At 49.3% G+C, this 60,948-nt stretch overlaps 2 protein-coding genes across 3 annotated transcripts; one reads left to right on the forward strand and one right to left on the reverse strand.

The window, feature by feature from the left end:
• Nucleotides 1-23,384: 23,384 nt before the first annotated feature.
• On the reverse strand, nucleotides 23,385-59,686 carry RASSF4 (Ras association domain family member 4). 2 transcript variants are annotated; one of them, XM_037804000.1, is made up of 11 exons: nucleotides 59,556-59,686; nucleotides 49,060-49,149; nucleotides 47,047-47,122; nucleotides 34,746-34,888; nucleotides 33,367-33,461; nucleotides 32,137-32,291; nucleotides 27,693-27,794; nucleotides 27,374-27,425; nucleotides 26,595-26,716; nucleotides 25,844-25,941; nucleotides 23,385-24,711 (listed from the first exon to the last, which is right to left on the reverse strand). In XM_037804000.1, the coding sequence occupies exons 2-11, from the start codon at nucleotides 49,119-49,121 to the stop codon at nucleotides 24,651-24,653; spliced, it is 966 nt and encodes a 321-aa protein (XP_037659928.1). In that variant the 5' UTR covers nucleotides 49,122-49,149; nucleotides 59,556-59,686; the 3' UTR covers nucleotides 23,385-24,650. The 2 variants fall into 2 exon arrangements, with proteins under 2 accessions (XP_037659928.1, XP_037659929.1); XM_037804001.1 differs by lacking the exon at nucleotides 25,844-25,941.
• On the forward strand, nucleotides 38,843-40,374 carry DEPP1 (DEPP1 autophagy regulator). The gene is made up of 2 exons (XM_037804007.1): nucleotides 38,843-39,048; nucleotides 39,691-40,374. The coding sequence occupies exon 2, from the start codon at nucleotides 39,718-39,720 to the stop codon at nucleotides 40,324-40,326; it is 609 nt and encodes a 202-aa protein (XP_037659935.1). The 5' UTR covers nucleotides 38,843-39,048; nucleotides 39,691-39,717; the 3' UTR covers nucleotides 40,327-40,374.
• Nucleotides 59,687-60,948: the final 1,262 nt, after the last annotated feature.

A 60,948-nucleotide genomic window follows, 5' to 3' on the forward strand; every position in this document is an offset into this window, starting at 1 on the left:
AGCAAGAGAAAAGCAATTCACCACATACAAAGGAAACAACATAAGACTAAGTAGTGACTACTCAGTGGCCACCATGGAGGCGGGAAGGCAGTGGCATGACATATTTAAAATACTGAGAGAGAAAAATTTCCAACCAAGAATACTTTATCCAACAAAACTCTCTTTCAAATTTGAGGGAGAGCTTAAATTTTTCACAGACAAACAAATGCTGAGAGACTTTGCCAATGAAAGACCTGCCCTACTTCAGATTCTGAGGGGAGCCCTGCCGGCGGAGAGACAGGGAAAGGAGAAAGAGATATAAAGAATTTTAACAGACATATATAGAACCTTACATCCCAAATCACCAGGACACTCATTTTTCCCTAGTGATCACAGATCTTTCTCCAGATGGGACCATAAGCTGGGACATAAAACAAGCCTCAAGAAATTAAAAAAATTAAAAAAAAAAAATTGAATATACTCAAAGCACATTCTCCAACCACAATGGAATACAAATAGAAGTCAACAATTTTGAACTGTAATTCCAATATTTACTTCCTACGTGATATAAAATACACAAACTCTAAGGACGAATCAGTGGTTTTGAACTCAATGTAAAGTATGTAATTTTAGACAACTATATAAAGGTGGGGGAATGAAGGAGTATAGAAACATAGTTTATGTGTCCTATTGAAGTGAAGGTGGTATCAAAGAAAAACAAGATTGATATGGATTTAAGAGGTTAATTTTAAGCCCCACAGTAAACGCAAAGAAATTATCAGAGAATATAACCATAGAGATGAAAAGTAGAGTTTGGGTTAAGAGAAATGGGGGAAGGGGCAATGGGGAGTTAAGAAATGAGTGTAGGGTTGCTGTTTGAGGTGAAGGGAAATTTCTAGTAATGGATGGTGGGAAAGAGCATTACAACATTCTAAACATGATTAATCCCACTAATGAAAGGCTAGGGAGGGGGTGGAATGGGAAGATTTAGGCTGTATATATGTTTCCACAATTGAGAAGAAAAAAAAAAAAGACAGTCTAGATGACAACTGAATGCTAAGGATGAACTTTGAGGAGATTGGAGGATGGAGGACAAGTGGCTCAAAGGGACACAGTTGAGACATAAGGAAAAGGAAATATAGAATGTAAGCTTTGTATCATTGTTGAATCTATTGTACTTCTTAGCTGTGCTTAATGGGATTGCATAAAAGAATGTTCTTGTTCATGGAAGTGTATATGTGAATTATAGTGTATGTTCAAGGATGTGTGCAGCTAACTCTCATATGTTCAGAAGACAGAGCAATAGATGATGGATGATAGATAGGGAGGGAAAGAAATAGCGATGTGACAGCATGTTAAAGTTGATGGATTGAGCTATCGGGGGAGGGGGTCAGGGTATGATGGAATTCTGTGTATGGGGCTAGTATTGTTTTTGCAACTGTTCATATAACTTTGAATTTATTTAAAAAAAAAAAAAAAGATAATGGCATTTGGGGGACATAATACATTCAAACCAGCATAGGGTCCAACACCAGACCTGATTAGCTTTTCAATTCTTCCAGAAGACTAGCCAATGGAGGAACTCATCAGCCTTTCCCTACTTGTCAGCAGTGACACGGCAGCCCCGTCTCCCCCCAGACCGGCAGTAATTTTTATTGAGTCCACAGGAGAAACTAAGTCAAAACTTACAAAACTGCCCTTGGAGTAGCAGGGTTGAGCAACATAGGTCCACTTGTAAAACAGAAGCCTGGTCTTTGATCCCTTTGGTTCTACAGAGACAAATAAATCCAGACTTGTAGGTGGCTGTGCAACCAAGGCTGAAAAGGGTCAGCCAAGGGTGCTAGCAGAGCCAGAAGCCATGTGTAGAGTCAACACACATTCCTGCCATCCTGTTCTAGTAAATCTCCCCTTTCTTTGAGGTCTTTGTTACTTTCACTTTTGATAGCCAATAAAGACAGACTTACCTCACAAGTCTAGGATGGGGTGACGAAAATTTAAAGGGACATCCAAAAGGTCATGAACGAGGAAATCACTTACTGTTTGACCTTGAGTAAGTCACTTGATCTGAGTTTATGTCTTTATCCAGAAAGTGGCACTATTATTTAATGTGTGTAAAGCATCAGCATAACAATGCAAATATTTATTTCCCTTCTCAACACCCTCCAAATTTCAGACAAATTTCCTATTATACTTTTTCACCCAGGTATTTCCAAAAGCATCTCAAGATCAGCATTTCCTAAAACAAATTAATCGTCTTCTCTTCAAAACTTGATTCTCCTAGTAACCGAGGCTGGGAACACCTATCATTTCTCTCTTGCTTGCACCTCAAATCTGTTGTCTCCAGGTCTGTCCATTCTGTCACAAGACCTCTTACTTCTGCTCTTTCTCTGCACTCCCACTCCAGAACCCAACTTCAAACATTTCTCCCTGCTCAGACAACTCTGAGTCCTGTTGACTCAAGACTAGAAACACAATCTCTTCCAAAAACTGTATTAACTTTCAAATTTTTGGAGGACATGGAATTGCTCAGTCACTAAATCTATACACAAAAGTGTGCTACATCATGGATGAAAGATGAAGAAATCATTTTGAGGGAAATAAGCCAGATGCTAAAAGACAAATATTGCATGATTTCACTTACATGAAATACTTACAATAAGCAAATTCATAGAAACGAAAATATATTGGGGGTGGGGATTGGGGAGTTAGAGTTTGCTTGGGATGCTGAAAAGGTTTTGGTAATGGATGGTGATGGTAGCATAATATTGTGAATGTAATTCCTATTACTGAATTGTACACATGAAAGTGGTTAAAATGGGAGATTCTGTGTTGTGCATGTTACCAAAATTCAAAATTTTTTTCTGTATGTTTGTTCTGAAGTCTGCAAAGTTCCTGAAATGGTTCAAATTTGGTTTTAAGGGGAAATAAAACAAAGTCTTAAGTAGTTTAAATATTAAAATGACATTGGTTTTCTAAGCCTATGTAGATTCTGTATGTAATTTATAGTTAAAAGAGCATAAAAGAATCTAGACCACTAAAAATTAATTATCCAATTTTGGGAAGGGTGAGGAAAATGGCCTTCAGGGTCCCTTCAGATTATGAGAAATTCCAATTCCTTGAAGTTTGATGCTATTTTAAACATTTGTTCTTTCATTCGTTAATGCACTCATTTAACAAATGTTAAGTACATACAAGGCTAAAATGACTTGTGGCAACGACAAACGCCAAGACAACAGAAAAGACTGAAGAGGGGTGGGGAATAGGAGATGGGGTAAGAACAGCTGTTCTAGGGAGTCCCTCAACTGGGTAGGGAAGGTAGCCGACAGCCAGGCTGGGAACTTTCCAGAATTAACATCTTTTCTTTCTCCACCCCTCTCTCTGTACCTACCTCTTGGCCTTTTTTCATTGAAACTTTAGACTGAATGACTGTTTTAAGTCAGAAATTTTGTTGCAGGTAGATGAATACAAAGATGAATAAGGCAGATATGATCCCTCAGGAGCTCACAGTCTCCTAGGAGAGACAATGAGAGGGAGATTTCAAACTGGGCCATTACCAGAGAATAAAAATATATATGGAGGGCCCCCCTGAGGAGCTGGGGGAAAATGCGGAAGTGTTGGACTTCCTCACCTGGGTTGTTGTTGATATTCTCTTAAACATTGAGGACTGACAGTTTGGTATGCTGAGCCCTCTATCTTGGGGCTTGCCCTCACGAGGCTCCTTGCTGCAAAGGAGAGGCTAAACTTGCTTATAACTGTGCCTAAGAGTCTTCTGCTGAGTGCCTCTTTGTTGCTCGGATGTGGCCCTCTCTCTCTAGCTACGCCAACTGAACTCACTGCCCTCCCCCCGTGGGACCTGACTCCCAGGGGTGTAAATCTCCCTAGCAACACAAGATATGACTCCTGGGATTATACTGAACCTGGCATCGTGGGATTGAGAACATCTTCTTGACCAAAAGGGGGATGTGGAATGAAACAAAATAAAGTTTCAATGGCTGAGAGACTTCAAATGGAGTCAAGAGGTCACTCTGGTGGGCACTTTTATGAACTATATAGATATCCCTTTCTAGGTTTTAGTGAATTGTAATAGCTAGAAGTGAACACCTGAAACTATCAAACTCCAACCCAGCGGCCTTGACTCTTAAAGATGATTGTATAACTATGTAGCTTACAAGGGGTGACTGTGATTGTGAAAACCTTGTGGATCACACTCCCTTTATCCAGTGTAAGGCTGGATGAGTAGAAAAATGGGGACAGCAACTAAATGAAGATTAGGGTGGGATGACGGGGATGATTTGGGTGTTCTCTTTTTTTTACTTTTGTTTTTTATTTTTATTCTTTCTGGTGTAAAGAAAATGTTCAAAAATGGATTGGGGGAGGAACCTAAGATGGAGGCTAGGTGAGACAGGACAAAAAAAATCTCCGTGAAAAATACTAGGAATAAACCAGAAGGAGACCCAGAGTACCAGTTTCAGTGATGCGCCAGTTGGATGAGGCCTCCTAGCACCACAGGGGCTGTATACTTGGTGTAACCAGGAGTCTGCGTTCCGAAACGAGTGAGTAAGCCAGCTGGAAGACCTGCAGCTGTGCTGCGGTGTGGGGAAGCCAGGGGTTGGTGGCTGGAGACAAACTGGTTCTTTAAAAAAAAGAAAAAAGAAAAAAAAAGGGAAAAACCCAGGAGCAGCAGCAGTTGCCGACGGTGGAAACCGCACAGCGAAACACGACAGGAGCGAGCTGAGCCGGCCTCTCGGTGTCAGCCGTGGAGGATAGCCCGCGGCAGACACCCTCGGGACCGGGGAGTGAGGGGAGAGCCAGAGGGAGGGAGAAGCCCCACGGCTTGTAGCTGGATCCCCGGAGGGCTGGATAAACTCCTGCCCGGGGCCATGCCCACAGCCCAGAGCCCCAGCAGTTGTCCCGGAGCTGGGAAGGACGAACTGTGAGAAGACAGGGGGTTGTGGAGACGCCCCATTCATCCATTTTTGCATCGGGCTGAGAGCACCCCAGCACGACAGGGCAGCCCGGGGCTTCCCTTGAGGGATGGCGCACAGTTGTGACATAGCACAGCCCTCCCTCAGCAGAGGCCCCGGAAGATCACAGCTGAAAAAGAGGGCCCGCTCGGAAAACCCAGGGACGCTGTGCCAAGTCCGGTGGTTTGTGGGTCAGCAAGAGAGAGGGTCTGGGACAGATCCAAAACGAAGGCTTAGACTCTTGTGAAGGCCTTGAATCTCCAGGAACACATGGGGAGATTGAATATTAAAACTGCCCTGCCTCCCTGGCCACCCGGACACGTGCCCCACATTCAGGGAGGACGGCTCTAGCAACACACCCAAACTGAGTTCACCAACTGAACCCCCACAAGAATCATTTCCCCAAACACCGCAGGGACAAGGTTGGGGAGAGCTGACTTGAGGGGTATAGGTGACACAGATGCCACCTGCTGGTTAGCTAGAGAAAGTGTATGCCACCAACCTGTGTTTCTGAAAAATTAGATTGGCTTTTTTTTTTTTTTTAACAACTCGAAAGAACCCTATCAAGCAAAGCAAATGCCAAGAGGCCAAAAACAACAGAAAATCTCAATGCATATGATAAAACCAGACGATACGGAGAACCCAAGTCCAAACACCCATATCAAAATATCACAAGACACCCAGTTCTTGGCTCAATTAATCAAAGAACTACAATCGAGGAATGAAAACGTGGCAAAGGATTTAAAGGACATCAAGAAGACCATGGCCCAGGATATAAGCGACATAAAGAAGACCCTAGAAGAGCATAAAGAAGACATTGCAAGAGTAAATAAAAAAACAGAAGATCTCATGGAAATAAAAGAAACTGTTGGCCAAATTAAAAAGATTCTGGATATTCACAATAGAAGATTAGAGGAAGTTGGACAAAGACTCAAAGTCCTAGAAGTCCACAGAACAGAAAATGAAAAAAGAAAGAATGGAGAAAAAAAATCAAAAAAATTGAAATGGATCTCAGGGATATGATAGATAAAATAAAATGTCCGAACTTAAGACTCATTGGTGTCCCAGAAGGGGAAGAAAAGGGTAAAGGTCTAGAAAGAGTATTCAAAGAAATTGTTGGGAAAAACTTCCCCAACCTTCTACACAATATAAATACACAAAGCATAAATGCCCAGCAAACTCCAAATAGAAAAAATCCAAATAAAACCACTCCAAGACATATTCTGATCAGACTCTCAAATACTAAAGAGAAGGAGCAAGTTCTGAAAGCAGCAAGAGAAAAGCAATTCACCACATACAAAGGAAACAACATAAGACTAAGTTGTGACTACTCAGCGGCCACCATGGAGGTGAGAAGGCAGTGGCATGACATATTTAAAATTCTGAGAGAGAAAAATTTCCAACCAAGAATACATTATCCAGCAAAACTCTCCTTCAAATTTGAGGGAGAAATTAAATTTTTCACAGACAAACAAATGCTGAGAGAGTTTGCTAATAAAAGACCTGCCCTACTCCAGATACTAAAGAGAGCCCTACCGACAGAGAAACAAAGAAAGTAGAAAGAGATATAGAGAATTTTAACAGACATATATAGAACCTTACATCCAAAATCACCAGGACACTCATGGTGATTTGGATCTTTCTCCAGAAGGGAGAAAGATTTCATGGATCTCCCTCCAGAAGGGAGAAAGATTTCATGGATCTTTCTCCAGAAGGGACCATAGGCTGGGACATAAAACAAGCCTCAATAAATTAAAGAAGAAAAAAGAAAATTGAATATATTCAAAGCACATACTCCAACCACAATGGAATGCAAATAGAAATCAATAATTTTTTGTATTGTAACTCCACTATTTACTTCCTACATGATATAAAATACACAAACTCTAAGGACAAATCAGTGGTTTTGAACTCAACATAAAATATATAATTTTTGACAAGAACTATATAAAGGGGGAATGGAGGAGTATAGGAACATAGTCTATGTGTCGTATAGAAGTTAAGCTGGTATCAAAGAGAAATGGGGAAAGGGGCAATGGGGAGTTAAGAAATGAGTGTAAGGTTGCTGTTTGAGGTGAAGGGAAATTTCTAGCAATGGAGGGTGGGAAGGTGATAGTATTACAACATTCTAAATGTGATTAATCCCACTAATGGAAGGCTACGGAGGGGGTGGAATGGGAAGATTTAGGCTGTATATATGTTTCCACAGTTGAGAAAAAAAAACAGTCTAAATAGACAACAATTGAATGCCAAGGATAACCCTGGATAGGATCGGATGATGGAGGACAGGAGGCTCAAAGGGACATAGTTGAGACATAAGGAAAAGGAAATATAGAATGTAAGCTTTGTATCATTGTTGAATCTCTTGTACTTCTTAGCTGTGCTTAATGGGATTGCATAAAAGAATGTTCTTGTTCATGGGAATTGTATATGAGAACTATAGGGTTTGTTCAAGGAGGTGTGCAGCTTGCTCTCATATGTTCAGAAGACAGCAATAGATGATGGATGATAGATAGAGAGGGAGGGAGGGAGGGAGGGAGGAAGGGAGGGAAAGAAATGGCAGTGGAACAACATGTAAAAGTTTTGTGGATTGGGGGGTATCGGGGGGGTCAGGGAATGCTGGAGTTCTGTGTATGGGGTTTGTATGGTTTTTGCAACTGTTCCTATAACTTTGAATTTATTCCAAAATAAAATGTTAAAAAAATAAAATAAAATTTAAAAAGGCCACAACAAAGAGAAAAAAAAAAAAAAAAGAACTTATGAAGCCGTAAAAAAAAAATGGATTGGGGTGATGAAGGCACAACTATATGATGGTACTGTGAACAATTGATTGTACACCATGGATGATTGTATGGTATGTGAATATACCTCAATAAAACATTTTTTTTAAAAAATGGACCATTACATCTTAGTTTAACAATAAAGGTAAAACTAGAGTACCACAAAAACACAAAGAAAGAACATGGAAGGAAGGGGCAAGTCTGGCTGACTCCCTGGAGGACTAATTCTCAGAGCAGATGTTGGTCAAAGCAGAATAAGCACAGGTAGAGAGGGGTCTGGAGTTGTTAACATTTGACTGGGGGCAGGGAACGGAAGGAGATAAGACTTAAGGCCCAAGGCAGGAGATGAAGCCCTAAGAACAATTTGCTTCCCTAACACTGGGAATAAATACTGTGTCTGTGGTTCCGTTCTTCTGTTTTGAAGAGGTATTTCCACTACCTGTCAAAAGACTCTTATGATTCTTAAGTTTCCCTTAGAAACTTACTAGACGGATCTTTTTCTTTTTAGGTGTCCCTTTCTCCCCAGGTTTTGACTCTGCCAAAATGAAACAGAAATCAACTTTAAACTTGTAAGAGTAATACTTTGTCACTGACAATTTCATATTTTGATTCAGTAGCTTCTTTGCCTCTGGTGACCTAAGTCTCTATGCTAAGCTATGCTATGCTATACTTTGCACTATTTCATTTAATTCTCTCAACCCAAAGAGACAGGTATCACCCCTGATATATAGAACAAAGCAACTGCCCAGTTACATTACACAGCAGTGCTACGAAGATGCAAACCTAAGGTTGATGCCAAGGCCCAAAATCTTCATCATTAAATCCTATCTATCCTCATCCAAGTTAGTATCATGTATGTACTAGACACCATTTTATATAAGCATATCCCTACGCCCGGTAATGGGTTAAAGCAGTAGTTCTCAAACTGCAGTTCTGGACCAGCACAAAAGCATCTCTTGGATGATGCTTAGAAATGCAAATGATCTGGCTATAGCTGCAGAACTACTGAATAAGCAGCTCTGAGGAAGGGGTCCAGCAATCTTTTAACAAGCCCTACAGGGGATTCTGATGCAGGTTGAACTCTGAGAACTCTGGATTAGAGTGCCACTGTGCCTTATGCTTGTTTTCAGTTGCTGTACTTGACTCCCTGTTTAATATGTTTGTTGGAGCTAAGACTACCTTAGTGTTATTTCCATAACATTTATTAAATGATTGAATAAATGAATAAAAGAATGTGGGAACCAAGTGACTTTCTAACACCATGTTACGCAAATTAGGGTGGCAGAAATTTCAGCAATACTTTTCTGTAAAATAACCTTGAAGCTTCCCTCCTCCCCCACAAAGAAAACAACCAGAGGTGATATAAGAAAGGAACCTGTCAGAAGAATAAGAAGATTCAGTTTAGTAAATTTGAGTTATGCTGGAAATTCAGCAGAATGTTGGGGGCAGCATGTTTCAATCTAATGGGATTGTATTCAAATCCCCAGTACACTGATATTTAATTTCTGGTAGTGGAACATTTCCTTCAATTCATTAATTTCAAGCAGCTGTGATTCTTCTATCTCATAAGATGCTCATAAACTACAGTAAGGCTGCAATGCCATATGCTAGTTACCAGAGAAGGCCACCATAAATGTTACTAATCTATTTGTTTTAGGGTTTTAAGAAGAAATGCAAACTATGCTCAAACTAGGAGTACACCAAAATCTGAGGATAATTTGCCTTACTTTCATAGAGGCTTTTGAAGTCTACTCAGGACTAAAATGTAAACCATGAAATCGAACAATTCACAGAGGTCTTCTGGTTCCAGGACCCTGTGGTTGCTGTCAAAACGGGCAAATCCATGAAATTTAAGAAACTGGTGCTGGTCCTAGTGGGCTGGACAGAAAGCTGCTATAAATAATATTGATAGTAGTTCCTCAAAAAGTCCCCCACAGCCCACATCCCTGCTATAAAATGAACTTCAGCTGTGAGCAATAGGACACTTGCTAAGCTATCAAAGATCAAGCTCTTGTAAAAGATAACTGCAATCACCTCATACTTACAACACACTTTGTGGATATCCTGTTGGATAAAACTGTTGTCAACAAGGCCACGTTCTATGATACTGCACTCAAATGCAAGGACAGGAAGAAGGCAAAGTTCAAGTCTAGGGAAACTGAAAACAGGTAAAACAAGTGGTTCTTCCAAAAGCTGTGATCTTCGATCTGTTGTCAAAGTCATTAAAACAACTTCCCAAGAGAAAAATAAACAGAAGATTTATTATGCAAAATATTTAATTTTTTTTATTTTTAGGGATAATTGTCATTAATACGACAGGAACCAATCTGATTATAAAAGATACAAAAAAAATCAGAACTTTCATATTCAATAGAAATTAAAACCTGAGCTGCCAGCTGATCAGAATGTCTAAAACCTTGCACTGTTCTGATGGAAGAAATTGGGTTTGCTAGACTTAATTCCTGTAATTCAAAGAAAGTTAACTAAGATTTCAAAGGAGCTACAATGCATCGACACTTGAATTAAATGATTTTTGCTGACAGCAAACATTTGTTTAAGATAAACAGGGTATCTAAAGCTTTCAAGGGAAAGGCAGGGAAATGTTTAAATTGTAGACTTTTAGTTAGCAAGAAGCAAGCTGCAATTGTGCTAGTAAAATACAGTGTAATTATTTATCCGTGTAAATCGAAAAGGTTGGCTCAGTTTGCCAGAGAACAAGATAATACCAAAAGAGGGCAAGGGCAATCCATCCCAGCTTCTGGAAAACAAGGGAGAGCTGTAACACCTTCACAAAGGGCAGGGTTAAGAGGAACAGGAGACTTGGGGTCTAATGCAGTTCTCACTTTGGCTTCTACAAAGAATTCAGTAAAAACAGGGAAATGCTACTCCTGTAATTAATAATTGTCCAAAAGCAGAAGGGAAGAAACAAGGAAAGCTAAGGTACAAGGAAAGCTAAGGTAGACCAATGGGCCTTGTTGATTAAAAATCTATGATCTTGAATACATTTTTAAGAAGCTGAATTTCCAACTCATACTTACAAACCATTGATTACTACACTACAAAACTTTGCAGACAATCTAACGACTCTCATCCTCAGCTGCAGAACTCCAAAACAAATGGAATTAATCTCCTCTCCCTTTTATTTAATTACTCCTTCCACTAAAAGTCCTAAAATTAAGGAATCATTGGCACATTCCTGCACTTTCATATACATGTCATCAAAACATGATGGTATTTGTCAAAGTGAGGCAGGAAGCAATTTTAAATGAGGTCAAGGGATCTTGCATTCTCTCAAAAACACATTTTCAGTTTCTCTGTGCTCCATGTCACTTTAAAAAAAAAAAAAAAGAGTACAGATGAACTAATGTTGTTTCTTTCAGCCCAATGAAGTCACTGAACTCCCAATGTCTCCAATATTAGAAAAAGAAAATGCAATAAAAGTGTTCAACTATAAAGCATCTCTAGTACTAAACGATTAGCCTTAAAAAAAAATTTTTTTTAAAGAGGGCTGAAGTAGTGCCCTTTACTTAGCGGAGACCAGCCACAGACTTCCTTCCTGTACCAGCTTTCCAAGACGATACTAGGTGAGCTTTTGCCCTGCTGTTTTTGCGCCGGGTCTTCCGAGGCTTCTCTTCCTTGTTGCACCTTCGTGTGCTGCATGAGATGAGAGCTCTGGCTGAAGCACTTGCCGCACTCGCTGCACTGATAGGCTTCTCCCCCGGTGTGGGTTCTCTGGTGTTGAATGAGGTGGGAGCTCTGGCTGAAACATCGGCCACACTCATCACACTGATAGGGCTTTTCTCCGGTATGAATTCGCTGATGCTGAATGAGATTTGAGCTCTGTTTAAACCTTTCACCACACTCATCACACTTATAGGGCTTTTCCCCAGTATGGATCCGTCGATGCTGAATGAGATTAGAACTCTGAAAGAAACTTTTCCCACAATCAGCACATCTGTGGGATTTCTTTCCAGTATGGATTTTCTGGTGTTGAAAAAGAGTTGAACTCTGACTGAAACTCTTTTCACACTCAGTACATTTGTAAGGTTTCTCATCCAAGCTTCTTCTCAGCCTACTCAAGCTTGACTCAAATCGAGCAACCATTCCCCATTTCTGCCGCTGACGTGCTGTTTTACGCTGGTTCTCATAGGCTTTCCTTTTGCTTGAGCTTCGAGAAAAACCCCCTTTAGTTTTTCCTAACTTCATGGTGAACAGAAAAATGATTCTTAAGAGAGTGACTGTCTTCCTTTGTACAAAGGTTTCACTTCCTTGGGTTGCAGCTCAGAATTTTCTGTGTAGGAGAAACAATAAAACACAAATTACAGACTATCTGGTAATTATTCAACTTTAATACCCGTTCAACCCAACAAAATCACATATTTAAATGAAAACTGTATTCTGTGGAAGGGACTACTGGCATGACAGTGTGAGGAACTTTGCTGATCCACTCCCCAGTGAAATGAAAACAGAACAAAACAAAACATTTTACGCCTCCAGAAATGGTCCTAAGGGCAAAAAGCAAGTGAAGAAACATGTCTTCAAGAAAATCTAAAAATTCGGTAGGAAAGTTGAGAGTCTGTGGTGCTTGAAACAAGACTGCGTGCTCCCTCCCTCCCCCCAACTTAGCAAGGAATTCCTCCAGTTCAGACTGCTGCCTTCAGGAACTCAGGGCACCCGTCCCCCCTCCCCCAGCTCCCAGTTGAAGGGTTTTCTTCCCACAAGAAGGAACTCAGTGGTTCTCATCCTGCTCCTAGCTGCCCATTGCTGAGGCTAAGTCCCAGGTGAATGTGGTAGAGAGACTGGGATTCTCTCAAGATTCACTGAGAAGGCTGCAGTGAAACGCAGCTTTTGCAGGAGAGAACTGGGGAATGAGGCAGCTGGGAAGAGCCCTCCTGGGATCAGAACAAATAGTAAACACTGACCTCAGAAACTATTACTTCAAAGGAGCTAGAATTTGATCAGATTAGTCTAAGGAGCAATTTATGCCCTACAGCAATGTTGAAAATAATGGAGGAATCAGCCAAAAATTAGTGGAGCTTAACAGCTGGGTATGGTCAGAGAAAGAGAGAAAGAGAAAATGAGCTCTACCAAACCACTGTCATCCCACGATGATCCGGAGCATACCCAGAACTAAACCCTGAGAAGGAACATCAGGGGCTCAACACTGTGTGTCTGTGTGCGTGTCTGTGTGTGTGTGCATGTGTGTGTGTGTGTGTGTGTGTCTGTGTGTGTGTGTGTGTGTGTGTGTGTGAGAGAGAGAGAGAGAGAGAGAGAGAGAGAGAGAGAGAGAGAGAGGAAGAGACAAGCACCTCTAAAATCTGGTCAGTCACTAAACAAACAAGAGAATAACAACAACAAGCCCCAGAGGGGCTTTCAGCCCCAGTTGCTGAAATATATTATCTAAAATGTCCAGTTTCCAACAAAAAATTACAAGGCATGCAAGGACACAGGAAAAATGACCCATACACTGGGAAAAAGGCAGGTAACCAAATACCTGTGAGAGCACCAGATATAGGATTTATCAGAAAAAAAGACTAAAATAGCCACTATATATCTTCACAAAACTAAAGGAAACCATGAGTAAACAAGTAAATGTATGATGACAATGTGACATCAAAAAGAGAATATCAATAAAGATACAGAAATTATGAAACCAAACCAAATGAAAATTCTGAGCTTGAAAAGTAAAATAACAAATAAAAAATTCAGTAAAGAGGCTCACCAGTAGATCTGAACTGGGAAAAGAAAGAATAAGCAAACTTAAATATAGACTGATAGAGATTATACAAGCTTTAGAATAAAGAGAAAAAAAAAAGAATAAAGAAAAATCAAGAAAGCATCAGAGATATGTGGAACATTATTAAGTGCACCAATATGTGTAATGGGAGTACCAGAGAGAGTAAGAACTCCAAGTAAGATAATTACAAAGCGATCCACAAACAGACATTTCAGAGCAAAAAAGCTGGAAAGTCAGAAAGGATAAAATCTTAAAAGCTGCAAGAGAAAAATGAGTCACTACTTTGCAAGAGAACCACAATAAAAATAACAGTGGACTTTTCAGTAAGAAAAATGGAGGCCAGAAGGCAACGTGATAACATATTGAAAGTGCTCAAAGGAAAAAACATCAACCAAGAACTCTGTATGCAGGAAGGCTATATTTTAAAATTGAAGGTGAAATAAAGACTTTCACAGAATTAAAAAAAGAGAGAATTTGTTGCCAGCAGACCTTCCTTACAAAAAATACAAAAGGAAGTTCTCCAGATTGAAAGCAAGTAACAGGATGGTAATTCAAATCCACACATACAAAAAAAAGCAAAAACAAAAAAGCAATGTACTGGTAAGGTAATTATGTAACTTAAAAACAGTATAAATGTATATTTTATCTCATTTCTTAACTGATTTAAAAAGCAACTGAATAAAATGATATGCATATAATGTATTGTTGGGACCCTAACATGTAAAAATATAACGTATGTGCTGTAAAACATTTTATAGCAGCACAAAGAAGGTAGGTAGGAGTAAAGTTGTACTGGGCTAAGGAAATGACTACTGATGGAAAATATAACAACAGATTATTGGGATTGTAACATTAATAGATGTAATTTGCAAAATAATAATGTTACACATATAATAAAACAATGTCTTATACATATACATAAAATATAACAGTATGTACCACAAAAAGGGGGGAAGGAAATAGAGCTATATAGGAGTAACATTTCTATATACCGCTGGAATTAAGCTAGCAGAAATCTGTTCGGATTCTGATGGGTTGCTCTATGGTAAGCGACAGCAACCGGAAACAAACAAACAAACAAACAACAACAAAAAACACTGAAAAAACAATCAAATAAATAAAAATACTGTATTAGAAAATATTCACTTATTGCAAATGAAAGCAGTAAAGGAGGAATAGAGAAGCAAAAAAGACATGAGACAGAAAACAAAAAGTAAAATGACAGGCAAGAATCTAACTATACCATTAAAAATGTTAAATGTGAATGGACTGAATCCAACAAAAGGCAGAGGTTGTCAGACTAGATTAAAAAAACATGACTCAACTATGTGTTGTTTACAGGAGACATACGTTAGATTCAAAGATACAGATTAAAAGTAAAAGGATGGAAAAAAGACATGCAAACAGCAAAACCACAAAGTGGGAGTAGTATAGTAATATCAGACAACAAAACCATTAGAGATAAAAGGGCCATTTTATAATGATAAAAGTCATCCATCAGGAACATATAATATAATAAACATATATGAATATAAACAACATAGCACCAAAAAACAGGGAACAAACTGGACAGAAATGGAGTGAGAAACATACAATTCAACCATAATAACTGGAGACTTCAATATTCTACTTTCAATAATGGATAGAATAACTAGACAGAAAATCAACAAGGAAAGAGCAGACTTCAACACTATAAACCAGCTAGACCTAAATGACATCTATAGAACACTCTACCCAACAACAGAATATACATTTTTCTCAAGTGTATATGGAACATTTTCCAGGATAGATAATATGTAGGCCACAAAACACACCTCAATAAATTCAAAAGGACAGAAATACTACAAAGTATGTTAGATGACCACAATGGGATGAAAACAAAAATCAATAGCTGGAAAAAAACTGGGAAATCCACAAATACATGGAAATTGAACACTTCTAAATAACCAATGGCTCAAAGAAGAAATCAACAAGGAGATCAAAAATACTTTGAGATGAATGATAATGAAGCTCCAGAATACCAAAATTCATGGGATGCAACAAAACCAGTGCTTAGAGGGAAATTTATAGCTGCAAATGCCTGTATTAAGAAAGATCTCAAATCAATAACCTAAGTTTCCACTGCAAGACGCTCGGAAAAAGAGCAAACTAAACCTAAAGCAAGTCAAAGAGAGGAAATAATAGAGATTAGAACAGAAATTAATGATACAGAGAACAAAAAAAGACAATAGAGAAAATCAATGAAACCAAAACCTGGTTCTTTGCAAAGATCAACAGATTTGACAAACCTTTAGCTAGCCTGACCAAGAAAAAAAGAGAGAAAACTCAATTACCAGAATTAGAAAAAAGTGTGCATTACTACTGACCTTACAGAAATAAAAATGATTATTAAGGAATACTATGACCAAACTAGATACCTTAAACGAAATGGAAAAATTCTAAAAAGACACAAAGTACCAAAACTGACTCAAGAAAAAATGATCTGAATAGACCTGTAACAAATGAAGTGATCGAATTAGAATCAAAAAACAACCCACAAAGGAAAAAACAAACACCGGAGATTTCACCACTGAATTCTACCACACATTTAAAGAATTAATACCAATTCCTTATAAGCTCTTCCAAAAAGCAGAAGTGGAGGGACGCTTCCCAACTCATTTTATGAGGCCAATATTACTCTGTCAAACCAAAGACATCACAAGAAAACTAAAGATCAATATCTCTTATGAATATGGACATAAAAATTCTCAACAAAATACTAGCAGACCAAATCTAGCAAACACATAAAAAGAATTATACACCATGACCATGTGGGATTTATCCCAGGGATGCAAGATTAGTTAAACATCCAGGTATCAATTAATGTAGTATATCAAATCAATACAATAAAAAAACAAAAATCACAAGATCATCTCAACAGATGCAGGAAAAGCATTTGACAAAAACCAACACCTTTTCATGATAAAAATACTCAACAAACTAGGAATAGAAGGGAACCTCCTCAACCTGAAAAACCTAAATTAATATTATACTTAATGGTGAAAGACTGAAATCTTTCCCTCTAAGATAAGAACAAGACAAAGTTACCCACTCTCACCACTTCTATTCAACACAGTAAAGAGATTCTAGCAAAAGCAATTATGCAAGAAAAAGAAATAAATCTTTTATACAGTATATTTTAAGGAATCCATTTAAATATAAATGAGTATGGCAAGGCTGCAGGATACAAGATCAATATAAAAAATGAATTGTACCTCTACACTTGAAAGTCACAATCCAAAAAAATGAAATTAAGAAAAAAATTCCATTTACAATAGTATTAAAATGAATAGAATGTTTAGAAATTTAACAAAAAGTGTAAAAGTTATAGTCTGAAAACTACAAAACATTGTTGAAAGAAACTAAAGATCTAAATAATTGCAAAAGCACCCCAGGTGCATGAATCAGAAGACTTAACACTTGTTAAGATGTTACATGTCCATCATTAGACTCTCCAAATTGATCTCAGATTCAACACTATCCCTACTAGAATCCCAGCTATCTTTGTAGACATTCACAAACTAATTCTAAAATCCACATGGAACCTCAAGGGACCCAAAATAGCCAAAACCATCTTGAAAAAGAAGAACAAAGTAGGAGGACTCAAACTTCCCAGTTTCGAAACTCACTACAAAGCAATAGCAATCAACACAGTGTGGTACTGGCACAAGGACAGGCATACAGATAATGGAATAGAATTGAGAGTTCAAAACAAACTAATGTATCTATGGTCAACTGCTTTTTGACAGGTGCCAAGATCATCCAATGAGGAATGAATATATATATCAACAGATGGTTTTAACAAAACAATGAAGTTGGACCCTTACCTTACACTACATACAAAAATTAACTAAAAGTGCATCAAAGACCTAAATGTAAGAGCTAAAACTATAACAAGAGGAAAACAAAGGAGTAAATCTTCATAATCTTGCATTAGGCAAAGGACTCTTAGATATGACACCCTCAAAGCACGAGCAACAAAAGAAAAAACAAGTTGGAGTTCATCAAAATTAAAAACTTTTGTGCTTCAAATAACAATCAAGAAAGTGAAAAGACAACTCAAAGAATGGGAGAAAAAAAGTGAAAAGAACCCATGGAATGGAAGAAGATATTTGCAAATCATTTATCAGAAAAGGGACTTGTATCCACCAGAAATATAAAGAACTTACAACTCAATAACAAAAAGACAAATAATCCAGTTTAAAAATGGGCAAAGGATTGAAATAGATCTATCTGCATAGAAGATACACAAATGTCCAATAAGCAGATGAAAAGATGCTCAACATCATTAGTCATCAGGGACGTGCAAATCCAACCACAGTGAGATTATCACTTCATGCCCTGTAGGATGGCTAGAATAAAAAAATTCAGACAGTAAAGGCTGGCAAGGATGTGGAGAAATCAGAACTCCCAATGCTAGTGAAAATGTAAAATGATGCAGCTGCTTTGAAAAAGTCTGGCAGTTCTTGAAACAATTAAACAAAGAACTACCCTATGACCCAGCAATTCGACTCCTAGATAAATACCCAAGAGAAATAAAAACCTTTGTGTACCCAAAACTTGTACATGAATGGTTATAGCATTATATACTCATAATAACCAAAAAGCAGAAACAACGCCTCTTCTGTAAGGAACTAGACTTTAAAATGAGGATCATTACCCCGGGTCTTTTTGCATACAAAGATATAAAAAGTAAATGAAAACACAAATTACATTATTTTTCTTGCCTGCCCTTCATCTTACTGTGTAACTGAGACTCCAGACTTGATAATGCTCAGGATTTTATCTGGATATTTAATAAGTATACCTGCTGTAATTATGGTGGTCAGTATCATGAAGAGCAAACTGCATACAATGCAAAATTAGAAGATCATATCCTCTTATTTAATTCTGTGCTAAGTCATGCAATTATCTCCGTTTTACAGCTAAGGAAACAGAAGCACCTAGCTAGTAAATGATTTCAGCCAGGTTCCCAAGTCCTTGCAGTCTGCCTCTAGAGCCTGTACTCTTAGAGGCAGAACGGATGTTCGCAGCCACGCCTTCCGATGCCAAGTCCCGCGTTGCTCAGCCTAATTCCTCAGCGGGTGCGAACGCTCAGGTAAATGGGAATGAGAGGAGCTAACAGATGTGCGACTCTGGATCACTGAAATGTGCCTCCGTTATTATCCGGGTGGTAATAACGCACTTGGATCATCAAGATGTTAGTTTAAAAGAAGTAGTATCTATCAATCGCTTAGAACAGCCTGGGATACGTAAGCACTGTCAACATATTTAGTCCTTAAACGCTCCGTGGGACGGAAGGGGCAGGAACGGAGAGTCTCCGACCGGTCTTGTCCCAGCTGTCTCGGGGCCTCCCCGGCTTCTCACCGAACCCGCCCCTCGCCCGCTCCCACCCCCGCAGGCCTCAGTCCGACCACGCGGCCCACAGGCCCGCCCGCCCCGCTCATCCGCCCGGTACGCGCCGCTCCGCGGTGGCCACTCGCGCTGTGCCTGCCCCGGAGCGCCGGGGCCGCTGGGCCCCGCCCGAGGCCTTCTCACCGAGCCGCCGCGCCGCCGCCCTCGCGCTCCCGGCGCCCCTCGCGCCGCCGGAAGTGCGGGTCACGCGCTGCGCTTGCGCCGTCGCGGGCGCTCTAGGAACGTGGCGGAGCGGCCATCGGTGGTCCCGGCCTGTGTGCACCTTTGTGGGTTTCTCAATGTTGTCGCTTGTTTTCCTCGCCCGCCCCTCCAGAGGTCTCCTGCTCCCGGGACCGCAGGGCTGCCAAGCCGGTGACCAGCTCCCTTTGCTTGGAGCAGCCCCCTTTCCACGGCCGGTAAACCCAGGAGAGTGTCAGAGCTTCCAGAGCTATACACCAGCCGGCCCGACCTGGGCGCTTGTGCTGTCCACGAATACTGAGCACCTTTTATAAAGAGATACTTTTCGCGAACCTAGCAGATGGTACTCAACGAGCGTTTGCTGAAGGGATCATTCATCTTCATTATCGTTGTCATGACGCGGAGGTCATTTGTCTTACAGATTCGTTAAAATGAGGCTTAGAGAGGGGGGGCTTGCCTGCACTAACACAGCTAGACCGCATCCAAGCTTCCCGAGCAAAACTGACCCACTGAGACTGCTCTCTGTACATTAAAATAATAAGGTAACATTATCCAAGAACATTTTATTAGTAAGATAACATTCAAACTAACTTCTTTGCCTGCCCCAGATGAACATTTTATTAGTAAGATACATTCAAACTAACAATTGAGCCAGCCAGAGAGGGCCCAGAGATGTGTGGATTCGAGAGGCAGAGAACTGGGTAAAGAAAGATGGATTTAAAAATAAAGAGAGGGAAGTGAAAGTATGAGGAAATAAAGGGTTGTGGGTGGCCAAGAGTGGACAGAGTTGGATATAAGGGCAAAGAGAGCCAGAAAAGAAGACTGGGGGAGAGGAGGAAAAAGGGGGAAAGAGAGGGTGGGAAAACAGGCAGGGTTTCATGCCTTCAATTATTTATTAGTATAATAATAGCCAACAGTTATTGAATGTTTACAGCGTGCAGGCACTGTTGGAAGCATTCAGTATTCCTGTGGTATAGATATCCCTGAGCATTTGATCCACCCTTATCTGATTTTACACCCTTGTCCACTGCCATGGGATGAAGTACATCCCATTCCAAGGGTGTGGAATTTGCATGTGGACTTGCCCTGCTTAACTGCATGGGAGTGGACGAGACATATGCCACGTCGCAGAAGAAACTCTTCGAGTCACCGTTTCTGCCTACACTTGTGCTCCTTACCTCTGCCTCAAGAACAGCAAGTAGGGGCTGCTCCTTCCATCTTGTTACCAGAATGTGAAGACGTATGGAGCAGACCCACGTAAGCCAACCTGCAGCCACTGACAGTCAGTTCCAGGTAACTTGAGAGAGAAATAAATGCTGCTGTAGCTGCTGAGATGTTTGTTGCTGTTTGTTAATGCAGCAAAGCTGACTAAGATACCTTCCAACAAGCTTACAAGATGTTCTTATCCCCATTGTACAGATGACGACAGAGATAAGTCACTTGCCCAGAGTCACACATTTATAAGTGACAGAGCCAGGTTTTGAAGCTAGACAGTCTGGTTCCAGAGCCTATACTCTCTAAAATAACAGCACATCTCTCATATAGAATGCCAGGTTATTTTTAAAGAATTTAATTATTGAAAATGGTCACACATGATACTAACAGAGCACAAGGGGGAAGGGTAGAAAGGAGGTGGGGGGGCACAGATTCAGGGCAGCAAAGGGGGCTCTGCCACCACCACCTCCCCCTAAGAACACATCTCTCTGGGGAATCTGGGCCAAGAGCAGCCAGAGGGGCCACTGTGTCCTTGGGCTTGGTGGTATTTGAAGGGCCCATTCGAGAAAGAGGCTTCTGGGCTGAGGAAAAAAACGGGAAAAGGCAGCCTCCTTTTATTATGGCTTTTTCCCCATTCCCAACCCCATCCCCATTCCCTTGCAGACTTACACACACAAAGAAAAGCACTGATCCCAGCCCCCTGCCAGGGGTGGGTCACATGACTGGCCTGTGTGCAGCTACAAGAGCCCACCTCCCTATCTTCCATGAAGGGGCCCCTCGGCTCACGGCCTGTGAACAATGTGTTTTGTCCAGCAGGCCTGCGACTTTGCTTTCTGTTTCCTTTGGGCTCTCTGGGAAAGGAAGCCCTGGGAATTCTCATTCCTGAGTCTGCAGAAAACATCCCTGTGACAGCCCGGCCAGGAGGGAGCAGAGGCCCCACCCAGCACACTGAGTCTGGAGGCATGTAAACAGCTGGCCTTTCTCCCAAATACAGGGAGTGCATCTGGCTATTTGAGCAGGTTGGCTCTGAGCAAGCTTCCTGCCTAATGGCAGCTGGAGGGCTAAGGGGTGGGGGGTGGGGGGTAATAGTGGGGGAGGGGCTACTGCCCCTCCCACCACCACCCCCAACACCATTGCACCTGGTGAGGAAGCTCCTGGCTGTATCCCCTAGGCTACCAGTGCCTGTGCCTCCCACCCCCCTAAACAAGGGTCACTGCTCACTCCACAAAGCACCCCAAGCACACGGGGTAAGACTCTGGCCTAGGTCCCTGGGACAAAGGGGCCAGATGTGTCCTGGATGACCGCAGAGCTTTTTTTAACAGTGGGAAGGTCCTCCATCCACTCTCTACCACTGGTAAACACTCCAAGCAGGTAGCATATGGTTATCACTGTGGGAAAAACAAGCTGTTTTTTATTTTTTGTTTTTGATCCCTTCTGGCAGTCTATTCTGGGAAAACAACCCTGTTTTTCCTGAGTAGAGCCTTTTGCAATCATGTTGATTTTATCCTGCACTGTTTATTTTTCTCTGTGGTTTCTGAGGTCTGGCTTGGGAGGAGAGTCTTGTTTTAGCAGAAGACACTCTCTGACAGGAGGCTTTATCTTTGGATACATTTCTTACCTGAGATAGTAGTGAGTAAAAAAGCACATAAGAAATGTTATAAACTACAGAGACAGGAAATTGGAGCTACCCACAGAAACCAGCAGGAGGCTGAGTCCCGCACTGAGGGTCTGGGGCAAGCTGAATCAGCAGCTTTTCAGAATAAGTCTGAAAAGCAAACATGGTATTGATCAAAATATTTGTTAACCCCTCACATGTTTATGGGACTGTACATTTCCCCCCTTCTCTGCACAGCTTCCTGGTGATTTTTCTTAGCTACAATATTCAGAAGTTAGTTTTGAGAATTCCTATTTCAAAACTGTCACTGATCTAAAAAGGCCTTAAATAAATAATATTGTAACAACTGCTTAAAACAACAGCAGGGCCAATGCTTATAGAGGGGTGCCTGCTCCCCAAATGCTGGGGCTCCTTTCCTGGCCCCTGACTGGCAGCATCGCTCACTGACATGGAACACCACAATGCACATTTAGCTGAGACCAGCTTGTCCTCAGCCCCACTTTGTGGTAGCCTCTGGGGGATCTGCTCAGTGCCTGCCCTGGCTTCTCTGATGAGGGGACCCTGCCTCTGTCTGTGTTTCCAAAGCCAGGCTCAGGACCTCATACAAGGAAGTGACCCCACTACTGCTGAACAAAGGCACAGCCAGTTGCCCTAGATCCGAGGTTTTTAGTGCAGGTGGGCAGTGAAATTATCCGGGGAGCTTTAACTAGTTTCCCACCCTACCCCCATCCTGCCGCCATCCACCTGAGAGCACCTGCCTAAGTATTCCCAAGACCCCTCCTGATGTGGAGATGCTGCAATTCTGGGGGACCCCGTCGCTCACTGCCCAGGCCACCGGTGGGCCCCCGCCACTGAGTCCTGCTCTCTGTTGTATGGGAGCTTCTCAGACCCCACGCCAGACCCCAGCTATGCACGGAAACAAAGGGGTCTGGCGTAGGCTGCCAGGCCTCTGCGACAAATACCACACAGTGGGTCGGCTTAAACAACGGAAATTTACGGGTTCACAGTTTTGAGACTGGAAGGCCGGCCTCCCCCCGGGGTCAGTGGCGTTCTGGCTGGCTGGCAATCCTTGGGGTTCACTGGCTTTCCTGTCACATGGCGGCATCCCCTCCTTTCTCTTCTGGGTTCCCACTGACTTCCTGCTTCTCCCTGTGGCCTTCTCTGACTGTGTCTGAATTTATTCTACTTATAAAGGCCTCCAGTCATCTGGATTAAGATCCAACTCATTCAGTTGGGCCACACCTTAATAACATCTTCAAGAGGCCCTATCTACAAAAGGTTCACAGCCACAGGAATGAGTTAGTCTTAAGTGCAGTTCTAAATCGAGGTATAGAATTCAACCTACCACAGGGTAATGTCTGCTCTAAGAGCACTGGGCTCGGGGTTCAGCTTTGGCTCTTCTGAGAGGTTCAGAGGTTAGAGCAAGGGGTCGGGGTGCAGACACATAAGTGAAAAGAATAGGAAAAATTTTACTAACACATTTATTGAACACCTAAAAACCATGTTATCAAAGGAGATCAAAGACAACAGAAACCATGGCCAGGTCTGATGACAGTGGCTGGGTTGGGGAAATCCTCATGTGACATTGGCCCCAACAAGTTGGATCTGCGCTGCCTGTTTGCTCCCAAGTCTCTGCTCTTTATGGATGCCAGCGAGGGGTCTCTGCAGGTAGCGGAGAGAGAACATCTCCAATCTTTGGGCCCTTTATGGTTTCTTCTGTAAATCTACCTTACACAGACTCCTTGATCTGCCCAGCAGGAGAAGAATCTGGGTCTTTCATTTGCTCTTGTTTTGGACAAACACTTTGAGTGACTGATAGAAACCGTTGCATAGTTTTGCAAGCCTTCTCATTCCAGAAATTATCCATCAGCAGGCAGACAAAGATTGTTCCGAATCTGGCCCCAGGGAATTCAAAGCTCTTTCTCCCTGAACACACTTCTCCTCAGCATGCCCTGCTGAAGGAAGCAAGAGCTGAGAGCCACTAGAGCAGAGAAAAGCAAGTCCAGAGGAGGCCAGAGGTCCCTGGGTGTCCACAGGACGGCTGGGAGGGGGGCATCCTTTCAATGCCTTGGCAACATCTGCTCAGCGTGGTCAGACTGGCTCCTGACAAGAATTCTCACTGGTCTCCCTGATGACGTTGAGGCAAGTGCTGAAGAGGGAAGACTGCACATTCATGGACTTGCTCCTGAGCTGACCCCCGAGCTGCAGCTGCTGCGCTGAACAAGGCTCGCACAGTGACGTCTGAGGCTTGCAGGTGATGCGATGGCTGGGACCAGGGCTGTGCTCCATACCCAGTGGCAGCCCTGCTTTCCACGGAAGGAGAGTTCTGGGGCAGCAGATGCCGTGATAGGCAGATGTGGGTAGCGTGGTTCACGTGGGTGATGGAGCCAGAGGTTCCGGGGTCCGTCAGGGGCTCTGGGTCAGGCACTGGGAAAGCTGAGCTCATGCCCCGGGCACTGCTCTCCTGGGCAGGACAGGCATGGTGCAACAGGACTGGCCACTCCGGGCTGGCCTCACACGCAGACACCACCCAGAACATTCCCAGCTCCTCCTCAGAGCCAAGTGCTGGGGACATGGGACCCACAGGACTGGGATTTAGACAGATGGGAAGCACGGGCACTGGATTCCCAGGCGGGGGCCACCAACAAGCAGGACCCCTCAGCCAACGGCCACCGGGACTTAGTGTGTGGTGGCTTCTTGGGGCTTCAGAAGAGGCAGACACTGGCCGGCTACTCGGCTTCCACCAGCTGCTCCAGGCGCTGCAGCATCGTCAGACGCAGGGCTTGGAACCTGGGGGGACACACACACACAGCCCAGAGGACTTGCTAAGCCTGGTGGGGGCAGGGGTGCGGTGCAGAGCAAGGGAGACCTGGCCCCCGCCCACAAGACGGCCGTGAGGAGCCATCAGACAGGGCTGTGGGACTTGCCGAGCTTCAAAGCAGGATGTTTCCATTTCCATTCTAAAGATTCTACGATGTGGACATGGGTATCCTGGCATGGCCAGGGCAGCAGAGCAGGAATAACAAAGCCCACACTGAAGCCCTGGCTCTGTAATCGCATGTGCTGCAACCTTCCTCATCATGGGCCTCGGTTTCCTTGTTGGACACTGAATAGAATGACCAGGAAAGCGCCAGCTCCCTTCCAGCTCTAAAGTCCCACAGGGATATGTGACTGAGCACCAGGCACCTGTTTCCTGGGCCTGGGGTCTCCGCTAAAGCCAGGTCAGCCTGACGGCACAGACGGGCCTGTTGGGGGATGCGACTTTCTGGGGGACATTTGGTCCCAACAGGCCCCCAGCCCAGGGGCTCACAGTGAGCATCTTCCCTCCTTTCTTTCCCATGCCCCTCCGGGCTCCCTCTCCTTGAGCCCTGCACAGGGAGAAACAGATCATCAGGAAGCACAGCCCAGCCAGGCCCTGGCAGAGTTTCCCCTGGAGCCGACAGGTAACGGCTGCTCACCTGCCCACTGTACTGAGACATCACCCAGGGCTGGGAGCTCCAACTCCCACTGCTCAGAACTCCCGCTGCAAGAAAGGCCCCAGCCCAGGCTGAGCCTGTACCCAGTGGGGTCTCCTCTGATTGCTTCTCTGTGCTGTATCACTGTCAGAACTTAGAGACCTGGTCTGGCACCCACCCACGTGCTCCTGGCTCTCAGACTTTCCCACCCGGCTTTAGCAGCATGTATCCCATTGCCAGTGAGATGCTGGCCCTGGGCAGGCAGTCGGGGAGGGTTCCCCACCCGCTTGGCAGGCTGCCCCCCAGCTTCGTGTCAACACTGAGAGCTAGAGCTCAGCTGCCTCCTTGCACTGTGTGAGGTGGTGGTGGGGCGCGTGCGGGGGCAGGGACACTCCTGGCTCTCTGCCTTGCAAGTCTGCTGCCCCTGAGGTTCAGTGGCCCCGACTGGCCTTTGCAGTGCTGCTTACTTCATGGTCAGTTTGATTATTTCTCTTTCCTCCTCTTCTTTTAACTTTTCAACAAAACTGTCCAGCACCGGCATTTCAAACTTAATGTACTGAGCGACCTAGAAAATCCAAGAACATTTTAATGTGCTTTAAATGGAAGGCCTCCAAACGTGCTCTCTTTTCTGTGTGGCTTCCAAGCAGGCCAATTCTGCACGTGTCCTGTCCTGTGTCGTGGAAGTCGCTGCCCTCTTTCCACCCTGCCCCTAACACTGCTCTATTATGTACGAGGAGGGGAGGACGGGAGCCCATTCTTAGCTCAAAGGCAGCTATTATTCCTGGGAGGAAATATGAAGCTGAATATTAGGAAGAACATTCAATGGTGAAGGAGAACAACACTGGGTGTTCTCTGGGGTGGGGTGGGGGAGCCATTGTTTCCAACAATGGGGTGAGACGGCTCCAAGCCCTTCTCCATAGGGTCCAAACCCTACTACAAGCTTCTCCCATGCAGAGGAGTTGGGAATGCATTCTTTGTCCCATGGCCAGGACTCAGGCTGTCTGAAGACTTAAGACACCCTGCTCCCCTCCAAGTCCAGTTAGGGAGACCATGTGAGGGTCTTTAATAACAATAGAACACGGCACCAGTGCAGGAAAAGGTTTTGCACTTGCCTCGGGGGAGAAGGTCATGGAACCCTGGTTTCCCTCCACCAGAAGGCTGGTGGGCGCTGCAGGGGCCCTCAGGTGCCCGCCACCCCCAGCCTCAGCCCTCACTCACATCATGGGGGACCTCCTCGCCCAAGTCTGTCTCCATCAGGAATATCTTGGCAATCTTCTCACAGGGCCCGTGCAGGATTCTGGAAATCAGTGGGTACTCGCAGTCTTTTAATTTTGTCCTCTCTGGGGAGGGGGTGGAGAACAGTTTACAAACTTCACAGGACCTAAGACTGTCTTCTCTTTGAATCAGCACAGGGACAGGGTAGAAAAATGATGTCTGGTGCATGGGGTGAGGGGGTGGGCAAGGAATCTTCTGCAGACCTCGTGGGGAAGGCTGCTCCCAGGGAGTGTGTGATTGTGTCACGGGGTGAAGGTGCAGCTCCCAGAGAAGCAGGAGCCCTGGGGAGGGGGTGGGGGGTGGAGATAGGAGGCACGGGTCTGCTCTCAGTTAGGGAACGAGTTACTATACGAGGCAGGTGTGCTGCAGTAGAGGGACGTGCAGATCTCAATGGGGGCGGGGCTCTAACGCGCCCCCTATCCTAACCTGCACCCCACCTCACCCTCTTGGCTGAGTTCCCCTGAGCTGGAGAACCCCTCAGGCCTTTCCCTTGAGGAAGCTGGAGTTGGCTTCCCATGCAATTTAGGTGTCTCTGTGAAAGAGGTAGCACGTGTTCCTGGGATTGGGTTGGGGGTACACGCTGGTGTGGGAGGGGCGATGAGTCCAAGGCAAGAGGGCAAGCCCACCCTGGGCCCCTCAGGCTGCCCCGCTCAGGGCCCCTCGGAGAGAAGCAAGGGGGAGCAAGCTCGCCAAATGATCCAGAAACGAAGCCAGATATGCACCTCCAGACTCGTGAACGATGTAGAGAGCAAATTCACCAGGGCCATTTTCCACCTGCACAAGCAAGGGCAAGAGGTCAGCCACGGCTTGTTGAGACGAGTTGCCGAGAGGGGCACCTCCCACTGCCACCCCACAGTGGCGCCCGCACATGCCCCCCAGGACCCTCCCCTCTCTCCTCCCAGAAATGCCAGCTCAGCCGAGGAAACCTTTCCGGCTCTCCCACCCCAGGGTCCCGGCTGGCTTCCTGTGGCCCTGGCCAGCCTCACCCAGACAAAGCTGCCAACCCACACGCGGGACGAGGCGCACCGCGGCCGCACTCACCCTGAACTTGTTCAGCAGCAGGGTGAGCACCTGCAGGGCCGTCATGGTGCTGTTGACCCTCACGTTGGTCACGGACCCGTAGGCAGGGGTGAACACAGACGTCTGTGGGGAAGGGGGGCGGATCAGAGGAGGCCTCGGGGCCGAGGGGGGCATGCAGGGGTCTGGGCATACAGTCTGCCAGACCCTGCTGAGTGCACCTGAGCAGCAGGTGAAGCCCCCCCCCCGCTCTGGGTCTGGGGTCACACCTGGGCCGGGCACACCACGTTGCCCCCAGCTCTATGGGAGGTCAGAGAAGCTGCACCACTGGTGAATCCCAAGTCCTGCAAGGAAAATGCCCACATTCGGGTAAGGGCCAGCTGGCTGGATTCTGGGAGCCAGTGTTAAGGCAGAAGTCATTCACAAGGGGTGAGGCGGGGGGCAGCAGTCTCTCCCTCACCCTGTCTACTGAATGAATTGCCAGGTGCCTGTTGGTTCTCGGACTGAACATTCTCAAATCTGCCCCCTCCTCTTCATTCTCCCAGCCCTGTCTGAGCAGAGGCCCTTGATTCACGCTGCATCAACATCCCAACTCCTCAGCCTTCTGGTCTCTACACTGCTGCAGGGACAGCCTTGGAAACCTGGTGACTTCAGTGTGGCGGGAGCAGCGGCAGTAGCAGCAGCAGCAGTGTACAGATCTCAGGCCCCTCCTCCACCCCAGCCCCCCTGAATCAGAATCTGTACTTCGAGGACGCCACCAGGTGAGGCTACCTGTGCATACAGGTTGAGAAACGCTGTTTGCAAGCACAGTTCTAGTTTAAAATGTCCCATGGTGGGGTAGATTGAATTATGCAACCCAATGAAGATGTGTTCTTAATCTTAATCCACGTTCCTGGGGGTTTGAACCAAGTGTAAATGGACCTCTTGAAGAGGATATTTCCAGTTAAGGTGCAGCCCAAATGAATGAGGGTGGGCCTTAATCCAGATTACCAGAGGTCTTTATAAACAGAAGAAATTCACTTACAGTAAAATACAAAGCCACAGGCAGGAGCCAGAAGCCAGAAGTCTGGAGACCACAAGGGTGGACAGAAAGAGGGAAGCTGCCATGTGTCAGAGGCAGAGATGACAGCCAGGCACCCCAAGAACCGCGGCCAGGCAGCACCAGAACACTTCCAACTTCGGGGAGAGAGCACAGCCAAAACGCCTCAACTTTGGACTTCTGGCCTCCGAAACTGTGAGCCAATACATTCCTGTCTTTAAGCCGACCCGCTGTGTGGCATTTGTTGTGGCAGCCCCGGCAGACAGACAGACAGCTTCCCGGGGCCTGTGTCATACCACCCATGGCTCTTCTCATGGTGATGCACGCACAATCCCCAGATCCCTCGTGAGCACCCTGTGTACAGCCCCATGGGGCATCTCGACATTATTTTTGCACACATTACAATCTGGCAGGTGTCTTGTCTTGGCCTGTGAGATGCCATATAAGAAATCAGCCTGCAATTTCCGAGCACATAGTATGCCCTCGAAAAACACTAGCTATGTATTCAACTTGCTACAGATTTTACATGCAAGCTTTGATTTCATCCCCACAAAAGCCCTTTAAGTAGCTGTACTCATTTCCCTTTTCTGAGGAAGGAAACTGAAGCTTGGGGAGGTTCTGTAGCTTGTCAGGGGCCCCTAGAAAGGGGCAGAGCCGTGACTGAAGCACTCTGTAACCCCTAAGACCTCGGGCTCTCACCTCGCATCTGGGCTTCCCAGCCAGGGCGAGGTCCCTGCCTGAAATATCCCTCCCTTTATCTCAGCAAATTCCTTCTTATTTCCCAAAATGAAATTCAAATTTGCTTTCCCTCCTCCATCATCCCAGCTCTGCTTTCCCAAAGAGGTGACAAGGCTCAGGACTCATAGGGGATTTGCTCGGTGTCCCCAGTGGTCAGCTGCAGAGACCAACTCCAACCTGGTACCGCCTCAGAAAACAACTCAGAAGCAGACCCTCCAGCCCAAAAACTATGGGCTGAATACAGGAGCCAGGCTGTTGCAAGGAGAAGATGATGTTGCCAAAAAAGACACCATTAGCATTTGTTCTGCACCAAGACGTTCCTCAAAATGATACCAGTGGGCGCCGAGTGAGAGTCTCATGGCCAAGTTCCCACTTAACCACAAAGGGCTCGTCTCTGACGGAACATGTTTGAATCCAACAGCCCAGTCCAAAGCACTCTGGGAACATGTACAAAGTTCACCCAGGCCAGAAATCAAACCAACAGTCCCATGAATCAGAACAGATGAGCTGAAGCAATAGTGCACAATTCTAAGAAAAAAATAAGACAGCTTTGGAACAAAATGACTGACAAGTTCCTCAGGAAGTCAATTCTAGGCACTTTTTTCCTTCTGATTCCAAATCTATAATGAGTTCCATTAAGCCATATCCCTTCTATACAGAATTTTATGTGTTTTATGGTTTCTAGAGGACTCTCAAATACATGTTCTCATTTGATCAATGCAACTAACAAGTCAGGTGAACAAATCAGATATTGTCATTCTAGGAACTTTTTTTTTTAATTGTTGCCTGTGACTCATGTAATTTTTAACCTGATTTCTAAGGACACTAATTTGGTAATGGATGTAAAGCAAGATGACAGAGAGGGCTTCGGTAGAGCACGTCTCACCCAAGAAATAGGAATCAACTCTCCAACATGCCTAAGATACTATTTCACATCCCGGAAGATAAGTCAGTTTTATGGGAGAAAGGACCCACATTTCAGGTCGATGCTATTATGGGGAAAATCCGCCCTGACTCAGGCACAGCCTGAGACACCCAGCCTCACGTGAGTAGCTCTTGTTTTGTAGGATGGTTCAAAGTGCAAATAAGAGGCTGTGATGGGAGAACCTGGCTGTTCAGCTCTCATTTCAAAGGTTACAGTGTGCTCCAGACATCTTTGTGCCTCTGTGCCACTTGCCATAACTAAAATAATGTTACTGTACTAGACAACCTCTTGCAGATGAATGAGCCCTTAGAGAGGGGAGGGTACCAAAGAGAAGCCCCTAGTCAGGCCCTTGAACCATACAGCAAAAGCTCCTTTTTTTAGGAATGCAGAATCAGAATGAGCCTAAGTCTTTGCAAATGCTTTTTTCTAAATTTGTTAATAACTCATCAAAATGGCACAGTGATACTTATTGAAATCCCAATGATGGGTGCTTACTTAACGTTTTCCAGGCTAAACCCCTTTTGGAATAAGATTTCAAGAATGATCAAGTCATATTACGGGTCCTTGGGCTGACATGGACTATTCTGAACGTATGCCTAAGCCCCAGGACCCCCTTCTCTCTCCCAGAAAACTCTTCTTTCCAATAGTTCTGGATTTTCCTGGGCTTTGGCAAAGGTAACCCTGTTGTTGTGCAAACCCAGTGGGGAGTGGAGGGAGGGTGGGGTCCCCTCTGCTTGCCCAGCTGAATTCTCCTTTGCCCAAAGTCCAGGGCCCCCAAGAGTGGCTTGAGTGGCCCTTGGCAGGCCTCACTTATGACCTGCTCAGTCAGTTCTGACCCCTGAGACCTCTCTTTCCCATGCCCCCGCCCCTCACCGTGAGTCATCGGGCAGGCAGAAGGGAACTTTGCTTTCATTTCCCAGCACTGCACGATACGGCCTGTTACAGGACAGTCTATTCAGGGCCTCGTCCACCACCCAGTCCATTTATAGTAACCGTCAACTTCTATTTTACAGTTTGGTGTGTTGCTGAATGAGGTCATCTGGGGAAGGAGATCTTTTCCTGGGGTCAGGACAATACATACCCTGACAAAAGGCTGAGGGCTGGGAACAGGGAGCCTTCCAGGTTCTCTGGAGGGCAGATCCTTGCACCCCTGGGCACCCCGCAAGCGGGTGAGATGCATTTACAAGAGAGAACGACATGCTCGTGGGACAGTCGAGCCCACTCTGGTGGAAATCACATAGAAAACTGCCTAATTAAGATAAACTTGGCATCACTGTCTGCCTCAGGCACCCACACCTGATTTAGCAGGAATCCACAGGATTTGTGATGGATGGCAGCTATGGAAGTACTATAGGCTTTGAAGGGTCATGCACTGGAATCTAATTTTGATGTGGCTCTGGGCAAGATGAGGAGCCTCACGAGCATGTTTCCTCATCATGCACAGTGTGACAACATGCACTGCAGGCTGGAATGGTGATGTCCAGCAAGCTTAACCCTGTGTCACAGAGTCACACCGTGACCCTCTCGGCCTCTGTCTTGGGGCACTTGGGGTGGTTTTACGGGTTGAATTTTGTCCCCCAAAAGATATACTGAAATCCTTATCCCTAATACCCCAGACTATGGCCTTCCTTGGATGGAAATGGACCAGTGAGAGTGAGAATGAAACACCACGTGACGGCCACGGGTGGCTTGTGCCCGTGCTTGGGCCCCACGGCCTCAGCTTCGCAGGCATGGCCCAGTGCAAGCTGTCCCAGGCCAGAAATCACCTTGTGATTGTAGAAGTGCCCGTTGATGGAGAAGCGGTGTCGCCGCAGCCGCTGGGCCTCGCCGGGGGCGTGGGGTTTGGGCCTTCTCGGGACCACGCAGCTCACACTCTTGGTCCGCATCAGCTGCGGGGTCTCCTCCTCCTCCCCCTGGGGGTCTGCGGGGAGAAACGGATGACAGGGTCAGGCGCTGGGGGTGCCGATGATGAAGCAGGGTGGACTCGCGGCCACGCTCTGCCACCCGTGGGGTTCGGCTCCGCGGAGTCCTGTAAGCCGTGCCGTCCGGAGGGTGACACAGTGCCATCCCCGGGTGAAAGGGGCTGCTACTCCGGGGCATTCCCAGCTTGCAGGCAGGAGAGGAGACACCCAGCCAGCTTGAGCCCAAGTCACAGAGTCACATGGTAACTGTCTCTTGAGCTCTGTCTTGGGACCCCTATGGCAGCCTTAAGGCTTCAAGTGTGTCCCCCCAAAAGATACGAGAAGTCCTAACACCCAGTACCTCAAAATGTGACCCTTTTTGGAAATGGGGTTGTTGCCAATGGGATCAGACAAGTTCAGATGAAGTGACCTGGAGTAGGGCAGGCCCTTAATCCAGTATGACTGGTATCCTTGTAAAAAGGGGAGAAGGGACGCAGGGGAGAGGGCTACGGGATGAGGACAAGAGTTGCCGACAACCCACCAGGAGCTGGGAAGAGGCCTGGAAGGATTCCCTTCAGGGTTCCAGACTCATGGCCTCCAGAACCATGAGACATTTCTGTTGTCTTAAGCCATCCACTGTGTGAAACTTTGTTACACAGCCCTGGGAAACTAAGACAGCCGTCCAGGCCAGCCCTGCTTGCCAAGCACCCACCCAGAATCCTGAGGGTGGGGCCAGGGAGCAGGTGAGCATTTATGGATCCCAGAGGGCAAGGAAGACATCCTTCTGGGATGGGGTGGCCACCACGCTGGGTGCTGAGGTTTTCTCACGTCTATAACGCAGCACAAGGCCATGGACTCAGGCCACCGACAGGCTGGGCCACCTCTGCAAGCCTCAGCTTCCTCTGCTGTAGAGTGAGGTGGGGGCTGAGTGAGCCTGGGTCTAAAGTCTCCAACTGAGTAGGGGTTGAGTAATGTGAGCCACTGATGAGGTTATCCTCTGTGGCCCAGAGGAGCTGATCTTTGGAGATCACCATCATGGGAGAAGCCCCCATCCTGGGTGGGCCAGTCCCTGGGCAGCCTGCAGGCCCCTCTTACCGGAGCTGTCTCTGGAACTTTCCTCAGCCCTCTGTATAGATCCAGTGCTTGGCTCCTTGGCAGCATCCCCACCATCGTGAGGAGGGGGCTCCTTTCTGAAAAGAGACCATTGTCGGGGGCTCAGATCTGCTGGCCAAGGAGAGTGTCCAAGGCGAAAGGGGCCGCTGCCCCTGTGGGCAGGACATGGGCAAGATGTAGGGCAGGCAGAGGCAGAGGCACCAAATTCATACCCAGACAGCCAACTTAAATCATTCAGGGAAAGTGGGTCTGACCCTGCAGGCTTGTGTGGCCCAGGCTGGGGTGCATCTCAGGGGCTCATGGATGCACAGACACACGGTGTGCCCCAGGTGTCCCTGGACACTGGGCCAGCAGTGGGGCAGCCTCGAAGGTGGAGACCTCTGGACCTCTCACAGGATGTCCCCAAGGCAGGGCAGTCAGCTCTGGCTGCAGAAGTCTGGGGCACCCCTGAAACAGCCGCAGCCTCTCAGTGCGATAGAGCAGGGAGAAGGGGACAGTTGGGGCCCACGCTGAGTGCCTCAGGAGGTCCCTCGGACAGACCCCAGAGCCGCAACTCAGTCACAGCGGACGGGACCACTTCCGCCTCGGGGCTGAGAGGACACAGCTGCACTCGCAGCCTCAACAAGGAGGCACAACTTGATGCTCTAAGTCTGCATCTCAAAATGTGCTACACACAACCCCAGGGACAGACACGTGGGCACATGCTGGGGTGTGTGGAAGAGGTGTCGACGTGCTAAGTCCTTTTGGAGCATCCTTTTATCTAGAATCTTTGAAGGGGGACATGTTTTGAATCGTTGCCTCTTCAAAGGATTTGCTAGATGTGGAATCAAGCAAGAATTCAGCAGGTAACTGCTCTTTTTGGGGTGGGGGTGGGATAAAATCTATGAAATATCACCACAAGTGGGAAACTATTTCTCTCAATCAAATCCTTCTTTAGACATTGAATTGAAAACTTTGCAGAGGAGCAGAATGGTAAATTGGAGCGAATGCTCAAGACCAAACAGGAGATGCCAAGAAGTTTCAGGCTGGGCAGAGGGCTAAAGGCCTCTCTCCTGGGAGACAAGGTGACTCAGTGCAAATATGTGAGAAGCGTGCCTGGGGGGTGACGGGAGCCCCAAAATGAGCTTGGGCAGGGAGCCAGGACCTGGATGTGCTCTAGAAAGACCACTCTGGGGTGAGGAGTGATGGGTCAATCCCCTGGGGGTTGAGGACCAGGTTGGATCACACTCCCACACTTGGAGGATGGGGTACCTTTCATCCTCAGGCTGACACGCCCCTGCACCCCAAAATTCAAGCTCAGGTGCAACAGTGCCCTCCGAGGCCGCCTGGCAGGCCCCGTCCAGGCCCCTCCCCACACTCACTGGTTGCAGCCGGGCTGCTCGGCCATCCACGCGGCGGTGGGGGGATGCCATCGCTCCCGGTCATCTTGCACCTGCAGCCGGATTGGCCGCCGCAGCCCCCAGGAGATGTTGAGGAGCCCCTCGATGATCAAGGCCCCTTCCTCCTGCAAGGCGCCCACACACACCATCAGCCTCGCCCGCACTTCGGGATCACCCTCCCTCTGGGACCCCCAGGCCCTCCGTCCCCCAAACACCACTCCCGGGCTCTCAGGTCCCCCTCCCACCCTGAGGAAGGGGCTGGCGCTGGGGCCACCAGCCACTACGTGCTCTGCAGCCCGAGGAGAGGAAGCCTGAGGCGTGACCTTCCAGGGCTGGCCGGGCTGAGTCATGGTTCCCGCGGGAGGCAGCCGCTGGCCGGGAGGCACGTCCATGCGAGGGGCAAGCAGGGGGTGGCGTGGATGCCCACCAGGCCCAAGGGTTCGGCCCCGCCCTTCTCCCCCAAACCGTTCCTATTAGCAACGCTGACCACTGCATGGTTTCACCCCCACCCCACCCCCAGATTCCCATGCAGCTTCTCTCCTGGGGGGTCCATCCTGCTTTTTGCACCCTGACCTGCCCCATGACCAGCGAACGTGCACACTCAGAACCACAGCTCAGAACTCATCCTGGGCCCCCAGACCAGCCTCGTTTTCCCCAGCTCTGAACCAAAGCCTGAGGTCATACTGATCCCGGCCCTTGCTCCCATTTTTCCGACCTGATTTGGGCTCATTTCTACCCCATTTCTACCCAGTGGCCCCACAGCCCTAGCCTGGCTGCTGCTCTTGCACCCCAAAACATGTTGCCAGGCCCCTCACAAGCTCTCCTCTCCCCAGAGCCTCGGCCCTCCGACTAGCATCTGTAATCCTCTTTGAATCTGGTCTTTTGGCAATGAACTTTAAACATCACTCTCCCACAGATTCTGTTTTTTGATCCTTGTTGGCACTGAAAGTCCCACACGAAGAGGGGCCCTGCGGAAAACTCCTTTCTATCCCCAGTAGCACTAATAGAGGCGTCCTGCATGGTGTCAACGTGGTGCTTAATTAGTAATAGTTTACAACACCCTGAATTCCCAGGGAACAGGGCTCTGATCTGCTCAAGGTTATCAAAAATACACAAAGCTTTCTGACATGACCTCATTCCATTCACTAAAAAAAAAAAATAATAATAAAACAAACAAATATCAGAGCTAATCTTGATAACCCCTGATGTTTATACAGGCAGCAAACATGTAACTAACCATTTAGGCATTTAATCCCCACCCCGTAAAGGAAAAGGCGAGTGTTGATCCAGCAGAGCTAAAGGCCTTTTAGGGAGAACAAGCAAACCCAAAGTGCTTTCAGTTCTTCACATTAACACGCCTCTGCAGAGGGTGCCCCCTTCCCTGCTTCCGGAACACCTGGCATGCCAGGACAGCTCGTTCACTGGAGACCACCACCCACCAGCCCATCCTGGACCCCGGGAGAAGGGAGATGAAGCAGACACGGCCCTGGCCATGGGGGGCTCACGCTCCAGATGCACAGGCACAGGGGGTTCGAGGGGCTCAGACGCCCGCTGGGAGAGCCTGTTAGGCACGCGCTACGTCTAAGGCAGGTTCGAAACAGGGGTGGCTTCCCGGAGGAGGCGTTTTTGGAGCTGGTCCTGAAAGGGGGTTAAGGGTGGACAGAGTGATGGATGAGGTGGGAGCTGCCTGGGCAAGTGCAGAGGCAGCAAGGGGTGAGTGTGGACCAGTCTGAGAAAAGCCTGGAGAGCTTAGAAAAACAGATGGAGTCCCCCCCACCACCCCCAGCAGACCCTAACTGCTGCCCAAGAAATGGCATTTCATTTTAGAGACAAGAGACCCTGGGTGCTCCTGGGATGGTCTGGGGTTGGGGGCAAGTGAGGTTAACCTGGAGTTGTGTGGGAAACAGCAGGAGTAGCCAGGCAGGAGACCACTGACTGCCCCAGGGGGAGGAGCAGGGCCAGCAGGGATGGATGTGCCAAGCATCCTTCTGGGGACATTGGCCATGTAGGGGTGGGGCACCTGCAGAGTGAGGGGCTTCAGGCACAGCTGCTGGCTGCTGTGGGACCGGCCAGCCCACAGTGACCCAGGCCTGGTGTCCCCGCACAGGCAGCAGGTGGCTCCCAAGCTGCTCCCCCCCCCCAACTTCCCAGTCTGCCCTCTAAAGGGGGGCAGCCTGGGCTGACATCACAGAGCAGAGGCCTCTCAGGCCTTGTGCAGCCCCCCACCCCCCGCGGATGGGACCGAGCTCAGCCGAGGCGGCCACTCTCCTGGAGGTAGGAGCAGGATGAGCACTCGGGCTCCTGGACCCTGGTGGTCGATTCAGCTCCACCGGGGGCCTCAAGCTCATATTAATTCTGGGCCCTCTCAGTTCTCTGTCCAAATCAACACATCCCATCCTCAGTTCAGCCTATTAGTAGTTTGCTAATTGTTAATAAATTCAATATTATTATATGTTGTGTGATCTCACTGATATAAAAAATTAGATAAGCAAACTTATGGAGTCAGAATCTAGAATACAGGTTACTGGGGCGGGGGGGGGGGGTAAAAAATTCAAAGAAAGCCAGGGAAACAAAGGCTGTACAAAAGCATCGTGTATAAAGTGCCTCTGAGGTCAGAATAGCTGCATCCCTCTGACATCCTGATTGTCATCCCAAATGTCCCTCCTGCGCCACTCCCTGGAACATCACACCCAGTTCAAGAGCTCCCACCAGGCCATCCCTCCGCCCCGGCCTGGGAGCCCTGGGTCTGTCCAGCAGTCGGGCCAGCAGGCTTGGCTGCCACTTGAATGGCTTCGCCTCTCCCCTGCTCCCGGGGGGCCCATGCTCGGTGAAGGATCGGGGTGTCTGAGAAGTGCCCGGTGTCCTTCTTTACAAAGAACATCCCTGAGTGCTGCCCTCCCGTCCTCTGCTGCCCCTGCTCTGGAATGGCCACCCCTGGAGGCTTCTCAGGTGCTCCCCGACTTCCCCACTGGCCACCCCGTAACCCATGTGGGCACAGCAGCCAGGCAATCCTTTGAAACAGAAACCAGACCGTATCCCCCTGTTCAAATCCTTCAACAGCCTGTACCTTTCTTGGGGGAAACTCAGAGTCCCCGACTGTTCGTTGGCCGCCTTTCTCATAGCCCAGCCCCACAGGCCCCCAGCTGCCCCCCGAGCATGTCCTGAGCACTCCTGTCCGGGGCGCTGGGCAGGGACTTGGCGTGCACTGCTCCCCCTGCCTGGAACGTGCACCACGCCTTGACTTCCACTGGAATCACTGCTTCCTCCATTTGGGTCTCTGCTGAAACGCTCCCTCCTTAGAGAAGGCACTCCTGACCCTACACCTACAGTGGCAGCTCCGTCACCCTCTGCCCCACACCATGCTCTGCTTTTCTGTGCAGCTGCTCTAGAACCTGCAATCACCACACACATCTGTTGGTTCTTTGACTGTCTCCCTCATTGGAAAGTTAACTCCACGGGGGTGATGACGGTGTCTGTTCACGGCTTAGGTCCTGTCACTAGACATTCATGGGCTCACAGTAACACTAATTAGGTATCTGCTGAACAACTAAATAAGTGAAGTCTCATTTCAAGCACCACATCTGGTAAGTAGCAAGGCCAGGACGAGCCCCTAACCATCATCCCAGTCCCAGAGAATCCCAGCCACGCTGGCTGGGGGCCAGCGTCACGTGGAGGGTCCCTCAGGGTCGCCAAGGATCTGCAAACACCTCCCAGGGGCAGGCCAGGGGCTCTGCTGGAACAGCCCAGGGGGGACCCAAGGCCAGGTGTTGGGGGTCAGGTAGTAACTACAGTGTGGGAAACACTTCTAGACAGGGGTTTGGGGGGTCCCACGAGAGACCCCTGCCTCTCCCAGTGGCCCGTGGAGGCCGGGGGCAACGCCCACCTCTTCCCAGCCTGCCTGCAGTGTAAACAGTCTCCAGCAGCCCGGGCACAAACCCAGCTGGGGGCTGGCAGCTGGGCCAGGCCCCACCCGCCAAGCTGTTTTCCTCAGAAAGCCTTCCTGAGCGTTGCTATTTTTGGCCCATGTGACAGTAATTGATGGCTGGTGGAAAGGTATAAAAGCCTCCAGCAACTGGGAGATGAGTCAGACGGCTCAGGGAGCAGCCTTCCCCACCGGCCGCAGCGCGGGCAGACCCGTCGTCCTCACCGTCCTCCTCTCAGGGACCTGACATCAGACGCAGACCCCAGACCCCTGCCTTCAACCCCCAGAGCCTTCTGGAGCTTTCCTGCAGACCCACCACCCAAGTCCAGCACCCCTGCTACCCCCAGACCCCCTCAACAACAGGTAAGAGGGTGCAACCGACCTCTGGTTTGAGATAAAACAAAAAGGCTTTATCTTCCAGGGTGATTCTCAGCCTGGGCTCACTGCAGAGCCAACACCAGGCTGCGGCCATTAGCGGCAGTGACAATAACGGTCATGGGTGCAGAGCTTTATGGTTTATGAGAGGATTTCCCCTGGGGGGGTCATTTCATTGTTATTCATGACCACCCCAAGATGCAGGGGATTCTAAAACCCTGTTTTATGGATGAGGCTTAGTGCTGAGTGTCTTGCCAAAGGTGGCAGGTTGATAAGTGGCAGACCCTGCTTTTAAAGCCAGGTTTCCTCTGACCCTAAGTCTGATAAGGTTGAGATCTCTTACTTGGACACATTCTTAAGCAACAACGATAATAATGTCTTAATCACATGGGTTTTAATGTTAGGAGTCCGGCTGTGGTTTGGGGACTTGTACCTCTGGGTACAATCTGCAGACTTCAAAGCCCACCCCCAGCCCTGTCTGTCTCCCTGGCCCACCACAGTGGATGTGAGCTCAGGGGCTGGTATGGGGGGCCTCAGAACAGGGGCCCAACGTGGCCTGGTGAGCACAGCCGAGGGAGGGGGCACGGGAGCCGTGCAGGCCCTCACCACCCATCTTCTTTGGGCCAACAGGTTGCTGTTTCCCCCTCGCCGGCCGTGATGAGGTCCCGGCTCCTCATCTCTGTGGCCCACCTGCCCACGATTCAAGAGACATCAGAGGAGAGGCTCTCTGGGGGGCCTGTGCTGGAGCCCCCGCCCTCCCCTAGTCTGGATGACTATGTGAGGTCCATTTGTCAGCTGGCACAGCCCACCTCGGCGCTGGACACGGCCCCAGCCAGGGACTCCTCCAGCAGACAGCACCGACCATCCCGGGCCTGCGGAAAGAGCCACCCTGCCGCATCCCTGCAGGACATCACTGCCCACTTTAGCGGCCAGCAGCCCCCACTGCCCGGGCCTGGCTCTGCAGACCCCCTGGACTGGCTTTTTGGGGAGTCCCAGGAAAAGCAGCCCAGCACGAAGGGCCCACTGTGGAGAACTGGCCCCTCTGCTGACTCCTGGGGTCTGCGCAGACAAACAGACGCCGGCAAGTCTAGGGGGGGCCCCCGGGGGAGGCTCTGTGAGGCCAGGGCACCTGGGCACACTCTGGCAAGACCACCACAGGAGGGGCCCCCGAGCTTTCCATGGGTCTCAGCCTTGCCCCACAGAGCCTGCGCCCGCAGCACCCTCAGGACTCTGAACCCACACCTCCCGGTGATCCTGGAGCTCTGACACCTCCCAATAAAGACTTCTGTGATGAGCTCACCCGGCTCCCCATCATCCTGCCTGCCCCCTTTCCTGGTGGTGGGACAAGGGGTGGGACAAGCTCTTTTGCTGCAAATCAGCCGCCAGGCTGGCTCACTCGGGATGGGACGTAATGCAGCCACCTGCACTGCCACTTACTGCAGGTGGGCACCTGAGCCAGTCACTCTCTTACTCTGTTTCCTTGTGGGTGAACTGGGGCAATTAACAGTGCCTGCCTCCCCCAGGCTGTTCTGACAAAGAACTGCAACAGAGCACATGGAGAACATGGGGCACATACAGAAAACATAGAGAATATGGGGCACATATAGAACACATACAGAATACGGGGCACATATCAACAGCCTGCATGTGAGAGTAACCATTGTCATTTCACGGGAGGAAATGACGTGGCAGTGACGGTGGTTTCAGAGTGGGACCCTGACCCAAGGTCAGTCCCTGGGCCCCCACCCTTGGAGCCTGTGGTCCCTGAGGCCCAAGAAGAAGCAGAAGTCTCTGATCATCTGCCACTGTGTTTTGGGGTGACCCACCACCTGTGCCTCCAGTTCACAAGTTCTGTTGTCCCACTGAGCTGGGGATAGGCCCAGAGGAAGGCATAGGATGTTCTGGTGGAGTCAAGACAGAATTCTGTACCAGCTGAGACCGCAGGGTGCTAAGGCCAGGATCTGGGGTCCCATGCCACCCCCTTCTCCCCATCTCCTCTAGGGGTCTCCTGGGAAGGCCAGTCTCACCTGTGGGTGTGGTCAGCCCAAAGCCAGGTCCCACCAAAAACCTGGGCTCACTGCTCATGCCCTGAGGCCCAGGAGGATGGGATGGGGAGAGGGGCATCCCTTCCCTCAGAGAGCCAGGGGTAACCTCAGCGAACTCACGGGAGTCAGGCCTGAGGATCCCCTACCTGTTCCCTGGAGCTGGGCCTGAGCCAGCTGACCCTGGGGTGGAGGGAGCAAGCAGAGTGGTGACCCGAGAGGGAAGACAGGGAGGGGGTCTCAGAGCTCATCTCACACAGTCTTGGAGTTTCCTCCAACCCCTTGCTCTGTGAACTATCAATCTCAGTCTCTCTTGCCCTCTTTTTTTTCTTTTTAATAGCTTTGGACTTTTTCAATGTCTGTCCTCATTTATGTGTGTTTTGCAGGAAGGCAGAATGTAAATCACACATGACGAAAAAGTTTCAGACAAGTACTTTACTCAATTGTCTTATCTTTAAAACAGGCACACCGACACTTAGCCTTTATACTTTGCAGGGATTGGGGAAAGTGGACAACTAAACCCTGAGATGCAATTATGAGCACTCTACACAAATATGTGGTATCTGTCACAGCCTGCGGTCTTTTTGCCAGCTCAAGCCTGCAAGCCCCTGGCCTTCTACAGCAAATGCACCAGGTGGTGGGGAGGGCTGACCTGTGCGTGGGTGACTGCCCAGTGACCGAGAGTGGGGACAGACCAGGCTTGATCACGCTGAACCTGAAGCAGCATGAAAGCTGGGCGTCACAGGCAGGGGGTCTGGCAACCAGGATGACACTGATTTCCCCCATGCTCAGAAGTCACTCCTGCCACATCCAAGGAGGTCAGACGGGGTGAGAAGACCCCTGGATGCCTTAGGTAACATCCCCCTGATGTGAAAGAATCTAGTAGCATCTTCAGAATTTGCGCCCCACCCCCCACCCCCCAAAAAAAAAAATATATATATATATATAAAGGGCCAGGGAAAGGGCTTTTGGCAGTGTCCCTAGTACCGGCTGGCCAGAAAACTCCACAGACTTCCCGTCCCTTCACTCTAGGTCCCCCTGGGGAAGGCCCCCTATCCATCAGTCTCCCTCCACTCACCGCTAAAGGATGGCAGGAGACCAAAACAGGATTCCTGGCAGCAGGCGGGGAAGCACCCCTGGGCTCCCAGATTACAGCAGGCCAGAGGTCTGTCCTCATTCGCTGCCTTATGGTCTTATTAGAGGGGTGGGTCACCCTCCCCGGCTGGACCCTGAGAGCCAGAGGCGGGCTGGGGAGCAGGACAGGACGCGGTGTGCGCTCAGGGCCACCAGGGGGAGCCCCCGAGCACACGGAGGCAGGAGGGATTCACACAAGGGTTCAGGGCCGCCTGGGACAGGCTGGTGCTTCCAGGTGTCAATTTTTCCTTTCTGGATGGTAACCAGTCTGGGAAAACCCTTTGCTCCCTTCAAAAGGCAGAAACTGCACCCAGGTGCTTGCATATTTCATTGCAATACAAGCAAAACTACCCCAAACGTGAGGTTTGCAATGAAGGCAGCTAGCACCCCAGCCTGCCCGAGGGCAGAAGCCCCCTTCCCAACCCTTGGGAGGCTGGGAGAGGGTTTGCAGGAACCACTGCCCGTGGACACACTTAATCTCTGCAGGTTCTGGTGGTCCAGATGGGACAGCGGAGAAGGTCCCCACACTGCAGCTGCAGAGGGAACCTGTGCCGGCTGTGATCTGGGAGGACACGCCCAGGCAGTGAGCCCCTCGGCCCTGGACCGTGGGTGACCAATGGCTGCCTGTGTCCCTGGGAGCTGCTGGTGATCCTGCAGAGACCACTAAAGACCTCTAGAGCTTATGCTTGAAATGGTGTGGCCGTGTCACAAACTGTGGTGCTTGCTGCCCATGAGCCAGTATGAATTACATAAACTCTGAGCATCTCAATCTCTTTGGAAGATGGCAAAAGTTGTCCCCACATCACAAAGGTCTTATGAGATTTCAGGTGAATAAACTAGAGGCAAAAGCACCGGGTGCATTCTGTGCTGGGGGCACCTTAGATCCCCTCCCATTGCCCCGCCTGGAGCTGCCGAGTTCTGAGTTGCGGGACCCAGAAGGAGCCAGGTCTGCATCCGAGACCCTGCAGAGGCTGGGCATGGGGTGTGGGAAGGTCAGGGGCCTCGGCGGTTCCCTGAGGGGTGAGACTGAGCCCCCAGGAGGGGGTCTTGCCCACCATGGTCGGAAGCCCCTGCCTCACAGCCTGGCAGCCTCGTCTTTACTGGGCAATCCCCCCACAGGCTGGCACCCCCTGCTATGGCTGCAGAAGGTGCCTGAGAACTCCCTTCTGGCTCCACAAAGATCCAGTGAGGTCCTCACTTCCTCTTTAGGGTTTAGAATCATGAAAATCCCCAGCGTGAGAGGTGCTACTCCCTTCCCGGGGGCTCTCCAGGACATCTTTTTCCCACTGTGGAATCCCCCCACTCCTCCCCGGGCAGTGTCTTGTCCCACAGCACACAAGGCGCAACTCAGGGCCTCCCAACCCCACACAGCCATTTCTGCACAGCCATTTCTGCAGAGACATTTACTGTGGGGACTCCCGAGGGCCAAGCTCAGCCACTAACTCTTCTCAAACTCGACCATCCGTCACACTCCCCTGAAGGGATGTGACAGAGTTTTGGATTCCTTAGGTCTGAGGTGGGGGCCTGAGAATGTGCATTTCTAACAAAGTTCCCAGGTGGAGCTGCCGCTGCCATGTGGGAACCCCACACTGAGAACCACCACTGTCTTAATGGATCCCCGAAAAACAGCAGTCCAGAGACCCCACCCCATGCCTGCATCACCGAGACTGGAAATGGGTGCCAACTGCTCCCTTGGCAGCACAGATCAAAACCCCTCTGGCCCTGCACCCTCTCCAGCCCACTCTGCCCAGCACGCTGGAGCTCAGGACCCCTCCTAAGTGGCCCCAGCCAGCACTCTGCTTAGCCATTCAGTGGTGCTGAGCCTGGCATGGCAACACAGGACAAGCAGGGCACACGGATCCCGCACGGAGGGGCTCACTGCACCATTCAGAAATGAGACAGCAAAACCAAAGATGGCAAGGCGGGAGGTGGCACTGGGCCTGGGGTAAGGCAGGTGTCAGAGAAGGCCCATGCTGGCTGAGGGAGTGGCATGCGTAGGAAGCACGAGGCTGCCAGGCAGTACGGAGTGGGTGGGGAATGAGCCCTCCATGCTGGAGCGAAGGCCACACGTGGGGTGTGGGATGGGGGGCAGGGCGAGGGGGACGAGTCACGGGAAGGCCAGCACTGCCTGAGCCAGCGGCCAGAAGCCCCCCTCTTGTCTGGTCCCACCTCTCCAGAGCCCCTGACCACGGTGACCAGTGCCCGGGCTTGTTCCTGCCCACCCTCCATCCTGCCATGGACGGACAGCCACCCCAGCTGCCCAGATATGGGGGTCAGCCCTCCCAAGGTGGAAGGCTCCGTGGCTGTCAGAATAACTGAACAAGGGACACTAATAAGCAGACTGACCTCAACCAGGTCAGAGATCTCTGGGAGTGTGTCTGGGGCCCTGGACTGTTCTCTCCCGTACTCAGGAACAGGAGGAAGGCCTGGGAGGCCACGGAGCGCATCACACATGGGTGGGCTGGATGCCAGGCCAGGAGGCCACCCGATGACAACGTAAAACCTTTCCCAGGATAAAAGTCTTGCCATCAGGTTTGAAAAATAAACTGAGTTAGCCCAAGACAGGGCAAAGTGCCCTGATGAAGATGAAGGTTCCCACGCATGTCACATAGAGATTCTGGGTAACAGCAAGATCATGGCTCTGCTTGACCTGCATGGCAAGTAGCTCCAGAGTCTGGGCCCTGCCAAACCGTCCCTCAGTGGTTCTCTGGCAGCCCATAGGCTGTGCATGGCCTGCAGACATGTTTTTTGCAGTCCACATGGTGTTCTAAGAATTGGGAACCTCACAGGAAAATCAGCAAGGATCTGGCCGACCTGAGCCCATAGTCCTGCACGGCACTAAGGGGCAGCCGCCACCTTTGGGTGGGTCCCATGCTGCCAAATCCACCGCTCTCCACTGCGCAGCCCCCACATCTGCTGCCTCCCTCATTCACCCACCTGCCTGGCCCCTGCCATCACCTGAACCTGTAAGCCCCACTGAGCCCACATCCTCTTTTGCAGGTGAGAACACTGAGGGTGGAGGAGCCAGGTGAGAGCTGCCCTGGACATCAGCTGGCAGGTAACAGAAGAGTTGACATGAACTCCACTCCACCAGCGGAGAGAGGGCTGCTCCAGGGCTGGGGAGCTATGGCGGGGGGAGGTAAGGGCTTGGCCTGGGAAGGAGGATCTGACTGTCACAGCTGATGGCTTTAATGCCAGAATGGGGTGTCCTGAGAGCCAAGGGGGTGCTTGGCAGGACTGTCCAACTGCTACAGAGGGATTCTTGGGTGGACGAGAAGATCCATCAGGGATTCTCAAACTTTTCTTTTTAACCAGTGAAAGTGAAGTTTCTATGTAAAATTGTTCTGCTCTGGTTAAGGTGGGGATGGAGAGGCCCTGCTGGTGTTCATTGTCTTGCTTGTCCCCAAGCCAGTCCCCAAAGCCTTCTTGGAAATCCACAGTGGACATGGAGCATCCTTTCAGAACCACTAGTCTAGAGGAGGGCTTTGGACAAAATCCCTTCAGGGGACACCCCTGAAAGCCTGGACTTCAAGAGAGAGAGCTTTTTGCATTCCAGCTCTGTCACTTCTTGGTGTGTGACCTGGGGAAAAGCATCTAACTTCTTTGAGCTTCAGGACAAAGTGGTCAGTGTTTGTGGAAGCCATTGGGGCTGCCACCACTTCTCCCCAAGTTCCACTGTCCCTCTAGGTAGTCTGGGCAGTGAACTTCCCACCCCCCAGTGAAGCTGGGTGTGGGCAGTGAAATGCCTGCACTTCCAGAATGTGCCACATTCCCTTCTGGCTGCTGCGGTGCCTCAGCCTGGGCCCCTGAATCATGAGGATGAGCTGGTTTGGCCCCCTCTGCCGGCCGACACTGGATGTGCAGCCGCGGTGAGAAGTAAACTTCGCTTTTAAGCCACTGAGATGTGGGAGCAGATTGTTGCTGCAGGAAAACCTAGTGCCTCCTGACTTTCGCAGTGTTGTGAAGACGGAATGAGACAGGGGGTGCATGAAGAAGTTGCAGAAAGCATTTAAGTGTGGTGTCAGGCATGTTGGCCCTCCGTGTACCTGGGGAAACTGGTTTGCTTGCTAAGTCATTTGATCTACCTGCACAGCTTCTGGAAGTCCTGGGAGGTAGACAGGAGAGGCCCCTGGAGAGGGCCCCACATTGGGCAAGACTCCTATGAGAGAAGCATGTGGCTCAGGAAGGTGGGAGGGAAAGCAAGGGAGCCATGGTCACTGTGACACTGAGGGGGTCAAAGGGCTATGTCAGATTACGCAGCAGCAACTGTGGGGGATTTTTAACCCTTTACAGATCCATGACCCCCATGGACATGCCACAGGGTTTCTTTGGGAACCCCTCCACCAAATCAGGACTTCCCTCTGATGTGCATTCAGATTTGCAAGCACAGACCCTTGCCTTCACTCTTCAATCATCCGGCTGCCTTGGGCAAGCCCAGCCCTTTGCAGGGTTCCTTATCCCTGCTATGCAGCGGGCAGAAGGATTGAGCTGTAGTCTCTAGATTTCTTCAAATTCTGACCTCCTGGCAATTTACATGGATAAAAGCTTTGGATGGAGGGAGAAGGTCCACCAGATCCTTTCAACCTGCTCGGAGCTCTCTCCGGATGCTCCAGCCCTTGGAACCACTTTCCAGGACTTCAAGGGGGATATCCTACCTGCCAGGATCCCAGTCCCTGGTTCAGGGGGTGAATGACTAGGGAGACCACACAATTATTATCCAGAGCAAAGGGGATGGTACTAATAATTACTTGGAATCAACAAACCAGGATAAATGGTGACCCTAAGAATAATGAACAGAAACAGACTTTACCTCTCTGTGTCTCAGCTGGAAGCTTCTCCCCTCATGGTAGCAGTTGTAGGTTTTTAGCAGGTTTAAGAGCTCTGACCTAAAAAGGTAAAGACACACAGATACTCTTGGGGTGTGGCCGGGGTCTCAGACAACCATTTTGCACCACTGGCCTCAGTTTCCCACATCGCCAGACTATGCCAGCATGTTACCTGCCCTTTAGTATTAAGAGAGGGTTTTGTATGTGGGACTCTGTAGATGGCATAGGGAAGGGCCGAGGAGGAACCGAAACCCGCAGGACAGGCCACATTATTGCACAGCTGGGGCTTTCCCACACATTCGCTGTCGCAGATCACAGTCCAAGGGACTTTACCTCTGAGTCACTCCCTCGGAATAAATCCCCTGGGCTTGGAGTGCCGGGTCCAAGGGTGAAAACACTATAGGGACTTTTCCTTTCATTCCCATATTACTTTCTACAAGGGCCCTGCAAGGCTGCTCGGAGGCACCATAAGGGTGCCCACCTCTTCCCCCTCCTGACTTTCCAGAGGCTTCCGTCAGAGGATGCAGGTGATGTGATAAGAGTAAGATCCTGACGGCCCTAAACAGCCCCTCTGCCCAAATGAGGATAAATGGGGGAGCCACAGCCTCGCCTTGGTCTGTGGGAGAGAACCCAGGACATTTCCCTGGAGGTGGGCTGGAGTCTGTAGAGCAGCGCGGTCCCACAGAAAAGCAATGTGAGCCACGGAGGCAAGTTAAAATTTCCAGGTGTCCATATTTAAAAAGGAAAAAGAAACAGGTAAAATTAGTTTTAATAATGGATTTCCTTCAACTCAGTATAGCCAAAATCATAAGCAATATAAAAGATTATTAATGAGATATTGTACATCCTTTTATTTTGTACTAAGTGTTCACAATGCTATCCCCACATCACTGGCCACATGTCAAGTGCTCAGCTGCCCCACGGCTCAGGGCTCCCCTGATGGACAGTGCTGTTCTAGAACCTTCTCCCGTAGCACCTGAACCCACACATGGTGCACAACAGAGAGTGTCTGAGGAGCCAAACCCACTCCAGTGCTCTGGCGTGTGATGGCCAGGCACAAGCATCGTGGGGATAATAATAACCAAGAGGGAACATGACTTACGAGCTAATGACATTAAAAAGACAGGATTCAAAAGTATATGTTCACTATGCTACTAAGTATGTAAAAGCTGCACATAAAATTATTAGGAAATAGATAATAATAAAACAAATCCTGTTATGACGATTTTGACTTTTTAAAAAATTATGTTAATATCACTACATTGCTTTTATATTAAAATTTAAATAAGGAAGACACTGCTGGGGCAGCAACGTGAAATGACACAATGGAATGAAACAATGTCTGTTTCCTGGGTGTCCTTGGTAGTCAGCAAAACCAGTCCGTTTCAAGGAGGCTGGCTTGTCCCCAGATCGGCAGATAGAAGAGCTGCCCAAGTTTAGAACATATTTTAACTCAGGACTCAAAAAAGGGCAGGTAAAATGGAAAAAGATGCTTTCCTTTAGTTCAAAAACGAATTTGAAGAATATTCCGAATATTTTTTATAATGAGGCAGAGCATAAACAAATAGAAATAAGCAATGTTAAAACAATTATGTTACTAAAATACACTTTTTTTTACTAAAAATCTCAAGAACAGTTTTTGAGTTACTTTTCTGTGTACTGTTTAACACACCAGAAGTATTAGTATTTTTCTAGTCTTTTTTTAAAAATTAAACTCTGTCTCGGTGGAGTCCCAGCTGGCATTTTTGCATTTTCAGGAGGCTCAGTTTGGAGCCAAAATGCCCAAGCCAGGCCCAAGCAGAGCTGGAAGGGGCCAAGGAGGCAGAGGACAAACACCCTAAAAAGCGTCTTGATAATAAGCCCCTCAATGAGCCCTGGAGCACACCTCTGTACCGACAAGGAAGGTGCTGGGAACCCCCCACCCAGAGGTTGCCCACCATGTGGACGTCAGGAGAAGCCAGGTACAAAGCCCTCATCCCCTGCAGACAAAGGCTTACCTAAGAATGGATCTGCTGTCGCTGATGGGTACATGAGAATTGGGAGGAAAGTCTTCCTTCATCTTCTCTGGTTTGCAGCCTGGAAGTTATCTGCTGGAAAGAAGGGGAGGGGACAGGTGGGTCAGCCAGGAGGCAGGGTGAGCCCCAGCGCACGGAGCCCTGACAACGCGGCCTCAGACCCACAACCACCTGGGTGTGGGCAGCTGGGGTGGCCCAGTGGGGCAATATGGTCACCATGCAGCAACCAAGCTTCCCTCCTTGGGGCCAGTTCAGAACTGTGAGGCTGATGGTCCCCACCCCCCAAAACCAACCCCCATAAATAACCCCAGGAGGACAATCTGGACACTCTCCTAAGTCATTCAGACCCCCAGGCTCTCTTCCCTACTGTGGGAATGACCCGAAAGATGGTTTGTCTCCCCATTGCTCTGCCAACCCTCCAAAGCCTCCATGGCCTCCTTCTCCGTTTCTGTGAAGCCCTGTAGAGTGGTGCAATCATTGCACTGGAGTCAAAATATCTGGGCCAGTTCCTAGTGATGGGCTCATTGGTACTGAGTCTTTAGTACATGCAAAGACTGCAGAACACTTTCTATTAATTATCTTGTTTAGACCTTACATTTTGAGGTATGCATCATTATATCCCCACTTGATGGATGAGGAGACAGGGATAGAGGGTAAGTTCTTTCCCCAGGATTACACAGTAGTGAGTGGCTAAGCCACTTGCCCAGATTCTGTTCTCTCAACCCCTTCTCCATGTTAACTGTGGACAAGCAACTTAAACTCCCTGAGCCTTGCTTTCCTCGTCTATCCAAGGAGGTTCTCTCTTTCTAAAAGGACCATTAGTGGATTCACACATGACACACACTAGCTCTTCCCAGTCACAACCTCGAAAGGTTTGAGAAATTTCTCAAGCCCTGCCCAGGTTCCTTTTATGTAGGGTAAATCCACCCAAGCTTTCTCCATCCCACTGGCCTCTTCTGTACAGGTTCCTGCTTCTCTCTTTCTTTCATCATTCCGGAGAGAACTCTCTCTGATTGAGGCCTCCCATGTGCTGGGCAGGGAGTTAAAAGCACCACACACAAACTCCAGTCCTGACCTACTCGATAATTCCCATCCACCCAGGTGCAACTAGAGGTCCACAGGGATAAGTACTGTAATAGTCAGAGGTCTCCAGAGAAACAGAATCGACAGTATATCCATCTATCCATCCTTCCATGTATCCATCCTTCCAACTATCCAAACATCCGTCCATCAATATAAATATTGAGATTTATTATAGGAATTAGATCATGCAACCATAGGCTGCAATCTGGAAACCTGATGAAGGTGATGATAAATGCTCCAGAAGAAGCCACAAATTGGGAATTCTGATAAGGGTTTTGATGAATTGCCCAGGAGAAGACGGATGTCTGAAGTAGAGACAGAGATTCTTCTTTCTGACTGTTGAACTCCTCAGTTCTCCTTTAAGGCCTCCAACCAATTGGATGAACCATCTCTCCTTGCTGAGGGCAATCTCCTTTGTTGATCGTAGATGTCATCAGCCATAAATGCAACCAACTGACTAACGGTTTAAATCCACAAAATATCCTCACAGGAACAATGAGGTTAGTGCTTGCTTGACCTAACTCTACACCATCACTTAGCCAAGTTGACAAATGAAATTAACCATCACAAGTACCATTGGGAGAGGGCACAGCCAGGGACAAAAGCCATCCTTCCCATTATTGGGGTCTGGCTCTGGATGGCCATAAGTTGAGTCACACTGAGCTGCTCATTCACAAAGCCCCAACATCCATTCACCCCGGTCAGCCACACTTTCCCAACCTGTATCTGTGCAAAGGTCATTGTAGGGCTCAAGGTCGGGCCCGATTGCTGTCCCTGTTAAAGTCCTCATGTTGGTTCCGCTATCTCTGCAGGGTACTATGTCTCCTTGGGTTCTGACCAGTCCAGCACCTGGCTGCTCCCCTAGCATGGTGCCATCCACACACATGATGCTCCTTCTCTGTTGCATCAGCCCCTGATGAGCAATTGATTTCGGAAGTGGGGGTCATGTGGTTGGCCTGGAGAAGAGGAATGATTTGAGGGAGGTGGGTTTCCCAGCACCTTCCCTCTTGGTTTGTCAGGGTTTCCAGGACAAATACCACACACTGCTTGGCTTAAACAACAGGTTTGAGGGGCCAGATGTCCCAACATCAAGGAGTGATAGGCCATGCTTTCTCCCCCAAATCTGTAGTGTTCTGGCACTGGCTCCCCACAATCCTTGGGGTTCCCTGACTTACGTCTGCCTCCATCACATGGCGATCTCTCTCTCCTTCTGTCTGCTCATCCAGGTTCCCTTGGCTTATGGCTTCTTTCTGGGGCTTTCTCCAACCCCTGGATTCTCCCTGTAAGGCCTCCATTAATAGAGATTAAGACACATCCTGATTCAGTTTGACCACACTTAGACTGATCTTCGGAGAGCCTATTCAAAAATGAGTCCCCACTTAACTGAAAATACATCTGCAAAGGGTCCTCTTTGCAAATGGGTTCCCCACTCCAGGAACCTGGAGGAAGACTTGAATGAATCTTTTGTTGGGATGCATCTTCAATCGACCACACCCTCAGAAACCTCCTATAAGCCTCCCCTCGGCCTTGCTCCAGAGTGAGGCAGCTCACACCCTGGAGGGCGGTCCATGACCCTGGCAGGGCCCTGTGGGGGGAAGTGGGGGTTGCTCCATGGGGGCCTCAGCTGGGGGCCTCTGGCTGCATTCTTCTCTGCCAGGCAACTGGATTTCAAAATAGGGTTTCGGTTCCTCAGCACCTCGGCTCTCCTGTTGAAAACGTGATGTTCTGGCTCCCTCTCTAGAAAGTTCCTTAAACATTTCCAAAGCAGAAGCTGACTTCAGCCAAGGGTGAGGCTGTGGTGACTGGGTTAGTCGTGTACACTGTTTCTGGGGTCCACCGCACAAACATAGCTGGCCGTAAGTAAGCTTATTATAGGAAGAGCTGGATTTACCCAGAACTCAACAGAGGCTGGTTTTCTCTCTTGCCTTCTTCTGTAGCCTGCTTCTCTCCCATCCCTCCCACTTCCAACCCCCAGCCCAGCCTGTCTGAGCTGCCCCTGGTTCCCTTCACAGGCTCTCTGCTTCTACCCTGCAGGACCTTCGAGGTGCTGCTTTCTGCTCAGAACACTGCCTCCTCTTCCTTCACTTTGATGTCGGGACCTCCAGGAAGCCCACCTGTGCAGCCCCTCCTGCTACACCACACTTGCTGTGCCCCTCACCCCCAACTTGGCATTGCAGAGCCTGCTGTCCCTCTGGAGCACTGTCTTGGTTTAGCCAGAATTGCAATGACAAATGCCACTCGCTGGCTGGCTTACCAAAAGGAATGCATTATCCCATGGTTTCAGAGGCCAGAAATCCAGCATCAAGGTCTCCATGGACCATGCTTTCTCCCAGGGTCTGAAGCATGCTGGTGGTGGCTTGCCATCATCTTTGATGTTCTTGGTCACCTCCTGAGGCTTGCTCTGACCACTGGCTTCTACCAGTTTCAGATTTCTACTGACTGCACCTAAATTTCCTCTTTATAAAGCCTCCAGTCATGGGGACGAAGGCCCACCCTGATTCAGCTTGACCTCATCTTAATACAAACTTCAAAGATCCTATTCACAAATGAATCCACACCTTAACTAATAACAGCATCTTCAGAGAGTTCACACCACAGGAATGCAGATTGCAATTTGAACACATCTTTTTTGAGCAACATGATTCAATCCCCAGCATGCACTATGAGAGCAAGAGGCGGGGATGTTGGCTTTCTGCATCACCACTGGTTTCCAGCACCTAACACGCAAGCCAGGCCCACTGTGGGAGGTCCAGAAATACTTGTCAAACCATTGGACAAACATAAAAAGCCTCGGGGCTGGGGGACAGGGAACATCAGCTTTCCCAGAGTTGTGCATTTGCAGCAGGAATTAAAAAAACTCAGCTGGAGACAGGGTCAGTGGAGTCCACAGGGAGCTGGGGGACATGCTCCTTCTGTAAAGGGGCAGCCCTTCTGGGTTTTCACAGGAAGTCAGACATCTGGATTTTTATGAGCTGTATCCCACTGCTTAAGGATGGATGGCTGTGGCCGAGGCATGTACTGCTCACGGAATGACCAAGAAGTCCCTCTCATCCCCCAGCCCCCTGCAGTTATGTGGGACCACACAATGACTCTGAGAACAAACTGTGAAGCAATGCTAGTCCACTGAAGAGCCAGTGTGCAACCTTCCAGCACTCCCATCCCTGGCTGTGGGGACCCAGAAAGCCAGGCTCCCATTGGTGCAGCCACTTGATAGTCAGCCTGGGTCCCTGGGTGGCTCTGTGGACCAGCAGCCTTGGTATGAACTGGGAAAGAGAAATAAACTTCTGTTGTGATAGGCCATTGGCATTTCAGGGCTTTGTTATTGCAGCATAACTCAGACTATCCTGACTAATGCAGCAAATAATACCACACACACACACACACACACACACACATATATACATATATATATAACTTGCAAGACAGATGCACTTTGTGGAGCTCCAGTTTGTGGCTTGATTCAGTTTACAACCTTTTATTCTTCCAGTGTTTGGGGGATACACCCATTTTGCCCTCTGTAGGAGGGACACCTACAAGTGGAATTCCCTATTAGCCAACCAGTGTAGACTTAATAGAAGATACTGCCAAAAGAGCTCGGGCCTGGAGCTGCTGAAGAGCTGTGGGACTCTGGTTGCACGTTTTTTCCTCTCTGAGCCTTAATTTCCCCATCTGTACAATAAGAATATTGACTTCCGGTTGGGTTTGAAATTTTCTCAAAGTGGAATTCTTTGTTCAAATGGAACATTCATGCAAATCAGATAAAAGGGGGCTGCTTTGTTGACAGTGAGGCGGGTGGCTAGGAGCCCCATCCAGGGCCTCGCCAAGGGCTGTGGATTATATTATTTGAAGACGGTTGTGTTGAATAACATACGGGGCCCCGTCTGCTCCAGCCTTTGGGGATGCTTTATCTCTAGGGAGTCTGCTTGTTTAAAAGACATGACTAACATAAGTATTGCCAGCTGGCTTTGGATGGGATCAGGTGAGAAAGCTGCTCAAAGGAGGAAATCATGGAGGGTCATAGATTACAGATGGTAGAGTGGAGGGGGGGCTAGGAGGGCTTGTAGGGTAAATAGCTTAGCTTGGCAGGGACAGAGGATCGAGTCCAATGTATATCAGACGAGGGCAGGAGGCAGAGGGCAAGGTTGGTGGAAGGTGATGGAGGATACACCTCAGCAAAGCAGGGCTCTTCCGACTTGCTGGGCTGGGTCCCGAGCCTTAAGGGGTGTTAACCTCTGCCCCATAAGAAAACAGTCTCTCCTTTGTGAGAGGCACATTTTCCCATGTTCTCTGACACTCATCATCTTCGTGGCCCCAGGCCAGTCACTTGGTCCATCTGGTTCTCAGATGCCCCATCCCTCCCTCCATCCCGAGGAGGCAAAACCGCTGTCTCCCTCGAGTTCCAGGGGTAGCTCTGAGATCACTCACAAATTCTCTAAGTGCGGATGGCATGTGTGACTTGTCTTCTTTACCAGACTGAAGACTGAGAAGAGTCATTCGTTTGGGAACTCCCAGTGTCTTGCTGAGTTGTAGAACGAGTGGAACATAGTATCTCAGGGGCATCCGAGAAGTAACTGCTGAAGGATAGGGTGGGGGTGGGAGAGAGGGAGGGAGGGGCGCGCAAGACACACAGAATGAGACACACAGAAAGGGGGAGAGAGGGAGGAGGAGGAGGTGAAGAAGGTGGAGGGGGTGGGCACACACCCCAAGAAGAAAGCAAACTGAGACTTCTCCATTTAGAGCCTTTTCCTGAAACTGCCTCTTAAACACTGAACCTCTGAATGGTGCAATGGGTGGAGCCTTCGAGAATCTCTAATGAAGTGTCTTCCAAACTTCTGTAAGTGGCACAGTCTCTTCTTTAAATATAATCCTAGGCAGCAGCCCAATGTGCAAACGGGTGAAAGCAAGGCTGCTGCACAAGCCTGGGTTGGGGTGGGGGCCCGCCGGCCTCCCCAGATGGTCTAGGAACCACAGAGGGACAAGCAGCCAGGATGGCCAAGGCTGCCAGTGACACCCCCTACCCCCAGCTTGCACCAGCCCTGCCACTGGGGAGCCCAGGAGTCTAAATGTCCCACCAGCTCCCCTCCCCCAGCCCCCAGGGCACAGAGCTCAATTCTCCAAGCTCCCCAGGCTGGAGGCGGCTCTGCCCCATTTTCCTTCAGAGGAGGGTCCCGGGGGGGGCTGCGGGGGTGGCCCTGTGCCAGCCCCAGGTTACCTGTCCCCACTGAACAGGGAGGTTGTTGTTTTCATTTTCCACTTCACTGCCACCCCGTCACAGCCTGCCCTCGCTATTGTCCCTGCCTGGGGTCTGGGACAAAAGACGCCGAGGCCTTTGCGACCGCCAGGCCTGGTCCTGGGGGGGGTTATCTCAGAGCGGCCAGCCCTGGGCCTCCAGGTCTCAGAGGGCCCGATTTCTGTGGGTTGATGGCAAAGTGAGAAAAAGAAGGATATTACAGGGAGTATATTTTAAAGACTTTTAAGGCGATGTCCTTCTGACTTTTTAGTCTTACAATTTCCTGTCATTTGTAAGAATAATGGAGACACTAAACGGTTCTTACTTGGCAAAATGGGAAATATACTGGTGCCCACATTTAAATGCTTTAAGCACCTCTGCGAAATCTCAGAACTTGTAAGCTGAAATTCATGAAATTATGAACTTACGTTATTTTCTTTCAGCATGCTTTAAATCGAGTAGGTAAAGAAAATCACATGGGAAGCAAGAGATGGGAGGAGGACAGATGGGGTGGGGCACAGCTGGAAGGAGGCTCCGAGGGAGGAGGCAGGGGCTGGCGACACGGCCACAGATTCCCGGGCAGCCTCAGTTTCTTGCTCTCCAACCCACGGCCACAGCTCTCAGATAGCAGCCAGATACCAGCTGGAGGCCAGCAGGAAGGCGCTGGGAGCAGTGAGCCTGTCAAGGGGTCCCCCCAACACCTGTCAACCAGAGCCTGCCATGGCTGTCAGGGAAGAAGCTGCAAGGCTGCCGAGCGCCAGTTGCGCTGGAGCGGGGAGTCTGGTTGGACACGGCTGCCTTCAGCTCCACACTTCTGCCAAGCGAGCAGCTGTTCTGATACGGGGAGCAGAGAGCAATTTAGCAGCTGCCTCTCGTGCCCCCATCCACACCGGTTGTCTGTGGTCCTCCCATTCCAACTTGCATTTCCTGCCCCTCTGGCTTGGCCACATCCCTCGCCTTCCCGGTCCCAAGACGGTCTGGCCAGGAAGCCTGGGGGACACTGGACCCTGGAGCCCAGGCAAGAAGGGAGGTGATGGTGGCAGAAGGGGCCACCAGCCAGCACCCCTCAGCTGCCACCTGGGCTGACCTCTGCTCCCAGCTGCCCTTTCCTCTAGCCCTCCCGGCACAGGCCTCTCCACTCACTTGCTCTCCCTCCTCTGAAAAACCATCAGCACCCATGCTGGGTGGTCTCACTTACAGAGCTGCCTTCCCCAGACCCCTTTGGGCAAATCAGGTTTCTGCTCTTGGGCTTAAGGCATAAATAGAGACCTCGGGTAGGAATGCCGCCTGAGCCCCTCCTGGTATGCACAGTCTCGCCTGTGGAAGAGGAGATCTAGGGACACAGGGGCCCTCTCAGCCACGCTTTTGGGGCTGAGCACATGCTCAGAGCAGCCACCAGCTGATACCCTGACTGCCTGAGCCCCAGTGCAGGCAGAGGGGCCAGCCCTCCCAGCACCTCTGCAGTTGCCTCCCACCTGTGCCATCCCCTGAGCCAGTGCCAGGAGCCATGGGCAGCTGCTGTGGGTGGTTCCTGTGACAGCTGAGACGTGGTGGGCTCAGAATCCTTTGGGTCATGGAGCTCTTTGTCATCTCCTGAGAGCTGATGACCCGCTCCCCAGAAAAATGCATATGTATATATGCACACATTTGCACAATGGATTTGCATGCTCCTATGGGGGGCCCAGGGAAACTTGGTCCATGGGCCCCTAGATTCCCAGGTCCCAGGTTAGGAACCTCTGCAGAGAGAACTGTGCGTTTATATTTGTTGCAGCATTAACATGTCACTGAGATCTGCAGGCGGAGCTGTCTCTCAGACTCAACTGAGCCAGGTCTCAGAGGCTGCTGGTCTAGTGTATCTTCAGGGCTCTTCCTGGCTCTATGGCTATGAGGATGTGTGACAGCACGGCCAAGCTCCCACGATCAGGCAGAGCCAGGAGATGTGGTCCCACATCTCTCCCTTGGGAATGTGTCTTGGGGTAGGAGGGTGGAGCAGCCAGCAAAAGAGACTAAGCAAGCAGCAAGTTCCTCTTTAGCAGAAATGAATAAACTGCAGAGATACTGAGAAGTAGAGCCACTTCCTACTTAATTTTATTTTACTTTAAAATGATTTAGCAATATTTTCTTCACTGTCCTCTCTGATAGGATAACCACCCAGCCTTTGTGAGGATCTGGGCTCAAAAACTCTGCTCTGTGATTCTCCAGCTGCGTGGCTTTGGGCAAGTGTCTTTCCCTCTCTGAACCTCGGTTTTTCACTGACCACTGTGAGAGCTGAGGAGACATGTGTAAGGGGCAATAACCTGAAGTGCCCTTGACTGTTATCACTGACAACAGGGATCAGGGGCTCTGGAGAGAGTGCAGGGCTCCACAGAAGGAAACACGGGGCTCAAAGAAGACAGGCTCTCCGGGCTCTGAGTGTGCAGATATGGTGAGTTTACCCTAGGTGGGGCCCTGTGCCCTGCCCGAGCTGGGTCAGTGGTAGAATTGGAACCAGAACCCAGGTCCCTAAGGGCCCAGGCCAGAGTCCATTCTGGGAGATCCCTTTGTCAGACTCCTCCTTTTGAGGCTGTACGGTCATGGGATCTGGACGGTGATGCAAGCCAGAGGTTCATGTGCTTCTTTATCTGTCACTGTCCAGCTGAGCCTGACCAGGGGTCCCAGGGGAGATCACTCTGTCCTTGATCTCCAGGTCACCCATTTGAGTCTCCTGGTGGAAATGCAGCCCCACACCCTGGCTTCCTCATGGACATTATCATCTATGGCATCAATCTCACTTTCAGTGTCTGGTCTTGAACCACCAGCACTACACACAGAAGAACTATGACTAAAAACTAATGAAAATAGATTTGCATACCCTGTGCTAAAAACACTCCATTACAAATTCTGGCCAGCAAGTTTTTGACCTTATCAAGTTTAGTAGCACTTCATCGAGCCCGGGAGAGATTCCTTTCCTCTCCCTTCTCCTCCCCTCTTCTCCCCTTCTCCCACCAAGCCCTCTCTCTCTTTCAGGGTAGAGTACCTTCCACCCTCAGGGTAGCCACTCAGGAACTATGCAGAGCAGGAGGCAAGCAAATCTGCATTTAACTAGAGGCCCTACCAATTCATTTAAGGCTTTTTTAAAAAACCATGACTTCTGGCAACAAATCCTGCCTGACCTCTTAGTGCTGGCAGTGGGCAGTTACCCTCCAGCGGAGCCAGGAGGGGTTCTTTTGCAATGGAAAGTTAATGGTTGTGGAGTCTAACAGGAGCAGGTTCAAATTCCAGAATCCCAGTACTTAGCTGTGACTCCTCTACGAAATGGGGTTACTGGAACGCTCCACACATGCTTTAAGGAAGCAGGGGCTCTGGCCTGGCACTGTTCCTGACATGAGAGAACGCTGTCCCTCCCACAGGGCTGATGGGTTATCTCTGTGCCAGTTGATAACGCTGAGGCATCTCACAGAGCAGAGGGTGCCCAGAGAGCAGGATGGTGGGGAGGGCAGGATGAGCTCTGGAGCAGGTGGCGAAAGTGCAGGAGACCTGAAGTCAGAAAGCAAACCCTGGGCTCAAATCCTGGCTCCACCACGGACTCATCTAAATGAAGCTGTGAGATCCCATAACTCTTCAAGCCTCAGTTTTCTCATGCGGAAAAAGGGGACAGTGAACGTTCCAATCTCACAGGGCCGAGAGGAGTTAGTGACAATTGTGCAAGCCCTTTATAAAGAGCGATTGTGAAGCAAGCCACTCCTGCTCTTATCTGGGCGTTGCTTTCCTATCTGTAAAGTAGGAGAGGCGCCACAGGCTTTTCCGATCCTTCCCCCAGCTCTAAGATCAATGCTTCTAGGAGACCGGTTGAAGCGAGGCATGAGGTGGCACAGGTGTACCCTGCAGCCGCGCTCACCTGTCATGCTCAGGTTTTAGCCCTGTAGTCCCTTTTCCTTGAAGAGGGTGCCAGGCTCTCAGGTTTGAGCCCGAGGTCTGTGATGCGCTCACCTGCAGCCCTGGGGCAGGAGCCGTCCATCCCTTCGGCCTTAGGACGCCCGGGCCCGGCTGGCCGGAGGAGGGGACCGAAGCGAGCAGAGGCCAAGGGCACCAGGGCCCAGGCTCCAACCGCCCTTGGCTCGGGATGGCCCCGGCTCGCGTGGGCTCCCTGGACGTCCCAGACCTGTCCTGCCCGCGCCTCACTCACCGTCCACACATCGCGCTGTCCAGAAGCCGCTTCCTGCGCTGCGTGCACGACTGCAGCCCAGCTGCGCCCGCAGCGCGGCTCTCCCCGGCCTCTCAGCCCGCTGGGGGCCTCGGGGACCCCCGGCCCCGCCCCGCCGCGGCCCCACCCCCTCGCCGCCCAATGGCACCCAGGCGCTCAGCCTCTCTCCCCGCCCACTGGCACCGCCCCCTCCCGCCCCTCACCTTGCACAGCCCAGTGGTAACGCCCAGCCCCGCCCCTCCCAATGAATGGCACCGCCCCGCCCCGCCCCGGGCCCGCGGGGTCTGCCGGATCGACCCGAGCGAGCGCAGGAAAGCGACAGGGCGCCCAGCCGCCAGGTGCCTGCGATCCTCGCCCCGCCCCGACTCGGCCTGCAGGTGACGCTGGGAGCATTATTATTTCCTGCCCAGGGCACCTGTGTGCGCCGGGCTCGGAGCCCCGCCCGTCGCTCAGGTGCTCCCACCCCGGGACGGAGAAGTCACCTGCTTTCCCGCTCCCCGCCTCCGGGGCCAGAGTTTCCGCGTCTGGGGCAGCCGCAGGCCGTCTGGGGAACTCGGAGCGCTCGGATGTGTCCGGGGGTGGGGGTGGCAGGGCTGGGGGAGGGGGCCAGTGGAACCTTTGGAGTTTCTGTTCTATCCCACAGTTTCCGCCCTGACCTCTGGACCTCCTTTCCCCCGCCCTCCAACACAAATCTCTTCAGTTTCATTCAGTCTGTGGTTCTTGATCTCTTTGGGGTCACCTGGCCATTTTAGAATCTGATAAAAGCTATGGACCTGCGGTTTCCCTTTCTGCCACACACGTGTAAGAAAACAGACTCGGGGAAGCCAAATCACCCATCAAAGATGACAGAGTGAGTCAAGTAGTAGAACTGGGATTGGACCCCTGGTGACCACCTGCTGTCGTATTTGTGCCATTTTGGGGAGTGGGCGTAGAGCGAAGTATCAGCCTTTGAGGCAAGAGGGGTCTCAGGGGAGCAAGACCACACAGAAATTCCTGCAAGATTCGTTGCCTAGGGCACCACCCCAATAAAAAGAGGCATTTGGGGGGTCCATTAAGGGAACAGGGCACATTATCCTTTTCATCTTGGGCAGTCTCCCTCTATTTTTTTTTTTTTTTCACCCTTTTTTTATTTTTTTCTTATCTTCATTTTATTGAGATATATTCACATACCACGCAGTCATACAAAACAAATCGTACTTTCAATTGTTCACAGTACCATTACATAGTTGGTACATTCATCACCTAAATCAATCCCTGACACCTTCATTAGCACACACACAAAAATAACAAGAATAATAATTAGAGTGAAAAAGAGCAATTGAAGTAAAAAAGAACACTGGGTGCCTTTGTCTGTTTGTTTCCTTCCCCTATTTTT

The sequence above is a fragment of the Choloepus didactylus genome, chromosome 15 (genome assembly GCF_015220235.1).
Source record: "Choloepus didactylus isolate mChoDid1 chromosome 15, mChoDid1.pri, whole genome shotgun sequence".
NCBI lineage: Eukaryota > Metazoa > Chordata > Mammalia > Pilosa > Megalonychidae > Choloepus > Choloepus didactylus.

What these genes read in the sequence shown, in the direction of transcription:
- DEPP1 (XM_037804007.1), top strand. Translation starts at nt 39,718, where the DNA reads ATGAGGTCCCGGCTCCTCATCTCTGTGGCCCACCTGCCCACGATTCAA.
- RASSF4 (XM_037804000.1), bottom strand. Translation starts at nt 49,121, where the DNA reads ATGAAGGAAGACTTTCCTCCCAATTCTCATGTACCCATCAGCGACAGC. An exon ending in TCCAGCTGAGACACAGAGAG is followed by an intron (nt 34,889 to 47,046) that starts GTAAAGTCTGTT and finishes GGCGCCTTGCAG; the next exon opens with GAGGAAGGGGCCTTGATCAT. An exon ending in TGCTGCTGAACAAGTTCAGG is followed by an intron (nt 27,426 to 27,692) that starts GTGAGTGCGGCC and finishes TTGCTTGTGCAG; the next exon opens with GTGGAAAATGGCCCTGGTGA.